Source organism: Centropristis striata, chromosome 10 (genome assembly GCF_030273125.1).
Source record: "Centropristis striata isolate RG_2023a ecotype Rhode Island chromosome 10, C.striata_1.0, whole genome shotgun sequence".
NCBI classification, from domain to species: domain Eukaryota; kingdom Metazoa; phylum Chordata; class Actinopteri; order Perciformes; family Serranidae; genus Centropristis; species Centropristis striata.
The window spans coordinates 14331162-14403250 of record NC_081526.1 but is presented as its reverse complement, the minus strand read 5'-3'; the positions used below and the strand labels follow the sequence as shown (position 1 = coordinate 14403250).

The 72089-nt window shown below is 38.5% G+C and overlaps 1 protein-coding gene across 1 annotated transcript; it reads right to left on the bottom strand.

Moving 5' to 3' along the window:
* Positions 1 to 11689: 11689 nt before the first annotated feature.
* Positions 11690 to 51427, bottom strand: LOC131978988 (phospholipid-transporting ATPase IH-like). The gene is made up of 30 exons (XM_059342844.1): positions 51069 to 51427; positions 40720 to 40842; positions 40391 to 40480; positions 39046 to 39126; positions 38268 to 38375; positions 35464 to 35592; positions 34373 to 34476; positions 34199 to 34249; positions 34036 to 34100; positions 33862 to 33943; positions 33606 to 33756; positions 32535 to 32732; positions 32243 to 32416; positions 31177 to 31343; positions 29675 to 29746; positions 28879 to 28952; positions 28647 to 28750; positions 27307 to 27488; positions 26612 to 26845; positions 25815 to 25992; positions 25607 to 25709; positions 24716 to 24861; positions 24260 to 24319; positions 23835 to 23962; positions 22060 to 22195; positions 21509 to 21532; positions 19732 to 19797; positions 19349 to 19452; positions 18754 to 18919; positions 11690 to 14707 (listed from the first exon to the last, which is right to left on the bottom strand). Exons 1-30 carry the CDS (start codon positions 51105 to 51107, stop codon positions 14435 to 14437), a joined length of 3612 nt encoding a protein of 1203 aa, XP_059198827.1. The 5' UTR covers positions 51108 to 51427; the 3' UTR covers positions 11690 to 14434.
* Positions 51428 to 72089: the final 20662 nt, after the last annotated feature.

Sequence of the window (72089 nt, the reverse complement as noted above, 5' to 3'; positions counted from 1 at the left end):
ACAGGAAACCGTGTGTGAGGCTCTGGGCGTGATGCCCTGCAGATCTCTGGCCAGAGCTTCAGTCAGGAATATATTACACACACACACATGCATACATAGGCATGTCTTATGGACACTGGAAAGTGCCATATAAGCATGCTGAGTGCACACAGAAACACACACTCCCTTTCTCTTACCATCCCAGTCTCTCCAGGAGCTCCTGCGGCTGCCAGGGCTGAAAGGGAAAGTAGAGCCCAGTCCAGAGATGTCCAGGTTCTGGATCAGATGACTGAGCCGGTTCACGATCCGGTAGGATGCCTCACCACCCTCCCGCAGAAAGTCATGCAGAGACATGAGAGCAGTCTGCTGGTCTCACACTCTCAAACAAACTCTTTCATCCAGAGAGAGACCCCCTCGCTGCACCTGCAAAGCTCCACTGCACACTCTAATAGACTCCAAATCGTAGCCCCAACACGCCAGCATGAGAAGGACCTTCTTTGTTGTAATGTGCCAGATCACTCGGAATCAGGCCGACATACTCTCACATGCATCCTGTGAGGAGATGCCTGCACTTACATATAAGACAAACCGGGTGTCCTCTGCAGTGCCACATTGGGGACTCGTTGAAACAGCAGTGCAGAAACAAAAAGAGCTGAGTCACTGTCTGCACAACCTTTACAACAAACAATAATCACACTGAAGGTGAGAATTGGCCCAGCTGTACTCTGCACACACTCTGATGCACACGCATACCTCGCTGCAAGTGCAACTATTGACGGCTCAGAGTAGCATAGGTTTCCAGGGAGGGACGGGAGGGGGGGTGGAGGGGAGCTGGAGCAGAGGGCAGCCGGTGAAGCACAAATCCCCTTCTGCTGCTCGGGCTAATTATATTCCCCCACTCCTTAACTAATCTGCCTTTTCATTCCTTCTTTCTACCTTCTGAAATTTGTTCATGCACTCATTCCTGGTGAACCAGGAAAGCATGAACATTTTAAAACTACCACTCAAACTTTGTGGTGGACATAAAGAGCTTAGGGTGTGTCAGAAAGTCACTGAGGTGGAGGAGTAAACATAGAGGGTCTTCTTTGATGGGAGAGTGGAGGAGGTTGTTGGCAGGCTTTTAAATATGTGTGTCCGCGTTGTGTACAAGTGTGTGTTCAGTTGTGTTTGTGTGGTTAAAGCTGGCAAGCAAAAGGCAGCTTGCAGTTTATAGGCTTAGAATAGAGATGAGAGAGGAGCTGCACTCTCACACATACTGATGAGGCAACTGCAGGAGGACGCGACACACCAGCCATCTTCCCATAACCCTCCATTCCCACCCCCACCCCTCTACCTCTGTACCCCTGATAATCAGGTCTGATCCCTCGGTTATGGCATCAACACCTCCTGTGTGTTACTTTATTTATAGACCTTCATCACTGTTTGCTCCCACTCTGACTTCACACTACATCTACCTGCATAGACTGTATTTATAGATGAATAACATCACAGCTGACCAAAAGTGAAGCTAAAACATCTAGATTGCCCTTTGGCTGGCTGCAGTGCAGGTTAGTGGATGGTAGCCTACATAAAAACTAAAAAGTCATGAGTACACATCAAATACTTTTTCCCCAAAGACATTTTCTGTCATAGTTAAAAACAAACATAAACACAAGTGCACAAAGGCTCATTCATCCTGTCCGTTATGACTGAAGCTGCAGAAAACCATAATTGAAAGGCAGGTATAATGTTCACTACCTTTATAGTGTTTTAGCATGCTAACATTTTCTGATTAGAAGTAAAACGAAGGCTGCAGCTCAGGCTGATAATGACGATAGTTTTGCAGGAATTTTGCCATAATTTACTGGACAAAGTGAAAAAAAATGTATTTCAATTCATCGTGGACATGCCAATGGAAGTTATTGGACTTTAAGAGTTATAATCACAGAGGAGTCATACCCACAAAAATATAGAGCGATTTGCAAATACACATAACTTCACATAAAAGGTTGACCATAAAATTACATTTAAACTGATATATACACATATGTGGATCCATTTGTACACATGGAATGGGTTGGATATGACATAAGGTAAACTGCAATTGTTAAAGTCCAATAAAAACTTTCATACATACACAAATGTCTTGAAAATCTGTAATGTCACTCTCATGGTGGTGCTACAGGAAGAATCAGAAGATCATCATGAAACTCAGTAAGATTTATCATCTTGGTACCATGGATACCAAACTTCCTGGCAATTCACCAAGTGGCTGCTGAGTTATTTCAGTCTGGACCAAAGTGACGGACCAATCAAAGACTGATGGACTGATATTGCCACCCACAGAGCCATTAGCATGGCTAAAAACCTCACATTACTAATTCATTAGAATTGCCACTACAAAAACACTGTTTTTAATATTTCTATTCTATCTGTAGATGTTAAACTACAGCAGATAAGAAGCGTTTCTGGAGGCATTTCAATTTCCTCTCTGTAGAAATTGCAGTTTTTAGAGTTTTCTCCCTGTTTTAATAACATATTAAACTATAAAACTATAAAACTTGCTAAGCCTGGTGGTGGAGAAGCCCACCAGCGGTCCACCGTGTTTTTGTAAAAAAAAAAAAAAAGAGTTAAAAGTTGACAGGAATTTCAAAATTTTGAATATTATGTGTTATTATAAGCCATTTATTAAAAATACAAAATGTAGAGTCTTACTAAAAAGGCACAATCTTGACAAATCTTGAAATATGGTTTTAACAAACTTAAAACTCCTTTCATTACCCTGAACATACTGCTGGGCAATTTCTTGTCTGTCAGTATTTTCTGAGAGTATGATGGGGGGACCGAAACAAAGTCTGGGTGTCCGGGAGCATGCTCCCCCGGAGATCATTATTGCCCTAAAAGCCTAAATTTGGTGCTTCTTTCCCATTCTAATGCCACTATTCCATCTTAATCATTGCATATCTTTTATGAATTATTGTGGATAATAAGGGTTCTTATAAGTTTTATTTAAGGCACCATATTTTGACAGTCTTTTTGCAAATTATGTGGTGGACTCTGCTAACACATCCATGTGCTCTTATTTTGAAAGCTACATGTTTTTGCTTTTATTTTGAAGGCGGGTCTAACACGTTCTTACCGTAACGCCTTAGTGTGTTATATTAACACTGAAAGTAAGAACTTGGAGCTCAGAACAACGTTGAAAATTCTGACATTCGTGTAGACCTTAAACGCACCATTAGCCACCGGAAGTCAATTTTTGGTTTTGAATGACAAAACAAGACATTTAAATACATCACCTTGGACTTTGAAAATGGTGAAAAATCTCAGACATTTTATAGACCAAACGATAAATCGAGAAAATAATAAACAGATTAAGCAAAAATGAAATTATTGTTTGTTTGGTAGAAAAATCAAATGCACTGTGACTACACTCACTCAAATGCAATGAAATACATTTTTAGAATACTTTATTCCTGCAGCACTCTCCCCGGCTCTGGCTACTTGTGTCTTTCTGACCACAGCTGACTAGCAGGAGACTAATACTGACCTGCTGGATCCATCTGGCTATACACCTGCTCTGCCTTTAGGGATGAACAACACTGTGCAGAAACAACCCCTGACCTCAAGCTAAAAAAGGAACCTGACACTCACTTTATGGTAACAATAAAGTCTTGCATACATCAGATTTATAGGCAAACTGTCTTGTTGTGCTTTCAATCTAAAGCAATGCAACAGGAGCATTTGATCAATAACAAAATGACAGAGATTGAACAGCAACCACATAGTCATAAGACAGCTGGGCAGCTTGGAGCTCAGGCACTTTCAGAAACCTCAGCTCCTGCTTGGCTCAGCAGCAAATAAACCTCTAGACAGTCTCTCACACACACATGCAAAGAGGTGTGAATACAATCTCGCCATACTCAGCACACACAAAAACGCCAACCACAACATATAATATGTACTGCACAATAAATAAAACGGCCCTCAAGCATCACCGGCTGCACATGAACACATTCCTGCTGGAAAAGCGGAGACCTGTGAGTCACTGAACTGGATGTGTCCCTTTAAATCAGCTGGAAGTAGGTCAAATGCCCAGTTAGAGTCGAGGAGATGCTGCCTGTGATTAGAGTTCCAAGTAAGAAATATTTAAATTTCACTAATTAATATAACATCTCCTGTTGTTTCACACCAGAGTCTAACTTGCATTATATATATTTTTCAGACTGCAATATCTCAGCAACTATTGGATCAACTGTTTTTAAATTCTGTACAGTAAGTAATGGTTCACTGAGGATGAAACATGCTGACAAAGGTGATTCCCTGACTTTTCCTGTAGCACCACCAACAGAAATTTTTTAATTGATCTAGGAAAATTATTTTAACGTCTACTAGATGGATTTGGACAACATTTTGTACGGACTATAGTCACATTTTCATCAACAAATTTCTAAGCACATTTTGGAGATTTGCATGAGAAACACCAAAATTCAATAAAAGTTTTTAGGCTCGCTTGAGATTGTAATTAAAAAAAAAAAAAAAAAGTTAATGTGCTAAACGGGAGATGGTAATGCTCTTTCCAAAAAAAGTTCTGACACAGTGAACATTTAACTCACATGACTGATCAGCTGTTAGCTTATAAGTTGCCCAAATGGATCCAGTTCCTGCAAACTTCTCTCCATTTTCTCTTGTGGGTAGCCAAATTTGTCCAATTAGCAACCTCTTTTTTGTTGTTGTTTTTTTTCTCTTGCTCAATCTTTACTTCTACTGTTTACTGACGAATAAGCCTACAGCAATACATTACACTGCCATCTTCTGACCAAAGTACGTTTATGCAGCTTTGTTTATTAGCTCTAAACCAGTTGATGGAAACGCATCCCTAATTTGCATTTTCTTTAATGTGACATTTCAAAATTTCACTTCCAAAATTGCTTATTCTTAAATGGAAACATGGCTAATGCACCTTAATGACTTGCATGATCATGTAACTTTTCCCTTACTGGGGATTTCCACCGGACGTGTTACAGCAGCAGCACGTCTCCACAGCGTTTTTGCTGCATCTGTCAATTCACACCGGGAGCGTTACAGCAGCAGCACGTCAGTTTAGCGAGCCGGCCGTATACACGTGAGATCACGAGATCACGCGATAATCCTGACCATACGGGAGACCGCAAGGTCCGGTGATAAAATCTAAACTCTATTTATACAGTCTATGGATAAACTGTGTGTATAAAGTAAACAACAACAAAAACCAACTTACTTTGCTTTTCTGAGGTGAAAGATATGTTGATCTGACCATCTATCCTTATAAAAACAATATGTTATGTCATAAATGATTGTATGATGTTCCACTTCAACAATCAGTCTCTTCTCGTCCGTGTCGCTGATCCTCTGAGACCCTTTGATTGATTGATTGCTGATCTGGTGCCCCGGTCATAACATAATGTTGATGTGAAGTAGTTTTAGGCTGCATGAACTGCGTATTGTGTTTTATTTTGAAAGGGGCGGAAGTGTTTTACGCTGATTCTGAGTCGGACTTCCTGTCTGGTGCGATCTGCTCTGTTGAGATTCACGCGATTTGGCAGCGTCTCGCGGAGAAATAGAAGTCCTACCTAATGCTCGCGTAGAGACGCTGACGTGACGCTGCCGTAACGTGACGCTACGCGCCCGGTGGAAATGCTCTCATTGATTAGAGTGTTACCTATTTGCAACGGCATACGCGACGCTGACATGACGCTGCAGTAACGCGCCCGGTGGAAATCAGGCTTTAGGGCCACGCCATGAGTTCCACATTTGCGGGTTGAAATATCTCAACTAATGGATGGATTGACATGAAATTTGGTGCACAAAATCATAAGGATTATTCGTATTTTGTAAATTTGTTCCTCTTTACTTTAACTAGCACCATCATCAGGTCAAAACCTTACTTTGTCCAATACTAATGTTAATGACTAAATGCCTGCAGTCATTCCCTTCAGCTTCAACTGAACTTAGTTTAGTTCTAATTAGAAACTGTTAGCACAATAACACAATAAACTTAGCTGTCTAAATTATTTACTTACTATGAAATCAAGAAATGCATGTTTCTTCACTCCATAGATCATTTATGTGTTGACTGACTGAGCACAGATAAATTGTGCTAACCAGCTCTACCCACTCACTGCTGACTGAAGGGCCACACTGATAGATGGATGGATTGGTTCGCTGCCACCGACAATATTCAACACAAAAAAAGGAAAATACAGTCAACCACAGTGTGGTGTGCAAATAGATCTTCCTGATTTCATATCAGTTTGAAGATGTTGTAATGGAGACTCAGGCGTGTTTGTAGCTTGTTCTTTGGAAAGGGAAAGGAAAGGGGCTCTTTTTCAGCAAGCGAGCAGTTCCCCAGATAAGACAATGCAAAATCCTTTTCATCCTCAGTTAACTTTGTTTCCCTGAATCTCTCTTTTACTCACTCTCCCTTCCTCTCTGCTGTCTTCTGTGATCAGTGTTAGTCTCTTCTCTGAGCGGATTACTGCTCTCATCCTCCTGCCACAGCAAATTCCAGTCACATTTCCTCATAAACGCTGTGCTACCAATGACTGCAATGTCTGGAAATGTTTAGTCTAATGCCACACACTTAATGCCTCAACATGCCTCAAAATATGAACATTCTTCATTATTTTGTTGCAATTGCATTTTTGTCACGTCTGCAGTCAATAACCGTCAGAGCTGTAGTATGTTCAGTTTCATTCCTTTTGTTTCAGTATTGCCATGCTCCCCTCCTCACGCAAATCCACCCACTCACCACCGCCATACTTCACCATTTCTGGTGATAAGGAGGAGGAAATACAACTAGAGCCCACTGTGCTTTATTTTTGATTGCAGTAGGAGCCTGAAATGGGCCAAGGCTGTTCAAAGCACAAGCATTTAACAGAAAAACTGTTGCTGTACATGCACAGCTTCTACAAATACAGCTAAAAAGAATCATGATCTGAAAACTACTATACCATATGACATAAATGAGCAGCTGCAGCTAATTTAAATGTGACCAGCACCTGATCTCCAATGAAAAAAAGATCCAACAACATTAAATTAAAAAGGTGTTTTGTGCACGAGTGAGTGTGCATTCATGCTTGTGAGAGTGGCTGTGTGCTGGCAGTGAGTGGATTAAAGGAGATCTCTATAAATGGATCAAAAGAGAAAAAGAAGCAAAGAGAAATATAACTCAATCACATATATTAGTGGCATTAATTTGATAAAGGAGAAAGGTCTGTCCTTCAGTCTGTGGTGATAAATCTTGAGGCTGCAGAAGCAACGTCAGGATGTTACTTACGGACTGGGAAAGGGTTCTCGTGTCAACTAAAAAAAGCCTCCGAAATAGCTTTCTTTTCCATGACTGCGTAATGACTTTTCACTGCAGTCAGAAATGAAGGCCCTCAAAATGTTTTCCTGCAGATGCTTGGACCACAAATATGAATGCACGGCTGTGACAGCAGAGGTTTTATGTCTACCTGAAGTGAAATAGTCAAGTTAAGTAATCGGACTGCAGTGGTAATAGAACCATATATAGGTCAAGGTCTCCCATTGCTGCCCTCAACACCTCTCCCAATCAGACGATGCTGTAACTGATTAGGGTGTAGTACTGAGAATATAGGGCAGTATCACAACAGTATAACAACACAAACCAACCTGCCTGAAGCCTGTGTTTTTGTGCACATTTTACAGGCATCATAATATAGGTTGCTAATCAGATTGAATGCCGTTTAACATTATAAATATAAAATTATAGAGGAACCTTTCTCTGCGATAACTCAACTGAATTACAAATACTATATATTCTTGTGTAACAACACCATGTACTATTCTTTTCTCCTACTGGATCAAATAATGTGATTCAGTATCACATTTTCCACTGCAGGCACAAAGTGTATAAGCAGATCTTGTGACAGAAACATAGCATACGAGCCAAACACCTCCCTAGCTCGAGGCAGACACAGACATGATCAGCAGCAAATTAAACCTCATTTGGTTTCTGGCAGCAATAAAGATTTGGAGAATATTGACATATTGATCGTGCATTTTTTTCCTTCATAAACCCTGGTTTCACCTTTTATTTTGTCTATATTTAGTCAAATATGAGAGAAAATATTGTCTCTTATTGGGGCTTAATACAGATTAGTATTTCACCTATATCAATGTTTCAGACAGGTAATCAAGATGACAAGGGCATGTAGTTGAGTGTGCTGTTGTCACCCACCTATGCTTTGAGTCACTGTCCTCAGTCTCTCCAGCAGCTCCCCAACGGCCATCTCCTCCGTCTTCATCCACAGGATCATCCTCCAAAGGGACAGCGGAAGGCCAGCTGCCCAGCCAATAGACACTTCTGCAGGAAAAAGAGACAGCTTGCCTGCTTTCTCCTGAACGGTGCTTCGGAGATCGGATGATGTTGAAGAGGAAGGGAGAGGGGGACTGTTGGCAAACCCAGCCGAGCAGAAGGCAACAGGGGGAGGCAGCAGGGTAAACTCGCCCAAGATGTGACTGAGTGGCTGCTGTCTTGAACGAAACAAGGATGCTGGAGGAAGGAGAGCTGACAGAGAGGGGGCGTGTGCAGCTCGGAGGCGCTGGGAAGCTTGTGAGAAATGGATGCTTTCGAGGACGCTGCAGAGACGGGAGATGGAATGATGCTGATGCTGAAGCTGCAACGACTGTCACAGCCCCGGCTGCAATGACGAGTCCTCCGCAAAGGGATGCAGAACGCAGGACGATGGCGATGGAGACGGGTAGGAGGAGGTGGAGCAGAAGGCAGCCTCATCCGCACATGCATGCTTCAGCTTCAGCACACATGATGGTGCAAACCTGTGCAGACCTGGCAGACAGGAAGGGGGAGGGGAAATGAAGGTCAGCGTTACAGCTTCACACAAAAAAGCTGATCCAATAGTGACATCTAGTGTGGAGGCAAGGCATGCCAGCTGTGTCATGGTACAGCCTCAGATTATGATTGATTATGCTGCATTGCCACCATGTGATGACACTTGGCTATGACAGAAATATGGTTGGGTCACATTACAAAAGTGTAAATTCCAGTTGCATTCTCACTCGACTGCAATTCTTTGGTCTTTTTAAAGGAAAACAGGAGCTCCTTTTAGTACCCTTCATCACCATTTTTATACACAATTTATAAATCAAGAACCAAGCTCAGCTTCACTTATACTCCACAAACCATATGCATCCTTCCAAAACCATTACTTCTACAACATACAACTTCACACAAACCAACACACTCTGTAATACAGACAGAAGAAGATATCCTACACAGTTGTAGAAACCTAAAAAAAATGTTCCAAGCACTGACAGAACAGTTGCACATTTTTTCCATAATTGGACACTAAGCAGATAAACCAAATGACAGTAGTCAATTATAATCTGTCTAATTTTAATGGGAATATTTTTTTTATCATTGAAGAAACTTTTGAAGAAAGCTGTCCACTGTAAAGTGTAAAGTGACTTATTTCGGTTAATCCGACTCATTTTGGGTTTCATAAAAGCAAATGTTTCATATGGTTAATGCTCAGTGGATGACAACTAATGCTGGGTCAGACTCAACAGAACAAGTCTAACTCATTTGGTTAACAAGCTGTATGAAAGCCCCAACCAGTTGTTGACAGTTTCCAGCCTAGCCCTGCTTAATGTGACAAAATAAACGTCTATGGAGTTCAGATAAACTCCACCATGGACTGTTGGAAACCCGAGAAGCTGCCTAAAGTTATGTAACTGGAGTTCACGTCGGTTGGGGCTGAAGAATAGCTACAAGTTTGAAACAATACCTGCGGGGGTGGAGTTGAAGTGAACTTACTAAATATCTGCAGCCTTCTCTTTATCTCTTCATCTCTGGCTACATTAGCTGCTACTAACAACAAACACACCTGCACGATCTTTAAAACGAACTGTGGGAGTTCGAGGTGCATTAAGGGTAATGTAGGCGAATGTGTGAGTTAAGAAAAATGCGATATTTCTGGTTCTGCTGCTTCGATCTTGAGGCTTTTTAATCTATTAATTAAGCGAATTGGTTGGTACGTTTTTCTTGGTACGTCACAATTGCGTGACGTGGGAAAGAGTAGGTGGAATTGCAGCAATACATTCAAACTACTCAGCACTCTACAAATACTAAAGCTTTAAAGACCCTATATACATATGTAAAGTTTTTTAGTATTTTTATAAATTAAACCACTTAAAAGTTTATTAGGTATTTAAAATGAGTGGAGTGGATTTCACAGTGTGGTATTAGTACTTTTACTGAAGTAAAGGATCTGAACACTTCTTCCACCACTGTCTTTTTTACTTCTTTACTTTTTTTTTTACTTCTTTTTACATTTTTTTTCTTTACTTTCTTTTCTTTTCTTTTTTCTTTTTTCTTTTTCTATTATTTTTATTTTTAATTTTTTAATTTTTATATATTTTTTTTTATTTTTTTAAATTTTTTAAATTTTGTTTTTGTTAATTTTTAATTTTTTAATTTTTAATTTTTAATTTTTAATTTTTAATTTAAATTTTAAATATTTTTTATTTATTTATTAATTATTTTTTTAAATATATTTTTTTAATACTTCTGCGCATGCGCGGCGTTTTAGTTTCTTGCGCATGCGCATTGTCCAGAAAAGCCGCGCATGCGCAGAAGCGGAAAAAGGCGGCACATGCGCAGAAGCACAGAAAACCCGCGCATGCGCAGAAGCGAAAATAAAAATTTCTAAATTTTAAAATAAAAAAAAAATAATTTTTTTTTAAAATTAATTAATTAATAAAAAATAAATAAAGAAAGAAAATAAAGAAAAAAAAAGTAAAAAAAAGTTTTAAAAAAGTAAAGAAGTTAAAAAGACAGTAGTGGAAGAAGTGTTCAGATCCTTTACTTCAGTAAAAGTACTAATACCACACTGTTAAATGACTCCACTCTGCTCATTTTAACTACCTAATAAACTTTTAAGTGGTTTAATTTATATAAATTGGTAATAATTTTAAATGTATCATGTTTTTCATTTTAAATCTTGACCTGAAAAGTAACTAAAGCTGTCAGCTAAATGTAGAGGAATAAAAAGTACAATATATGTCTCAAAATGTAGTGGAGTAGAAGTATAAAGTTACATAAAATGTACATAAAAGTACCTCAAAATTTTACTTTAAGTCCAGTACTTGAGTAAATGTACATAGTTACTTTCCACCATTGCTACCTGCCTCTTCTAACTTATACATATCAGTTAAGAGTCCTCCTTCAGAAACTGTATGAGGATTAAAGGGATAGTTTGTGCATTATTATACAAAACTTGGTACAATTATTGTCAATGCCCTCCTGAAGATAACCCTTAATGGTTTTATTGATCAGCCCCTAGGTGGCACTGTGGTGGCAGTCTAATTTCATATTTGGTACCGTGGCCACTCTATAACACTTAAGGCAATGAAATTCATAGGGGTGGTATAGACTGGCCCCTGTAACGCACACACCCCGACGGCAGCATGCCCCGACACACATGTACTGCGAGGGCCCGTTCAGTACTGCTTGCAGTCCTAGTTCTTCTTCTATTTTATTTGTTTATTTTTATTGTTCTGGTTCTTCAGAATGTTTTGCATTTCGTCTAGGTGCTTTTATTGTTCTATGTAAAGCATTTGAATTGTCTTGCTGTTGAAATATGCTATATAAATAAATATCTTGTGGTGTACAAAACTGGCGGAAAAATGTAACATTAACACAGACAGGTGTTTTCAATCTTTCTTTATTACAAGCAGAATGACAATACAGTGCTTTGCCCTCATTTGCTACAGACAGGCTGGCAAAAAGTCAACAGGTGAACTTTTAAAATCTTTATCCAAAAGAAAAGTAAATTCTCAAAACCTGTTTAGTAATACAAACAGTGCAGTACTGAAGGTATGATATGAGGCGCGCTCCTCAGAGCACAGAAGTTGACATTTCAGACCTTTGCCAAGCTCAGGAGTGACAGTATGAGCAGCTGCTGTCCTGCTGATGGACTTAGAAAAAGCAGTTTGACATTCTGATCAGCAGTAGAAGGCTGGTGCGAAAAACCCATTTGAGACAGAGGCTACAGACAGTCCGTTCCTAGTCAAGTTATTTGGTCACTTTTTTTTTCTCACCCACTACATTCTTCTTAGAAAAATAACTTGTGAGGAAGAGTGAACACTTATAAACCCCAGTCGACAGACAATAGACCTTGTTTTAGGGGAAAAACTGATCTGTTGTAGAACAAAGTGCAGTGTGTAGACCTATTGGTAAATCTCTAATGAATCATATAATGTATATGTTGCTCTAATTTTGGTTACAAACTTGAACAAACATTCTAACAGAGTTAAAATATAGTCTTCTCTCTGGGATACAAAAGTAGCAAAAGAAATATTCACAATGGACAACACAAAAATGACAAGTAGTCGTGAAAAACTGTGTGTGAAGATGACTCCAAAGACTTCCCCTGTTATATTATTAAAGTAAAATAGACCTTTATAGCATTATTGTGGTAGGATTGGTATGTGACATGTAGAATATGTCTGGATACAGTATGGCAACAGCACAGTGAGGTGGGACACTGCATTACAAGCACCAATGCCCTTCTTTTAATCTACTGAGGTCAGGACGTTGAGCCTCCGAGTTGTGGAGGCTTTTTTTTTGAGTGAAAACTTAAAGAAATCCAGACCTCCAACCCAACTGATATATCATCTGTGTCCCGGTAAAAAAATACCAAACACCTGTTATTAAATCTATACATGTTGGCAGATGGTGATGTGTATGAAAATAAACTGTATAAACATACAAAAATGCTTCAGAATCTGACATTCATGACTTCCCGAGTCAGTCACTTGCTGTGCAACACGACAGATATGCTTTGGACAAAGAGGACTTCGGATGTTAGAGATGTAGAAAAGACGTTCATCCATAATGAGCTACAATCTTCAGCTGGAGGACATGATGGACAAATCAGTTCAACATTCTTTTGATTTGATTGTGACATCGCCGATTCAAGTCTCCCTCCGACTTACGACAGACTAATATAACACCTCTTCTCACTACAATATATATATATATATATCAAAAGTTTTTTTTTAAGTTACATCCATACATCAACAGTGACCGCCATCAATAATTTTATAACAATACAGAAAAACTCATGGATAAATGCAACACAGAGAGAAAAAAAACCTTAAAATGACAAACATGACATTCTTACATAAACATTTTGCATAACACGGAGCATGGCAGCAAACACACAAGCACAATTCAACAGTGAGGAATAGCAAGTCATTCAGGACATCCATAAATAAAGACATGAGTCTCAGGCTACTGCTGCTGCTGTTACCCTTCATGGCCACATGGGGGCAGGAGTGGGTACAGTGTGCTCATTGTAGGGGAGAAAGAAAAGGTGTCCTGATATGGTTCATGATGAATGATGTCTGGAGGACGAAGCAGAATAAGGAAGAACTGAGAAGAGAGCAGATCAGCATGCAGCAGAGATCCGACATGCTACACTGGCAGGTAAGAAAAAAACAAAAAGTCCACACGATCGTGAAGAGGAATAACAGACACACTGTACCAGACATGTATGCCCTCTGAACCTCCCTGTCCACTCACAAACATGTTTAAACTGACCTAGAAATATAATCCACTAAAAATCTATGAATTAAGGCAGGGTGGCTAGAATACTGCACATCCCTCTTCAGATTTCCCCCGCTTATCTCCTTTAGCTGATGGGTGTGTGTGTGTGTAAGGCTTTGTAATACACCACTTTTCTTTTTGTTTTCTTCTTTTTTTTTCTTTTTTTTTTATACACCTTTCTCCTTTGGCTCCAAGCCTGCTGCTGTGTGGCTACCTGTAAGGCAAAGGTGTGTCACATACAAACATACAGTAACAGGCAAATTATTCATGCATACACTCGCGCACATGCACACACACGCACACCTAAAGGGCTGAGCTTGACGGCTGCCCCTTACTTGGCCAGACCACATAATGTACATAAATGTTTTTTTTCAAATAAAGAAGCAAAAAGGACATAAAAATGGAGAAACAGGCAAGAATGTGAGACTGAAAATGAGGACTAGGAATACAAAAAGGCCTGGCTGTTGACATGTTGAAACAGTTTGATAGTGCATGAAAACAGTGCACCTTCACACATGGTTCCCCTTTTTGTTCTTAGACTTTTTCAAGCAAGAGTTTGAGTAGGAACCTTGATGAGACTGAGACAGGGACTACACTGAAAAAAATGTCACCAAAGTATGACGATGAGGCGTCAGGGCTGTGAAATCTAAAGGGTTGTTCACTCAGGTGTAGCCCAGAAAATGCACATGGTGAACTCAGCATGGAGGTGGATTTGTGTGAACATGTTTGTCTGTATTTTGCTCTATAAATCCTTTGATCCTTGAGACTCAGATCTGATGTACTTTTTATGTGAGCCCCCCCCAGAGATCCACATACACGTAGTTCCAGAGCCTGTGTTTGTGTTCACACCGAGGTCTCCGGCCCTGGAGCGTAGTAGGCAAATCCTGCCCCTGAGAGACGGAGCATGTAGGGGCTGAGAGAGCACAAGTCTGCCCCTCCACCTTCTGCCAAGTGAACCAGCAGTTTCTGAGGAAGGGGATCAGACCTGCGGAGCGACAGTGCCTCCGCAGCGCCGAGGTGGAGGTGAGAGGAGTCCGTGCTTGTGCCTTTGCAGGACTGACGAGAGGACAGTGGAGTCAGCTCAGCCACGCCACCCCGCAGCAGCTTCTCATGATCCTACGGAGAAACGGAGGACGCGTCGTCACAAGAAAATCCAAAAACACAGACGCAGGAAAAGAAATAAAAATAATCGCACCATGCAAATCAAATCACAGGGATTAGAACAGATGTAAGACAGTTTGATGCACAAGATCCAACAGCAGGGTTATATTCAGAAAGGTTAATAGGTTAATACATATTGAAAAGTTTAGTTTCAATGATTAAAGGGGACCCATTATGATTTTTCTTTCTTGTCATATATAATGTTACAGTGTCGAATGTTCACATTAAACATGGCCAAAGTTTTTTAAAAAGCAGTAAATCAATGCACTCAATGTTTAGAATGTGCTATTTATAAACGTTTTTTCTACTATCGACTCCAGCTGACGTCAGCTCGTGACTGATTTCTATATATTGTCATCTGCTGTAGACATATTACTGCACTGTTTACATTACATACACTTCTACGTGCAACATCAAGCAAACCTGCAATCTTTGTTGATGATGTTGTCATTTTTTCCCCAGTTTCAGATCACATTCCTGCTGTTCAATTTGGTTTTTGGAGCTGTGATTGGTGATTTCCCAGCTATAAAAAGTGCAGCTTTACTCTGTTACAGTTATTTCCCCAGCTGCAATGACCAACAGAGACACCGAGAGCTAAGATTCAGGAGACTCAGAAATGCTGACTATTTGGAGCAGACTGTCCTTTTTCAGGAACGGAGCAGGGCTTTACAGAGACATGCTAAAAGCAGAGGGTAAATAAAGGTATATTCAGACACACTTTATGAGAAAAATAAAGTGTTTTAGAGCATTTAAGCATGTAAACATGATCTAGCAGAAACCCCAAATACTAGTATGAACCTGGGGCAGAATATTTCCCCTTTAATGATCGTTGGATCAAATTTACTGAACAAGTCAGAGAAAAAATAAATCCTTTTAGTGTGGATATTTGACAGAACTAACTGACTGAAAACCCTCTGATAACACCCATTATGATTAATAGTTTTGTTGGATTAAGCATGCTTATGAAATGAAGACTTAAATTACACTTGCTATTACAACTTCCAACACCAGATGTCATCAGTATCCTTGATTAAAAAAAGGGCACTTTTCAGATACCACCTGGATTTTTTCGGATCAATTTCATCTGTGATTACAGTTCTGGATTAGGTAACCTACAGGTGACCATGTCTAATACAATATGAGCCCCAGCACTAACTAAATGTAAACAAAGTCTGTATAAACCTCTAAAAACCTCACAGTCATCTCAGATTTCACACCTAAACTCACTCTGACCCAGAACGTTCAGTTTGAGCTCGTCTAGCTTACTTTCACATCTCTTAAACCACAGGTCAGGACCAAAAACGAGCCACGACAAGCGAGCTACGCTTTATTAGCCCGGGTCTAATAAAGAGAGGATAAAATGTTTCATTTAGCTGTTCCCCACATCAAGTTAATTCTCAACCCACATGCAGTGAGAAGCCCAGCACGCTTTGCAACCAGCACTGCACAGTTAATTGGAGATTGTGATTCCTGAAAGTAGGTTTGACGGAAAGAAATTTCTCGTGTGATGCGGTTATATCGGCCCTTCCCCCCTCAGCCCGAGCCATAGCACGGCAGCATGCCCCATGCAGTGCAGAGCAGCAGGAAGCATTGTGGAGGCAGCATTAAGAACCCGACTCCCCACCGGCAACGCCCTCTGTGTGCTGTTACCATAGTGACCCTAGCCCACCTATGGGGGGTGGGTGCTCTAGGGTTTGCTGAGAGGGGTGCTGTGGCTGTGTGACATCATGGAGTCATAGGTCCTAGCAGCTTTTTCTCCACTGTCTCCCTCACTGGTCCTATCAGGTTGGAGCGGGTTCCTCTCATTGCTTCCCCCTCCACCAGTAGAGCCAGGAGCCACACAACCCTCCAGGGGCCCCGCTGTCCTTACCTTCTGTGGATGACGTTAGAGGAAAGGAGGTGATGATGGAACCTGGACCCAGATATACTCAGTTTATGAGGCACACCTAGTTAAAACTAAAGATAAATCCTTAGGACTGCTGTTTAGTACTGCGCTTGTTACTAGGTGTACCTAATAAACTGGCAAATTAGTGTATACATTAAGCCTGTATCTAGATTAGATTAAAACCAGCAGCGGTTCCACACGTATAACCGAAATGCAGCTCCAAAGCGACCCCTTTTAATCAGGTTATGTTTGATTTTGTGTGTGGGAAACTGTGACCACTGCCAAACTGAGAAATTACACATTTGTACTCAATCATGCAGCTTCAGAAGAAGGAAATGCACACAAAAGCATTGTTGTGGTTGGTTAGCTTAAACCAATAACATGTAGCAAATTTTGCATAGGAGCATTGTCTGTCTCTTCACACTACAAATTTGACAAGGCGGTCTTTGAGTACAGCTATGACACTCACATCGCTGACCCTGACTTCTGGGATTAGAAAAGAAAAACATTTGTGGAATCAAAATCAGGCTATCTGATAGCTAATATATGATGTGGAATGGTTTAACTGGGTAGCTTTTTTTGTATAAAATGTCAACTGCACTTCAGTTTTTCTGTTTATATAATTTAATTATTCTATTTTATTTTTTATATATGTGTAGAATATATTTGTTTTATCTAATCAAAGTCCAACCCCCCCCCCCCCCCCCCCCCCAAATATTCAATTTTTAATCATATAACATAGGAAAAAAGACGTTAAAAATACTTATATTTTGTGCCTCACTAGGGACATATGTGGTTTTTTTCCTATTTTATTTGTATAATTTTGGCTGTTTTAATGCATGCAAACTAAGGCACAAGGGTTGATGGTTAAAATGTATAATTTATCAAAATAGTTTTTTTGGCAACTGATGGACTGATTATTAACTATTCTTTTAAGCTCTAGAATAAATAAGAACTATCAAACTGATGTTTTAAATGGAAGAAATTCTGCAGATCCAACAGTAACCCTTATCGGTGTCTCACTAAGACCATGGTCACACAAAAAACAAAAATCTTTTCAAAAATATATACCACAACATAGATATAAAAGGGAACACAAAACACATGAAATACATAATGGAAAAGATGACTTGAGAAATGGCAGGAAACATGTTTAGAAGAAGTAAATGTAAAATTGTAACCTGGCTTACAAAGCAAACACTGTGTCATAAATAGCCCCCTAATGGTTAGTTTCACATTGAATTAGTTTAACATGGAGCAAGGTGTTGAGACAGTGATAAGTGGTTTAAACTGGGACATGCCACCATGCATACAGAGACGAGGGCTTAAAAGAGAGAGTCACCTCCTCTTCTGCTCCTCTCTCGTCTCTCTGGGCCAATCAGAAACTCATTCTGCTGGAGGACTGAGAAAGCATGAAGATGGTGGACGGCTCCACAGTAAGGCACGGGCGAGAGGACTGCAGTTACCCCGAAAGGGCGAGCGAGTGCAGAGTGCAGGGTGCAGAGTCACAGGCACACAGGAGCAGTGGGGGGAAAAACAAGAGAGGAGACGGTAATGATGAGGGAGGGAAAGAAAAGAAGAGGAAGGAGGAGAAGGCAGGTGAATGAAAAGAAAAAGAGGGAAAGGGAAAGGAACGGTGGAGGTTGGCGTGAATTATGGTGGTCCATCGGGGTGCAGAGAGAAGAGAGAAAAGAGAAGAAAGAGCACAGCAGGGAGAAATCTGTCATTCATTTTTTCTTTCATGGTGAAGCTTGCTTCACGGGAAGGTGAGGCTTAGCCATGGGGAACAGAAAGTCACTCTAAATCATGCTGTTGCTCAAAGCTATTAAGGATCCTAATGGTCTTCCTGGATGATTAATTGAGTGGAATAGATTTGCTGCTTGCTCATATGGTTTCCTTACAGTCAAAATATTAAGTATCAGCTAGAGGATTCTACTCACTATATCAGGTTTGATATGTTCCTGCTTAAAGACACATTTTTTTAAATATATTTAAATGGGAAAAGCATTAATTGGTTAATGTTTTTAGCAAAGCAAGAAGTCACTACAGAAAATAACCTAAAAAAAACCCTAAGCTGGGAACAAGACAATTTAAAGCTTCAGTGCCAAGATCCTACCTGTGCACGTTCGGTGGCTGTGGGACACATGGCCCTGCAGAGGACCTTCTTGATGACATCTGGCAGCAAGCTGACCGTAATGAGCAGGATGATGCTGAGCCAGGCCGGGCCGCTAGACAGCATCTGCATGAACACGTAGTACATCCTCTGGTAGTTCAGGAAGGGCCTGAGCAGGAGCAGAAGTGACAGAAAAAGGGTTTCAGAAATGTTCCAATCTACATAAAGAATAAACATGTTTAAAGGGACAGTTCACCCAAAAAAAAAAAAAAAAAAAAGACACACTTTTTTTTCTCTCTGAGTCCACCAATGTTAATGTCTCTTTCCAGAAAATAGGAACTATGGTATAAAGAAAATAGATTCCTGCTCACAACAGGGTCTGTGTATTATCATGAGTACAGGTCATGATCTCAAAAAGAGACACATGCTGTTGAACCTTTCTATTTTTTTTTTTATTTGGCACTTTGAGCACCAAAAGCAGGGTGTAATCTTGTTCCTTTATATTTGAGAGAAGTCTATCTATAGCACTACAGTGGAAAATGTGTATTTTCGATTTTGGGATGAAACATCCCTTTAAAAAAAGCAAAGCATATTATACCAAATGATGCCTCCCCAGAGAAGAGAGAAAATGACGTAGAAAAGTAGAGACCCCCAGATGACAAAGTGATTGATCCACGTCCAGTGGTGTGTGTCCAAGGCAAGCTGAAACAAACAGAATATAAACATAGTAAACACTCAACCAGTCAATGAAGTCAATGTCTTTGCCTTCAGGGTTTACTGTTGTGCAAACTGGGCGGCTTGTGTAGTCGATCATTTATGTAACATGCTAGTTAACAAGTGCCCCGCAAGCTTTTCCACACACACGATCGGGCCCACGTGCAATGCCAATGGGCTCATTTCAATGGAAGGATTATGCAATGCAGTATACATGTGTGTTTCAGTTCTTGTTGATTTAATTTCTGAAGACATATGCTCACACACCTTGAGTGTAACGGTGAACACCAGCACAGTAAAGACGAGAGTCCCGAAGGTCCAATTCCCAAACATCTGCAAGGAAAGAGAGGAATAAAAGTGTTAGCGGCAACATCGATCCCACACCTCCATCAGCCTGCATCCATGGATTAGTGAACATCTACAGTTTAACAGCCAATATATTAGGGCTGGGCTGGTTCAAATACATTTTTTTATTTCTATTCAAATTTTGGCTTCCAATGATTATGTAAAAAATATATTTAGTGTGCATCTTTCCTTTCCAGCGTTGCACATTTACACATTTTTACTTTTTGTTACTACAATATAGTAATAATAGCTAATATACTTTACCATAATGTTGACTATATGTTTAGGAGTTTTCAGTAGGTTGTGGAAGTGCACTTCAACATATTTGATCATTTAATTTGGTCTAATTTTAATTTTATTTTTATACATTTAATATACTTTTAGTGTTTTTTATTAGATTGTGGCAGTGTACTGCAGCATATTTGATAATTTATTTTGGTCTATTTTATTTTTATTTATTATGCTAATATATTGAATACATTTTAGTAGGTTTTGGAACTGCACGTTACACGAACATTACACGATGGTTTATCATAAATATTTTGATCTATTTTTATTTTTATTTATTATTTTTATATATTATATATTTTTATTTGTTTTATATAGGTTTTGGAAATACAGCATAGTCTATCACATTTATGTTTATGTATTATCGTTATATTATTGACTTATTACATTTATTTGATTTGTTTTTCAGTTGGATTATATATAAAGTTCAAGAACAGTCATTGGGTTTTACTGTAGTTTTTTAGTTAAATAAATGCAGGATTTTTCCCCATATCAATGATCAATCATGTTAAATAATCGTGATCTCAGTATTGAGAAATAAAAGTGAAAATTTTGCCATAATAAAGCAGCACTAGCACACAAAGGAGTGACTAATTTTGTGCTGATCTGTTTGGAAAACAATATTCTCTGGGACTTTCTTTCTTTTTTTATCGTCAGGGCAAATAAACTGTCTTTGCAAATTTTTCTACCTGCTGAAATCCTAGAAAGCTTTAAGCAGACATCAGAAGTGAGCTGATGGAATGAGAGTTGAGAGGGAGGGAATGAAAGAGGGAGGAGGGTGGAGGGAGAGAGAGATCAAGACAAAGAAAAGCAGGGAATTTATGTAATAACCACAGCTGGTTGTTGGTACCAGTGCACCTATCTTTCCTAGAGCGACTTCACTCATTAATCCCTTAATTTATGGAGAGAATTTCCTTTTTAAATCTGCTTTATTTATATTAGATGGATAGAGTCCAGCTAACCCCTGGATGCTGCAGCAGTGATATTAAAAACCACCCAACCCCAGAACTGCTACCACAAATACATGGACATACAAATACACACACAGATGCACGAACACATTAAACAGAACAACAAACAGATGTTGGATCTTAATCTATAGTACATACTAGCATTACTCTAATATCTACCACAAGGAAACACAAGGATAATGTGGGGGAGCGTCTAAGGTTTCTACTATGTCAGTGGAGTTGTTAAGATCAGGTACTGTGTAGGATTCAGGGCTTTATAGAGATTAGGGGAATAATGGAGCAGCAGAAAACTACACATTCAAATGAAAAGTGCATGGATGATGTGAAGTGAGAGGGGATGAAACTGGATGAAACGGCCAAACTGAAAGCTTAAACGGTACGACAGGAACTAAAAAAGCGTGAAAGACAGAGAGAGCTGACAGGGAGGGAGACAGGCTTACCATCTGTGTGTTGGTGGTCATAAGCTGAGGAGGAAGAAAAAGGAGAAGGAGAGGTAGAAGGAGGAGGAGAAGGAGAGGAGGAGCAAAATAAAGAGAGAGGAAGCAGAGAGAAGGAGGGGGAAGAAAAGAGAAAGGAATCAGGACAAAATGAATTTCAGGATGTTTCAACTTAAAAAACAGGACCAAAGGCAATAGAAAACAGTTGACATGATACAAATTAACAATACAGAGAAAGATGCTATTGCGTTGTCGATATGAATGGAGATCCAATGTTGCTGTTTGGGGGCCTGGGACAGAAACCTTACTGTTACAGATCCACAGCTACAAAAACATGACATCCTGTAACACTTCTTTCATGAAAATCCAATGGAGATGGATGAGTGTTCTTAAAGGAAGCACTAACTTTTTTTTGTCCATTATTCTCTTTTTAATTTCCCTGAAGGACACATCGAACGCCCCACAAACTGTTCTGTTCCTACTCGTTTCACTAAAAAGAGCTAAAAGACAAATCCCCGCCTCCTGCCGCTGCCGACACAGAGACAGAGGCTCACCTGGCCGTTGCTGGTGAAGGTGGTGTTGTCGAACAGGAAGTAGGCACCGAAGAAGAAGATAACAGCGTCAAACACACCGAGGCACGTCCAGTACAGGAAGACGGGCCAACGGAGGAGGGAGTTCTTCGCTATGTCCCTGAGAAAGACGGGCAGAAAAAAAGAAACAGTTTCTTTATTTGCTCCTTTAGTGTAAATTATTTTGCCTTTTGCCTCAAGGACGGATGAGAAGAGACAAATATGTATTATATATTGCTTGTAGCAGATAAAAAGGCCATTACAAGGAAATGGTTATTGCAGGAGAGGCCAACCTTAAGTGCACGTATAGACATTAGAATGGACAAGATCACAGCATATGTTAATTATAAATTAGATTTATTCATGTCACGCTAGGAAAGATGAGTTAACTATATACTAACTATATACTTTATTTCTACACACCTATGATGAGGTGGTAAAGAAAGATTGCTCCTACATGTTTTATACTTTTCACTGTTCCTTTTCTGTGTATCATACTTATGTCAGTCTAATTTTTTTAATTTTTTTTTATTTTTGTACATTTAATATATTTTGTTGTTTAATATATTGCGGGTTTTTTTTCCATTAGATTATGGCAGTGCACTGCAGCATATTTGATAATTTATTTTGGTCGCCTTCATTTTTTATTTAATGCCAATAAAAAGTATATTAAAAAACAGTTGAGCAAAATCAACAAATATTAGGCTGAACAAATTTTCTAATATTTTATGTATAACCACGATTTGTTCTTCTTTTGTTCGTACCCGTTGATTTCTGGAATTCTTATTTTTTGGTCTTCACTTAGGTCAGAGAAAGTTTTACAAGTTGTCTGGAGCTCTCTTTGCAATATAAGAAAACAACATTATTATAATACACGGTCACCGATGAAGTTGGAATTATTTAGTTTTCTGACACAATCCTCTGTTAATTGTGGTTTAATTTTCATTGTGATATGTTTGAAAAACATTGATTGGAAAAGTTTTGAGAAGATATACACTTAATCTGTCAAGAATAAATCACATTGTCACAATCATTTCATGGACAGAGGAAAAAAATATTTTAGTCTAACTTTATGGGGGACTGTGTATAATAAATTATATGATAAAATTAAAATATTATATGAATAGATTATTATGTTATTATATGCAATATATGTATATTACATGTTCTCCCTGTGTCAGTGGGTTCTCTCCGGCTTCCACAGTCCAAAAACATGCAGTTTAGGTTTAATTGGTGACTCTAAATTGCCCATAGGAGTGAATGAGAGTGTGAATGGGTGTCTGTCTCTTTGTGTCAGCCCTGTGTTAGTCTGGCAACCTGTCCAGGGCGTACCCTGCCCCTCACCCCAATGTTCAGATCAGCGGTTAAGGATAATGAATGAATGTAATGCCAGTACTGACGATCTAGAAAATCAGGTTTACTTTGTTTAAATTTATTAAAGTGTGTTGATTTACAGCCTTTTTTTGGCAGCATCTCTCCAATTCTTGAGCATGTGCCAAGGGATTTGCACACAGCACAACACCTGCCCTTATACAGTGTTTAGTGGAGGTTATCTATGCTAATAGATAATTATGACCAAGTGGGATTCATCATTCGCCGCACTAAAGTTAAGAACGTTTGGTTCATCTGTTTACTTTTTTTTTTCTCTGAACAGAAAAATAGGAGAAATTTAAGAGAGTTTTAAGAGAATTATGCTCATTCCATCATAAAAGTCACAGAAAAGACACAAATAACATTGTTTTCAGCAGAACTGTGCCGACCTGTACAAGGAGGGGTCCCTCTTGAGTGTCTCCATGGTGAGATGCTGCTCCACCAGGCTGTAGAGGAGGATGGGGAGTGAGGTGAAGCTGATGTTGTACAACGTCAAATAGGCTGTGTCGTACAGTGGCTGCAGAGGGACAAAAACAATACAGACCGCATCAGATACCTGGAACTGAAAGGCAACCTTAAAGGGAAAATATAAGGAAAAACTTGCTATGCGCTGCTTTTGCACATATATATTTTTTTAACAATTAAGGAGGTTTTATCAAATGTTGTTATTTCCATTCAGCTATTAATGTATTAATTCAAAATGTGCATAAAAATATGTGAATGTAAACACAGCTACTGTGAGGAAATGTAATGAGAATCTACATACTACACTGTGTGCTTGCAGACTGGAGCTAACTCGGTATAGCGTACTTACCTGCTGGGAGAACCCGCAGAAGAACTGGTACAGGAACTGAGGGAAGATGAAGCACACATTCTGGAAGATTTAAGAAAAAACACATAGAGGAAGTGATAAGCTTGTGACAAGTACACATGAAGAGATTTGAAGAATCTAAAAATGCTACTATCTACACATTTCTGTTTATGCAGAGATTGTGAGCTATAAGCTCAGTGAGTGGGCCGCAAAGAGCTGGCCTGCCAAAAGGAAAAAATGAATCAGTTGGCAGGGCACTGCTTGCTGTGGAAGCCGCCCACACTGATCATCGTAGCCATGAATCCAGGAGAAAATGTTGCACCAGGGATTCATGAATCCAGTAATCTGTCAGAGTAGCTGCAGAATCTGCTTCTTTGTAACTCAGTGTTTCACTGGGAATTACGATAAAGTGATTAAAACGTGTGAGCCAGTGGAGTGCAGCAGGCATCCGTCTTGTACCTTGTAGAAGAAGTACTGAACTAGTTCAGCTATTCGGATGTAATAGTAGTGGCCGTGGACGAGCAGCATCTTTTTTAGGTGTTTGAACTTCGGGATGGCGTAGTCACTGTTCCTCGCCGCCTGTCGGCCCTCTTTACCCATGATGCCTTAAAAAAAATAAAAGAAAAAAATAAATATGTTGGTTATCCTATGTTTGGTCTCCTGTTATGAGATGAATTGTACATGTTTCAGCAACATTAAAAAAAACCTGTATTTGGCTCCATTTGGCCATTTAAAACTTGTATTTCTTTACTATGTCTGTGTTTTTTGTCCTTTTCCACTTTAATGTTGTTGCTTTGCTTGCATTATGTGTATTGTACATCTCAAGACGTTCATCCTATATTAATGATTTTGCATTATACATTGGATCACAGAATTTGTTGGCAGATGCAAAAATAAATCGAGTGGATACATGTTTTATTGGGTGAATTTTTGGGGTTTATGTGATGATTTTTCAAATCAGGTTTAATATATTTATATATGTTTTTAATAGGTTATTCTCTTTCTGTTTTTAAAAATTTTTGGAGGACTTTTCTTATTATAATGATTATAATTTATTTTTGGTTAAAACATTCAATTAACTGTTGTTATGATCTTTGATAATGAAAGTCTACTGAGACATGTTAAGCATCCAGCCTCCGTACATGTCACAGCTGATCAAATGTTTGTTACATAATGCATTTGTTTAAAAAAAAAAAAAAAAAAACATATATTGACCCAAACGTCTACACTAGATTTGTTTTTCTCTCAAATACCAATATCAGTAAGCTTTAGAAATCAACTTGGGCTGCAACAGAAACATCATCCCTCATAGAGCAATGGATGATTTAGCAAATGGGTCACTTAACTCACCGATTCCCACATGTGCTTCCAGGATCATGCTGACATCGTTGGCCCCATCGCCGATGGCGAGCGTTATGGGGTGCTCCTTGGAGGCTTTTATTAGCTTCACAATCTGCAGAAACAGAAGCCAGCTTCAGTCACCCCGACTGCTTGTCACTTGACAACTGTTTGGATTGCTCCTTGAGTATATCTGTAGAGTGAAGTGCAGCTCTCTCACCTGTGCTTTCTGCAGCGGTGCCATGCGACAGCACAGCACAGCGCTACAGTTGCGACAGATGTCCAGGAAGATCTCTCTGTAGTTGCCTGAACCGGCCCCCTCCTGGTTGGGCTTCAGCACCGCAGACAGAGTGGCTCCGTCGATGATCAGCCCGAAGTCGAGGCAGTCTACTGACAACCTGGGACAAAATATCACAGACCGATCAACTAGGATTTTCCCACAGACAGTTACAGCTCAGTCTGCTGTCTCGATATTGTACTGATCTAACCAGAGGTGCAAAAACACTGTGATTATGTGATTTGTGGGTCATGCATGTATATATTGTAGAGCTAAAACAATAATTTCAATAATCTAATTAATCAAATTGTATGACTCAATGGTGTAATAGGCTGGGGATACTTGTGGGATGGAATTTCATCTAAATGTATCTAACTGTATGAAAAGCTGTATTTTGTATAATCTAAAAAGTTGATAAAAAAACTTTGGACAAAAAAAAAAGACTAAATTGTCATGAAAATGAATCAGCAACCCTTTTGATAAACTATTAATTGTCTTAAGTAATTTCTCAAATGTTGTGTAAAATGTGAAAGTTCCAGTTCTTTAAATGAGATGATTTGCTGATTTTTTGGTGTAACATTTCAATAAGTGGAACATCTTTGGGTTTTGGACTGCAGGTTGGACAAAATGAGACATTTATGGCTGTCATCTTGAACTATTTTCTGATGTTGTATAAATTACATGATTAATCATGAAATTATCAGCACTGTATATATAAATACATATATATTATTTCATACCCAGAAATTGAGCGTTGTCTGAGAACCGTCCTGTTCAGTTCAAACAAAACATCATGCAGACTCTGCTCCTCTGTGCGTTTCTTGGTCAGCTCCAGGATCTGGGTGCTGCGACGGAACAGCTTGCTGGCGTAGCAGGTAGCCGCTGCCGTCTCCATCTTGTCCCCCGTCAGGACCCAAACTTTCATCCCGGCTTTGTGCAGTGACTCAATGGTGTCCGCAGCTTTCTCCTGGAGCCTGCACGTCAATAAGTCGATAAGTGCTTCAGCCTCCAGTGGTGTGGGTTAAAGCATCCATCAAAACTTCAATCAATCAATTACCACCTAGTGATAACTTATCAATGCATGACTACCCCCTGTCCCCGCCCATCGCCAGTTTATCTACCAGGAAGTCAATCTGTCAGGCAGCTGATCGATCCGTTAGGGAAAACTGTACAGAAGTCTCGCTCAAACATTTCATATTCTAACAGAGCAGAAAATACACTGGAAAAAGGAAACAAAAGGCACAGCAGTGAGTCACCTATCAGAGCGCAGACTGAATCTTTTTTGCTCCCATGAGTCATTACAATACTTTGAAGACGGCTTTATGACTCATTAATCTTCCTGCCTGTCCCCCTGCTGCTGCACTGTTTTTAAATCTTTCCTGTCCCCCCATCCCCCCTCCTCTCTCTTCCTCTCTCTTTTTCCACGGTGACCAACCTGTCCTCCACTGCCGTAGCGCCCAAAAGCACAAAGTCCCTCTCAATGATGTCATAGGCCTGCGCCAGCCTCTGCTCCCTGTCCTGCAGGGCCAGTTTGGCTTCGTTCAGGTGATGACACGCCTCCTGGTATTCAGACTCGGACAACCTTCGGTAAGCGACGCACAGAGTCCGCAGCCCCTCCTGTGTTTCAGAGCAGAAGAGAGATAGAGGGTCATCATAATACCAACACATTAACCATGAAATAAAAATGTATTGCATGCTTATCAGTTACATAAGTTACAAAAAATATACACTATGAATTCTGAATTTGATGTGTTCTGTTTTTGTTTGCATGTTCCAGCTTTTTGGATTTGAGTTTCTAGTGGGGATTTGAGGAAATGAAAAATTGGAAATCCAGCAATATATTGATGCTTATGGAACACGATATGAAATAAAAAATTGCTTGGGAAAAATATTGATCTGCTGTTGGGATGCTTTTAAAATGTTCATCAAGCTAAGTACAAAAATGAACTAGACCTGCAGGCAATTAGGGAAACTTCTGCACAACAACTTTTGCACAAATGAAGAATACAAGCAAAGAAGTTCTTCGACAAATTAACTACTGTATTTAAGCTGAACTGATGAATTGAGGACAAAAGAATAGCGGATGTAGGCATTCCTCCATCCATGAACATAAAGATCAGAGCAATTGAGGGACAGGTTTAAAGGTTAAAGCTCTATTTCTAACCCTACTGTCATGTTTGTTTCTCAGGAACAGCAATAATGGTTATGGGTCAATTTGACCCGGGGCATGTTTAATTAGCATGTTTAAGTGTCAGAAACTAAAAAATCCCAATAAACATTGTTTCTATTTAATCATTAACTCCATTACTAACCATTCAAATCAGTATTTAGTGCAATGGTGTTCTTTACCTCTCACAGATCATGGTTCAATGAAGATAATTCACTCATTTTTCATAAAAAAAAAAAAAAGCAAGTTAAACCTTTTTTATGTACATTGGAAAGACCTGACATTGATTTTTTATTTTTATTTTTTTACATTTTTTTATTTTTTATAAAAAAATACTTTTAACTTTCTTATTTTGGGGGGATTTTTAAACTTTGAAATGGGTCGATTTCACCCGCAACATAACAGGAGGGTTAAATTATTATTCTAGATAAAAGTTTGTTTGGACTTGCCACTGCCTGGATTACAAAATAAATATGAAGTCATGCAGCATAAGAATAATCTCCAGGATTGTTTAGAAACAAGGCTGAGGCAAGCCCAAAACCCTAACCCCACGGTAGAGAAGAATAGCTCTATTCTCACAATCAGTACTGGTCCAACTTCACACTTACCACAGCATTCTGCTCCACCCGAGCTTTCACCTGCTCCACCTTCCCAGACACGACCCGAGGAAAAATGGACGAGTCTGCGCCCTTACAAAACAGCAGGTATTCTCCTGAGATCCAACAAACACACAGACAAACGTTTTAAACAAACTGCAAGAACAAGTAGTCTAGTAGATCTAGTGTCTGATCAAGTGTTTATAAATCGTATTAAAACAGCACAGAGTACAGAACATGTTACCTGAGCTTGACTTGACTATGACGCTCATTCTTCTTCTGACAGAGTCAAAGTTCAGCACGTGGAGCAGCTCAAACCTGAAAGGAGAGACAGTCTTTTCATAAAGGGGGTTGTCTTTCTTTACCTCCCCTTCTATGGTGGGGTTTGCCAAAGTCTTGCAAATTCAGTAAAACTAATCCACTTCACCAATTCAGTTCTCTTGCACATTGATCTTTATACTAAGTGGACCAAGGACTTCTTTAACAAAAGTACCCAGCCTCTGTCTGTTTGTAATGTGCTGACTTAAAAAAAAAAAAAAAAAAAAAGAAATATCAAAAACATAAAGTTAAACAGCAAGTGTTGAACAAGAACCTTTTGCCTTTCCATTCCCTGCAAAGTCTTCACATCTGATGGATGCACCCCCCTCCCTCTCCAGCTCCCCTGTTTCCTTAAAATAGCTCACTATTGACAGGCCACTGCAGAGAGTGATGGAGGGAGAGGGTGGTTACATGAGCACTTCCTACAGATCAAAACATTTGACACTTTCCACAAAACCACTCTCTAATGGAATCTTGCTGCCTTTCATTCTTCCAGATCAGTCGGAGCATTTTGATCTGATCGAGCACTTTCTAAAAACAACCCTCCGCCCTGCCCACTCTTCTGTGGTTGTGGCTTTTTTGTAACCTCTCTGTTGAACATGTAACACAATCTGAGAGGGCTCTCTCTCCGGGCAGCTGATGTATGACCACAGCTCCATCAACTGAATTACTCCTGTTTTATCTCCCGTGGCGTGACCACAACAGGCCTTCAACAGACTAACCTTTCAATCTCATCGTCTTTGTTGAGGATCTCCATGTAGTTGTCTTTCAGTCTCAGATAGGTGTAACCCAGCCTGGCGATGAGAGGGAAGAGGAGAGAGAAAAGGATTCATTTAAGTCTGATCCATTTGCTTTATGCAGGATAACTCACTTACAGGGCTTGCTGACCAATTAAAGGCTATGTATTTTATTTATGATTTTGGATAAGATAAATAAACACTTTCATTTTCACTGAGTTATTGACTGGAATATGTTGAATATAGTTTATCAAAATGTTGAATATATGTTAATATGTTTTCAGTAGGTTGTGTGCACTATAATATATTTGATCTAATTCATTATAACACATTTATTTTCTATTCACAATTTTTATATATTGAATATGTTTTTACATTTTTACTAATATTACAATTATTAATATTACAATTGATTATTATTCCCATTATTTATCTAAACTACACACACAGCTGGGACAGGTACACACACACACGCACACACGCGCACACACACACACACACACACACACACACACACACACACACACATACTATATAATATATATATATATATATATACACAATATATATAATAATATAGATGTATATATATATAATAATATATGTATATATTATTTGTTTCATTTATATTGTTCTTTTTTATTAATCATTTTTATATATTAAATATATGTTATATATACATTTTCACAAATATTCCAACACAGTTACTTGTATTTATTTTGAATTTAATTTATTTAAATGTATTATTTTTCCATTATTTATCTAAATTATATATCTATATATTTTTATAATATTAGTTTTTTTTCTCTTCTCAGTATAAAATACTTTTTTTTAATGGTTTAATAAATGCAGGGTGTTTCCAAAGTCGGTGAGTAATTGTGTTGAACTGTTGTTACCTCAATATTGCCTAAATTAATCGTGATGTCATTTTTGCCATAAATGACCAGCACTTACAGAAACTGACCATATACAGTATGCAGTATTAATCACTTGTTGAAAAGGTGTTCTGACGCATTTAGAGTAACATGAGCAGAGTTCACACACACTTACTACAGTACTTCACATCTGGGAAAGCAATATGTTAGAGCACCAAACTGTGATTTGGCATTTTGGCCCATGTGTCTGACATGTGTCTAAGGCCACGTGAAGACCCAAAATAGCGCTGTGTCAAAAACAAAGTAAGGGTCTGTGTTGGTGTGGGCATGATCCATTTTTATACACTTTAAAACTGGTCTGGAAGGGGGATTTAAAGTCTGATTTATCCCGGTCTGCTATATTCGGGGGACTTCAAATATAAAAAGCTCCAGCTCTTAAAGTGTTGACTTAATGTCAGTGTAAACACCTTCAAATAAAGTTGAAAATCTGAACTTTTTGTATTTCACATCCAATTTGATAGAGTGCTGAGCCGACACGACAAAAAGAGACACTGCCCTAACGCTTAAGGACTGCAAAGTCATTTAGCAAATTGGGTTTTTTAGTGTGTTTACCTTTTCATTCCCTCCACCAAAGCCACCTCATCCGGTGAGGAGGAGATGTAGAAGGAGGTGGGCCGACCCTGGTGGATTCCCCTCTTGATGCCGTCCACCGTCTCCTCCTCCTTCACCTGCACCGTGTGACACAGACACAGCGCCCGGAAAAACAGATCCTCGTGTTCCTACAGACACAAAGCCATACAGTATAATCCTAAGTACCTTTTTTTTTCTTTACAAATTTAGTTGTTATTGAAATGAATATTAAAATATTAAAAAAAAAAATTCTACATTTAAAAAAAATAATTTTGTGAATTTATTTACATTTTATACATTTATTTTCTAATCTATTTTATTTGATCATTTATTTGTCATCTGCATGTTTGTATATTGACAGATTTATGAAAATTAAAATCTACTAAAGAAAGTGTAAAAATAATAATACTAATAATAATAATAATCCAGACATTCATTGCCCTTATGTGGACATGTTTGGTGCTATTTATGCATCACTGTGGTATTTCATACTACATTTGCCAGAATTACGTAGCAATAAAGCTGCACATCAATAGAAAAAACATTTTTTCTAAAGTTTTCTGCACTTTAAGTTTTGGCAGGGATTGCTCTTCTCTCTCTCTGGTCATCTGTGGTGGCTTCTGCTGCTCATGCTGACTACACCATTTTTCTTCTATTAAATCTAAACAAATCACTGTTGCCACTGCCAGAAGTGCAAGCCTCATCACTTTTCAGTACACCAGAGGACTTTTTCCCCCCATGTAAGACACAGCAAACACTTATGGGTTATAAAGAGAAAAAGTTTCATGAACTGAATATACGGAATGTTTCCCTAAAGAGTTTATCAGCAAAACAGACATTTGTTTATATGAAAATCAGAGATAATTACTTTAATGCTCCTCCTCTCTGAAAACATAACATGTTAGTTAATCTCACTCCCAATTTCAGCTAAAATATATTAAGAGTTTTCTTTACTTTTGTCTCATTCTCTATACGGTAGCAGACTTTGCACAGCCAAGAGTCTATTCAGGCTGGATTTAGAAGCCTGATTACTTTGACAAACACTTACTCTCCGGTATCCGCCAGGTGAGGAGTCAATCATGTCTATACTGGAGGCAGCGCTGAGGATTTGGCCGTTGCAGATGGCATGTGGGATGTAGACGTTCCCATCGACACAGCATTCAATAAACTCCATGTTGTTCTCAGTGAGAGTGCCTGTCTTATCAGTAAACACATACTCCACCTGGGAGGGAGGGAAGAGAGAAGGGTAGGGTAAGGGCACGTCTGCAAGTTGATTCATTTTGATACTGTATGCAGATGTGTGTGTGTGTGTGTGTGTGTGTGTGTGTGTGTGTGTGTACCTGTCCCAGCTCTTCGTTCAGGTCAGAGGTGTTAACCTGAGCACCTTCTCCCAGCTCCTCGTCGAACATTTCCTCGTCCCAGGTGATGAAATAGGAGCCCAGGAATTTCTGCATCTCCACCGTCACGTACATGGACACTGGGATGATGTAATTAAATAAGACCATGAAGGCCAGGAAGTCTGTGAATGCTCGGATTACCTGAAGTAAGAAGGACCAAGAAAGACAACAGATAAGACGTTTTAGAGAAGTTAGATTCAGACTAGGTGTCACAACTGTGTGTTTAAAGGGTAATGTTTGTAGTTTTCAACCTGAATTCTATTTTCCAATGTTTTTGTGTCTCAGTGACCGATAGGGACAACGTTCTTGAAACTGGACCAGTTTTTAACAAGACTGCTGCAGCTGGCAGCTAGGCTGGGGAAATTAACCTTTTCGCCCCATCAATGTGCGTCCACTAAAAATGCTTGTTTTTACCATTGCCAGATATTGTCGGCTCAGATAGTTATTATAAGTGTCTGCCAACATTATGGAAAGAGCTTTCATAGACTACATTTGTCCGATACAGAGAGGCTGAAGTTGTGGCTACTTGTCTGCTACAAGTTGAATCTTAACACTTCGGTCCGTACACTTGTATTTTGACCGGTAAAGATAACTGCCAGCCAAAGAGGAGAAGAAATCTTTTACCAAATCACATTGTGCTAAAGAAAAATGCTTTTCCAAGAGTGTGAGTGGAGGTAAAGTTGTTATCTGGGGTTACTGTGATGACCTGGCATCATTACATTACAGTAAGCATGGCAGGAGAACTGCAGAAAGTCATCACTCAATTAGCTAGCAGTAGTTGCAAAATATCAACTGATTTATGGCTGATTATAATATTTGTATATAAATTAATTTCCCCTGAGGATTTCATTGCAGCCTGTGTTGCAGCTGCCAACTGCAGCACTTTCTTCAATACTGGACCAGTTTCAAGAATTCTTGCTCCCATTAGTCAATTCAAGTGAAAAACTTGTGAAAATAGGCTCCAGATTGAAAAATAACAACATAAATCTTTAAGTTGGAGGTTGATGTACAAACCACGTGGCGCTGGCGCTCGTTCTCGGTCCGGTGGTTGTACCAGGGCTCGTCTCGGTCCGGAGACCACTGCCAAGCGTATTTCAGAACCGTGTTGATCACCGCTTTACTGATCAGGATGCACAGATAAACTATCAGAAAGGCATTCATCGACCTGCAAACAGAGATAGAGTGGAGCTCAGGAAGAGGAAACAGGAAATGGACCAATCCCACTATAAATCAAAATAATACATTTTAAAAGAGGGGACGTTATTCATACTTTTCTACAGCTGAGCGCTTCTGAGATTTGGACTGGTAATTTAGCGCCATCTTAGTCTCCATACCAGTGTAGACTGCAACAGCTGAGGGGAGAGAAAACACTCAGTTATTTAGACAATAATGACATCAGCCTTTCTTCAAAATGACCTTAAATGTTCAAGAAAAATGTAACTACCATAAATATGTTGTGTGTTCTTCAATGTGGCTCCTCTAAGGAGCAAATTCTCAGCCCCGAGCGGTCTGCAAAAATGAATCATTAAATATCTTAATTTCAGCAACACAATTACATTTTTACATGTGATTATTTACAAAAAGAAGAATTAAAAAAGCACACTCACCTCGCCACAGGCTCTTCTTTGTCCTTGTAAATATTGATGCGTCCCACAAATCTGCAGAAAAGTCACAGCAAAATAAAATCAAGAACAGTAATGAGGGACGAACTACCTCTGAGAGGTTGTGGATGATAATAATATGTGTACAAAGATGTATCAGTGAGCGTGTGATACACTCACTTGTAGAGGTCAGGCTGTGGTTGTTCACATTCAATAGTGGCATGTAGCGAATCCACCTCCTGCTCCATTCTAAAGGCCATGGTATCTGGTACAGCATAATAGGTCTGAGATAGAAAGGTGGCGAGGTGGAGGGGGGGGGGAGAAGAAGAAGACAAGAGGAAAATGTCACCTGCAGCCTCTAATGAGAGCAAGGTTCATTTGACTCCTCAGTCTGGCTTCCTGCAGATTTTCTAAATGACTGGGCGAACCGGAGAGATGAGCCGTTATAGACCGCTCCCAGAGTCAGCAGAGGACGGCATGCTGGGATGGAGAGCGCGTCAGGGGGTCACCCTGGGGGCATGTATGAGGAGGGAGGGTGGAGTATTCTACCCTACACTGTGGGACATATGTGTGTGTGTGCCATGTGTGCGGTCATGTGAATGACATCAATGAACATCAGAGCAGGGAAAATGTGAAATGCCATGTGTGAAGGTGTGTCACTGAAATCATTATGCGTTTGTGTGTCTGAGTTCATGTGTTGATGATTAGTATAGGGCTGCACCTAACAGTTATTGTAATTATTGATTAACGGGCTGATTATTTTCTTTCTGGAAAATAGTGAAAAATGCATGACAGTTATTTTCAGCCTTACATGACATCTTCAAATGTCTTAAACAGTCTTAAATCAAAGGTATTCAGTTGATTATTACACGCTGTTTGACAATGAAGAGCATCAAACTCTCACATTTAAGAAGCTCGAACTGTTTATTAAGCATTTACAATAACTATTGTGGGCCTATGGTATTTTTTTTGTATATATGGATTCAAGTATTTCTCCCCATATTTTTTTTATATAAATTATCTTAAATTTGCCTTGTTCCCCTTTTTAATAATTTATGCCATTATAACGCTCTTATACTGCACACAATACATGTTTTGCAGTAAAAAAATGAGGTCACAGTGAATAAAATGTGGCAAAAAAAGCTCTGAAACTGTTCAGGGTTCAAAGGGTTAAAGACCAAATAAATCACAAAGCTTTTCTGTTTGGAGATCAAATACTTTTAAAATCAAGTTTAAATACATATAATCAAAATCTTGCAGCAGTTGGGCACCTTGTGACTGGACTCCCCGTCCAGGCTGGTGGTGGTGACATAGCACGTGCCATCATGGCGGCTGGAGGAGAGCAGGATGAGGTCACATGGAAAAGTCTCGTCCTCCCGCACCACGACGATGTCCCCGACCTGACACAGCAGGACAGAAACATCACTCATCCCAATAATGGCTTCCACGTGAATAATAAACAAGAAGTATAAAGACGAGAGCTTCATGTAAACACAGATGGTAAAAGACAAACATGCAGACCTGCGGCGGGTAATCGTCTGCTCATCCTTTACCATTCCTTTTTTTTTTTTTTTCAAAAGGATTGAGAAGTTGCATAACGGATTATGCCAGCGGAGCAGCTTAAGCTCTCATAAATCCCATCTCCACGGTGACCATACACATGACACACGCTCTCTGATTTTGCATGATTAATATATTCATCATTATTCCTGCTCCCAATTCACGCTCTAATCCTCTCTGTTTGATCTACAGTGAGAAACCTTGGTACAGAGAACGCTGGAAGACTGACAAAGGGAGACAGCACGAGAGTTTCTGTTTTCTGACGTAAAGTGTCTTTTTTTCAACCAATGAAATTAAGCAAAAACTACTCCTAACTGCCACCGGCAACACAAACTATAACCTTAAAGGCTGGGCAGCTTTATTGAAGCTTTATTCTAAGCTGACTCTCACAGTCTGCACTCGACAGGAGCAGCAGACGCAGCAAAAATGAGATGTTCCTGCACCCATTATATACCCTCCTCCGACACAAAGACTGAGATATAGCGTATCTATACATCTACATAGGAGGTGCTGAGCTAGACGCTCACGTTATGCAGTCTGACACCTCCGTTTTCACGCATGCTGGTTTGATATGAGATAGATATCTGCAGAATAAAATGCCAGCTCAGTGAAGCTGCTTCATGTTTTTCTCATGAAATCTACGCCCAGACATCTGCTACCAGGAATAGGACTAATGAATAAAACAAAACAATATTAATGGGTGTCTTATTTACTCTATCGTCTTGCTACTATTCTTGGGGCTGTAAAGTGCTGAGCACTCTGCAATCTGTCCTGAAAAAATAATGCTGAAATTATTCATGTCTATTGTAAAATCAGAGGTCGTTTACACACAATAACGAATGCAATTTAAGATCTTTTTCAAACTCACACCAGTCAAAGAATCACAGAGAGGGTAGGAACAATAAGGCCTACAATTAATTATAAGCTGCTTGAACTAAGTGCACATTACTGTGGCTGGTGACAGCAACCATGTTTGGCTCACAAAAAATAATTAAACAACCTCCTGCATGCAAATCCACAGTTACACCAGTTTCACTTGCATATATACATGCATATAACTAATGTTTAGGTGTGTTCAGACGAAATGCAAAGATAATTTTTCTGCAAGACGAGATCAGGACAATAAAGCTCTTCAGGACAATCAAACCAAACCAAAACACAAAGCCAAAAAACTGTTTCTACCCCAGAGACATATTGCACTAAATACTGCACAATTACACACCTGAAACACTTGAAATGCATCACAACTGCAATATTTATATTCATATATGTATTAATTTATTTTATAACTTATACCTCTTTTAACTTATTTTGTTCAGTTTTATGTAGAAACTCCATTGAATGTCCGAGCTTCTACCTCAATTTCGTTATACTTGTGCAATGACAATAAAGAGATTCTGATACATACAAAGTTAATGCAAAGACGAGAATAGACACAAAAATGCATTGGTGCAAATGTTAGGGTTGAGATCAATTTAACATCACCAAGAATTATAAAAGAGAAAAAAAGCGTATTTTTCACAACAGGTACAAGGCAGCAATAGCGATCATTGGGGTCATAGTTGATGGTATAAATAAATGCTAATGTGGATGTAAAGTGACTTACTTCCATAGATATCATGGGAAGTAAAGGATAACTCACATTGGCTGTTATGGACAAATATTCACAAATTGCCAAATACACTAAGTTACTTTTCTTCGCATTTGGTCTAACCACACCTTTACAGTCTACCAAAGATAGGACAACATTTCAAGAGCTTTGTAGATGAAATGTAATATTCCTAATACCTTCTATGGCCTTTAATTGAGGGAACTGAACTTAATAAACACTAATGGTAAAAGACATGCATTGTCAGAAATGTAACAGAAGAAGAACTTGCTTATATGTTTCCTATGGAGTTATCTGTTTATACAGATAAAAAAAAAGTAGGCTAAACAAAATCCTTGTGTGCAACAGGGATCAAATATCTGCGTTATATGAAATCCATTTTGCTTGGAAATTGAATTCAGCATAAAAAAACATTTCTATAATTAACAATAAAAGCTACTATATGAAACATTACAAAAAATATTGAATTTTATTGCCAAAAAATGCCAGATATAAATAGCTTCAACATGAGGTTTTGTTAGGAGTCTGATGGATTATTATAAGAGATTTTCAAGAACGAGACTGAGGCACAAACAGCTATCTGCTGTTGCATCAGAATGACATAAGAGAACATCGCAGGATGATGACAGGAATATCCTGCCTCATGAAATACATCAGTCCTCTCCCTTTGCCAAGGGACGCGTGCATGGTGCACCAGGGGACACTATAATTGTTCCTCTACTAAAGTTTCAGGGCAATTAATTGGTGGCAAAGACAAGAGAGAGACAGAGAGGAAGGAAACAAAGTTAGAGAGCAGGAGAAGGGGAGTTGTGAGGGACAGTTATAGGTAAAGTGAGCTATGCAGCAGTGCTGTAGTGTTGCTTTGTGGCCTCAGGTGCTATACTGCTCTAATGAGGCCATTCTTACCCGTAGCTTGTGACTCTGTGTCCTCACCACCTTCCCCCGCTGCACCACGTCCACCGGACACTCGTTTATAGAGCAGTCAGCCTTGTGTCTGAGCCAGTCCTCATAGCCCTGAGAGAGAGAGAGAGAAGCAGCAAGAGAGAGAGAGAGAGAGAGAGAGACAGAGACAGAGAGAGAGAGAGAGAGAGAGAGAGAGAGAGGGGGGAAGATAACAAGATCGTAAGGGGAAAAGGAAGAGAAAGCCAAGTGTTTGTTGGCAGGGGGGGAAACAGAGAATATAGATTATTGTGCAGAGAGAATCGGGGCCAGAGCGTAGTATGAGATCAAGAGAGACGGAGGGGGAGAGGTGAAAGTCATACACTGTAATTAATTAGCATTGTGCTCCCTGAGCTTAGTGACCTGTTTCCTGAATTTCTAGCCAACACGTCATGTTTTAGATTTATGTCCCAGCAAAGCTCGGGCTTCCTTAGCCAGAACAGCTCTATCTATCACTGATAGTACCCCATCCCTCAGTACCAGGACGCGGTAGAGAGGATGCATCTCCCAGGGGCATGGGATCCTCAGCTAGAGTGATTAACAGAGGAGACCATTCATTATCATATTTCTCACATCACCAGACATATTCAATGGCATGTCCTTTCGCTGAGAGAGGAATGTGTATATACAGATAATAGAGCACCCGATTGGTAGAGAGAGAGTGTGTGTGTATTTGAGGCTGGGAGTTGGTGTGAGAGTGGGGCAATATTTCCCGGAAATGTGAGCATGTTTGTGTGTGTCCTACCTGTTTTATTGCGGTGACAGTGATAACAAAGAAGAGGGGCAGGCCGCTGGTGACTGGGCTGGTGGGGGTGTCGATGATAAGCTGCAAGGGAGAGGAAGAGTGGGAGGAAGGTGCAGGGGGGAAGGGGGGAGGAGGAGGATGAAGGGGGGGACAACAGAAAGGAGAGAGCACAGGATGCCAAGTAATGCAACGCTGAGTAAGGAAGTGCAGCAGGGAAAAGCTTCTGTAAGAAGGAATCAAGCACCAATCCTGCAACATTAAAGTATCACAGTAATCAAATCTTGTTTGATTTCCTCCATCTGCACTTACAGGAAGAATCTCTTCAGGGATATTAACTGTTTTTTATGTTTCCTTCCTTATTTCTTTTTTTAAGAAACGGTACGTGTGCAGAGGTAGAAAGCAATAACAGCGAACCTTTTCAGTCAACAAAAATAAAGAGGAGTACAAACATTGCTGCTGTGTGCCATGCTCAGTTTGTCCCATTAAGAGGGTGTAGTATTTCACATGCTACTGATAAAACATACAGCACACAAAGACCCGAGTGTGCCCATGTTGCATTCTGGTCTACTAAGGCGGCTGCTGGTAAAGAAATGGTATCCTCCTCCTCTATGATTAGTTTGTTCTTGCATGATTATTAAACATTTGGTGCAATATAGTGGCTCAAGGAAGAAGATGTTTTTCTTTGATTCTGATTAAGAGAGCACTCATTATTTCAAGATAACATGAAACTCAAATTATCTTGATAATCCTCATACGGGTAAACTCAAACACAGGTGCAGGTTTTAACGGTTAATCTTCGATAACTGCTCTTATTTTGAAATGTGGGAACAATGAGAACAGGGTCTAAACTGCCATCAGTGCTCATTTGATTGGTTAGTGCACATGATTGCTTAAAGGAAGTTATTATTAAAATTATTATTATTAATTAACTGCAATGTCACAATGTTTTCAGCTGGTTTTCTGCTTCTACAGATCCAATAACAAATCAGACACACAGCAATCGACTTTAATAATCCTTGTGTTTGCACTGTGCCACATTCATTTGAAACCTGCTTCAAAATCTAGATTTCTCGGAAAATAATCTATACTATCTAGTGTGACCTTTAGCTGTCAAATGTCTCCAGCTGCCCTGAAAATATCTTGCTGCAAGGCCATGCACTTTAATTAAATTTAGGCCAGTGTAGGTAGAAAAAAAATAAAATAATAGAGCACAAAATTGACCCAGAAATGCATTAACACATGGACAGCTGGGAGAGTATTTCCTTGTAGCTTCACTGTTGTGTTTACAGATTAAACAAAGACAGATGGAAATATTACCAAAGCTTATCATAAAAAAAAATCTCACCTGGACCAGAAATATGACCAAGAAGTAGAAGTTAGCGATTCTTCTGAACTGCTCAAACAGATTCTTGGGGATGAAGTTCCAGAAGGTGTACTGCGGGACAGAGTGACAGCAGAATTACCATAAAAACAGAAAGGGAAAACAATGGCACATCATCATCATCCCGTCCCTCTGGCGAGAGAAACGGTGATGCACAGCTTGAAAAGTGAAATGTGTCATCCTTAAAAACATGGCCACAAAAGAGATTACATGGTTGTCTAAATATGAAACAAAAGAACGGCGTGATGATAAATGCTGTTATGTTTCTGACTCAGGGGCTGGGGCTCGCTCACCTTGGAGGAGACGATGCGGTTGTCGGGATAACGCTGAGGGATGTAGGCCTCAGCTCCCGGAGGAGGTTCTTTATGCCCGATGTACACCGTCCGACTGTCCACCCAGATCTCCTCCCCCACACACTGAGAGAGAGAGAAAGAGAGATATGTATAGTTATAAATAGAAATACAGGTGGAGAGAAAAAAAATGGGGTTAAATCACGCTGCTCAGCCTGGTAATGTCTCTGCCTACAACTCAAAAGCTATAATAACACATTTTGTTATCTGCCTTCACAAACACTGTGCAATCACACAAAATCTTTTTATACAACCATGCTTTAACTAAATGTAGACTGACAAAGACCACTGGAAACATATACATCTATAGTAGAAGTGAGTATCTGATGTTGCCTCTTTTTACACCGATTATTACCAGGTGGAAAGAAAGAAAGGAAGGAAGGAAGAAAGAAAGAAAGAAAGAAAGAAAGAAAGAAAGAAAGAAAGAAAGAAAGAAAGAAAGAAAGAAAGAAAGAAAGAAAGAAAGAAAGAAAGAAAGAAAGAAAGAAAGAAAGAAAGAAAGAAAGAAAGAAAGAAAGAAAGAAAGAAAGAAAGAAAGAAAGAAAGAAAGAAAGAAAGAAAGAAAGAAAGAGAGTTAGAGCATGCAATTGACATTAACACTGAAAATAAACTAAGTTAATTAATTGACTTGTTGATCAAGTATTATTTATCATCAATCATTTTAGTTTATCAAGCAAAAACAAACAAGCACTTTGGAGACAATGGGAAACTGAGAAAGGAATTCAGCATTTTTTTTATGCCATTAAAATTACTATTAATTTATATATTTTTAAAGTTTTTATCACAGATTATTTTGACAACAAAAGTTTTGGCCCTAAACAACACCAAATCATATTTCTCAAGATTCTGAATTTCTTTCATAAACTACAGGTTATAAAAGGTACAAAATGTGAATTTATTATGTTATGTTATTGGCATTGCCCATGAGAAGCATGTTAATTAATGGTTATAGGTATCGACTGAGAAGAAATCCATATTGTGCATCCCCTGAATGAATTATGAAAGAGCCTGCCTGGATTTAACAGCACAGTCAAGAAGCAGAATGTTACACAAGACTGTTTCATGACTTCAGTCACTTCGTTTCAGAGAGCAGACAGTGTGTGTACGTGGGATCGGCTCTGAGTCACACAAGTGTGGATTTGTCATTTATCTTGTCACTTCTTCCTGCAGGACATGTCTGCCATCCTTCCATTACTCTTCTGCATGGACCCAAAACAACACTGTTGGTTTTACTCTAACAGTCCGACCCTTTAATACGAAAATAATGAACACACGTTAGATCGTGTGTATGCAAACCTCCATCTCAGTTCATCTCTCATCTATATTACATCTAAGTAGCTCCCCGGGGACTAACAGAGTGCATTCTGGGAGTTTAGCGCAGCACATATTTTTCCAAGGTGTCCTTCATCAAACACTATTGTAGAAAGAGAGCTTTCCAAGAAAAAACAAGAGTCAAGAGACCACGGCGTTCAGCTGTTTGTTTCCATCTGGCTTCCTACATGGCTCCTAATGCTTTGGCCTGAGTGGGCAGTGTGAGCATAGCCTTTGGCAGAGCAGCCTGCCTGACACAGCTCAAAGCAGAAGTGTTGACCATTAACAAAAAGTTCTGGAACAAGCACTTTAGTGGAAGCAACGCTCCAGTGCTTAAAATGTCCTCAACTCATTGGCAGAGATGAGGCTGATCACTGCCAATGATCAAATCTTTTATTGTTCAGAGTCCAGAGTAACCTTGTAGGCTCATATCCACAAGTTTTAAAAAGTTTAAACTGGAAAACTAATACAAACTCATCATAATACAACTACATCATTAGGTATGAGACCAAATGATGTAGCTAATGTAACTTATAAATAAAAGAAGCTGTGTCATAAAAGCAAATTGCAATAGGGAAAACGCAGAGTCTAAACATATCCACAGTGATCAACAGGCGCTTGGCAGTGGGGTAAAAATAGACATGGAGCCAACAGTGTCAGCCGGCTTGAGACCCCTCCAAAACATTAGGGGGGCAACATGACCCAGTGAGATACAGTGCAATGGAAAGAGAGGGAAATGGAAAGTGAGGCGAATAAGGAGGAGCAGATTGAAGTGGAGCGAGCAGCAGGAGCAGGAGACTGACGAGGACGAAAAGAATGAAAGGACAACAGAGTTAAACAGTGAACAAAAGGCAACTCGGGAGGGAAAATGGAAGCTGTAGTTGCTGAGATGTTGCAGAGCACTTGTTATTTTGGAAAAGTGTAACTAACCGAACAGTTTCAAACATGCACTGTCATAGAGATACCACAGTATCATGTTCACTGGTCTCAAAACAAAACTGTGTCAATAGAAAGTCACAAATAGGTTGGCTCTGCTCCTTAATCATGGAATAAATAATACTGCCTAAATAAGCAGCTCCAGAATTTCAATATACAAATTCACCTTTTAAAAGTGAATTTGCATTGGATGGTTAAAAAATCTAAGATATTAAATTTAAAAATGTTAGAACAGAGAAAAATTAGTAAATCCTGACATATTTGCAGCTGGAATCAGATATTTTTTTAAAGATAAGATAAAATAAACTTTTTTTTAATCTCGAAGGAAATTTTTGAGCAACTCTTGTAATACAGAGTGGTAGAGAGTACAAATGTCAAAATGAGAGTCAAAATGTTCTTTCTAAATCTTAAATGTTCATCATTCGTGCCATCATATTTCTATCTTCAGTGTTTTCTCTCTTTTGCTCCCTCCGTCTCCTGGCAGTGTGTGTCACACTCTGACAGTGTGACTGTGGGAGAGCGACGCAGAAAGACACAGAGAGATTGCATTGTGGTTTGTAGTTATCTGATCATTAATCCTCACTGATCCGTATCAACCCCCGGCCCACTGTTCCCTCTTCACTCCACTGCTCCATCTGACAAAGTGGCTGGCTGGTTGGTCGTGGGACATGGAGGCTTTGTCTTTATTAACAACACTGAAACAGCCTCCGAGCAGAGAGGCTGCTCTTACATCACCATCAATCATCAACGATGACAAGATGGATTTGATAAGACCAAAAATCCCACCACCGTAACTTCTCCTTTCATGTTTCTGGTGGTGCACTGTCTTGGGCAGAAGAACCGTTTAAACTCTGGATTAGAGAACAGATCTGCCACTTTTAACGTTTAAAAAGCCCAGACAGCCTCTCTTGTTCTGGCATTTTCTGCCAGCTGTCTGTATTTTCATTGTGTGAAAGCCACCCCTGAACCTGGCAGTGCCATGATCTGTCCCCCATGTTGTAGCTCCTCTCTGCCGCAGAGGTGTAATAAAAGGTATAGACCATTAACTGGCCTGATTAAGTGGTCGTGTCTCATCCCTCCTACACTGTCCTGCAATGCTGCGCTGCAGAAGCACACAGCATGTTGAGCACGTATCCCTCATTAAACTCACAGATCAAATTTCTCTGATTGAGCTCTTCCTTAATGAACTGCCTATGTTCACTGTTCAGAGGATGTGGAAACATACGAGACATTACTACACAACATCCATATACAGGAAGTGGTAGATTTTAGCCATTCGAGTATCAATTTAACCACCTTATTATGAAAAAATAATAAATAATAATTCTTAAAAGAAAATTGAATTCTGAGCATTAGAAAAGTTATTGCATAGACATTTATGGAATTAGAGCTAGCTGTACCAGCTCTATTTTAAGTTCAAACATAGCTAGATATAAGTGGACATTGACACATAATTAGATTAAAATGGGATGTATAAATTTAGCTGGTGATAAATATTTACACCTGCTTACTGCCAAGTGTGTTATCTAACTAACTGGGCCTGATGATAAACGTTGGCTCACTAACATATAAGCATTTTTAAAAAAAGGCAAAATATATAATCTGATTTATAGTGGCCATATCTGACACATTACATTACATTACATGTCATTTAGCTGACGCTTTTGTCCGAAGCGACTGTGCTGGTTGCTGATGTATACCGGTCTGGTCTGATCAAAGAAGTAAACATTTTTACAACCCTTGTTGCTGATGTTCTAAATTTCAGAACACCTTCCTGCTGAAACATGTTAGATTGTGTGTTTTGGTTTAGCAGCTTGCAATGACGGATAGTAAAGAGGCACAACAGCACAGACACAGAAGACTCTGAAACTGACCAATCGGAGTGGACTGGGCTTTTTCCAGAGGGAGCTTACATAGACAGACACTACAACAGTATTTCAAACAGAGAGTAAATAGAAGTGCAGCAGTCAGTGAGAAAGAGTATGGGTTTTGTGGAAACATGTTCTAATAGAAACCCAAAATACAACTATGAACCTGAAAATGAGCATAATAAGTCACCTTTAAATATCTTCAACATTCTTATTAAAAGCTGTAAAGTTTGTCCTGGCATTGAGCGAAGATAAAAGGAGCCTCGAGACCTTGATCAGCTGAAAAGGAAGGAGGCTACCTGTTCAACATGCACTCCACTGATACTCATTTGTCATTAATCACCATAGCAACACAGTATGCAGCAACAGACAGCTTTGCTACGTCTGCAGGTTCATAACGCAAACAACCACAGAGGCTTCATTAAGTATGGGCTGAGGATCACGTGCGCAGGATTTTCTCATTTAATTTAAAGCTGTGAAACTGGGTTTGACAAGAGATTATGAGGCTTTAAGAAGAATGTGAAGTGCTCCAGACAATATCCTCGAGATCTTCTTCATGCTGTTTTTTGGTTCAGCTAGGACTTTGCAGACGGTATTCTCTGTGGTCGACCCTTTTTTTGGAACAAAGCAGGATGAAAGAGTAAACATCAAAAGCAGCGATGAGGATGAAACTAATGAAGTAAGGAGAGGAAATGTAGCTCAGGGGGAAAGGATGTGCCATTCACTGTTAGAATAACATTTTGGGGTCAATTGCTGCACAGGTAAACACAGTGTTTTGGCCGGAAAAGCTCAGAGGAAAAACAACAACCTTCAGCTTGTGCATACTGTCTGAATCGCTGACACTAAAGGACAAAAGCCACCAGGCCTCTGATGATGTAAATAATATAAAAGACTTGCAACAAATTCAAAGGATAAATATGAGATTACTATAAAATGACAACATTTGTATTCTGCTGTTGCTCCAGCTTCCTCTCCCACTTGACATGCTGTGATCCAACTGTTACATAAGTCTTTAATCCAGCTGTGCTACTTCTCCTCACCCCTCCTTCGCTCCTCTCGTTTTCTCCCGCCACCGTAATCAAAATCCAGAAAAAAAAAACGGGAAAAAAACAACCTCTTTCTCAATTTGTCTGCTTTTAACAGCGAAAACATCAATACAAGCTTGACACTGTGTCTCATAATGAAAACTCTGTGTCCAGGGCACGCTGCGGGAGGCAGAATTTATTCTTATGAGACGGCACGCTGATGCATGGCTGTTTTCTCTGATATATACACAGGCCAACGGGCAAAGCTTTGCCCAAACACAAATCCTGTGTGTTTTTGTCACCTAGAGCCTCTGTCTCCCCGCCAGGGCCCCATCTCTGAGGAGGGCTGCAGCCAGGAATAGACTGCCCTTAACCGTTTGTAGCAGCTAATGTGGCAAACAGTAATCTAGCAGGTTGTGTTCTGCCTTTCAACACCAGTCAGGGGACTCAAAGAGCTGTAAAGTTGCGAGAAACCTTTCTAAAGCCCTTCAGCACTCCGGGACTCTGCTGGCGCCCATTTGATCAAAGGGAGACATGGCTGGCCTTTCTCTTTTTATCTCCTGAGGTTGTGAGAGGTCTTCGCAAGAATAACAGTCATATATTCAGAGATAAGATGTAAAGGAGGGTGAGGATAGAGGGGGGACAAGGGTAAATCATGCTGAGGACAGGAGATGTGGTGGCGGATATAAATCAAAATGTTGTTATCACAAGAGGCTGTTTTGTAAAAGATAAATGTTAAAAATAAGAGAACATATTACATGTAAGATATCACATATCTTTAATATGACCGGCATGTCTCTTATCCGGATCATGACCTCACGCAGTTCTCACGCTGTCGCTATTATTATTACTAGAAGACAAAAAGGCACCAAAGAGAAGGGAGTGGAGACAGTGGACACATACCACACATTACCACACACACACACACACACACAGGATCTGACTCAAACCAAAGGAGGTAATTTTACATATAAATCTCATTATAAATATCTAATGTCCCAGGGTCTGCATAGAAACCAGAAAAAGAGAACACACACACACACACAATATATATATATATATATATATATATATATAATTGCATCTAGGTTTAGTCCTTCTTTTATGTCGACAGAGTAGAAAAAAGTTAAAAAAGATTTAGGTTATTACGCAACAAAATGTCCCATTTAACACCCGTTGCAAAACACCATGACACCATCTTTTTCTCCACAAAAACTATTTACTAAACTGTACAGGCTCAATTCACCAGCAATTTTTCTGGAGTCAGAAAACAGGCTTATGTGCAGGACAGAGTGCACTCCCTTCACTAAATTACATTTCTTTCTCATTATAAAGTGCTGCACTGCATCGATGTGAAAAACTCTCTGCAGATACTAATAAAGTGCATCAGGTGACACAATTTACACTTCACAGTGACAGCTCATGCAAACCAAATCATGGATTTATCTCAAATAATAAACATCCTTCATACAGTTGTTCATTTTTTGATGTCTACAATACTTTTTAACTTGTCTACTTCCTTAAAAATGTGTCACTTGTTCATATCATTAAGTTTAGTTTGTCTTGAGGTTATCAAAAGTATTGACACTTTACCTATACCATGTCTTTAAAACAATACAATTACTTCTAGTATCAAAAGTAATGATGGCATTAAGAAACAGATTTTCACCCCAAGGCTTCAGCGATATTATTGCTATTATACAACTGATTCCAAAAAGTTGGGATGCTGGGGAAAATGCAATAAAAACAGAATGCAATTGTTGAATTGAATACAGTACAAAGACAAGAAATATATACAGTCATTCTGAATTATATGCATTGCATTGTTTTTATTTACAGGGCGAACAACTTTTCTGGAATCAGGGTTACATCAATAATATTATCAATGTGTTGATATGCGAGTTTTTCTGTATCATCACTATGTGCAGGTTGGAAAAAGAAAAAAAATCCTATTTCGTGTTTTTTTTTAGCTTTAGTATAGAAAGAGTTAGAGGCCAATATATATTTGTATATACTAGTATTGTATCAAAGTTTAAAATGAAGCAACCCATTAATAATTTCAGTTCCTGTTTTTCAGTGTCAAACAATAAAGGCCCGTCTCTGTCTTCACAATGGTTGTTGGACTGTGTAAACACCACAGACAACAATGGAGGTTATCCAGGGTTTCCCTCAGCGTGCTGCAAGCCCGGTGGCCCACTGGGCCTGAATGTTTTTGTTTGGAATCATAGATGTAATGGTTGTAAGCTCATCAGCAAAATCTGTTTGTTAGACAGAAAACACTAAAGGAAACAGCAGGTTGGGATTAGTTTTTTTTTTTACCCTCACACTTCCAACTATCACAAGTAAATGCAATAAATGCAACTTTTACTGTCAGTATCTAATACTCAGTGATTCTGTCTGATATCACAAGAAATATTAACCATTTAGGACCATACTCTGGCCCACATCGAGCCCTCTTCAAAGATACTCGCCACTGGGCTGTACAACATTTGTACATGGCACCCCTGCAGTCATTCTGTCCCCAACAAAGTCTAAAAAACAAAAGGAAAAGTTATACTACAATGTTGTCAATAAACCAAACCAAAAACAAGCAAAACAGAGTCGACTCGGCTTGTGCAACATCACTACAAAACCCTTTTTCCCATTGCACAAAAATACATCAAGGACAAATCACAAGTCAATGACAGGGTGATAATTCAGGAACAAGATATGGAGTGAAAGGATCATAAACTTGCCCAGTGGAGTAAAGTGGACTAAATCAGAAGTACATTCTTCCATAGCTGAAGCTTTACTCATTCAGCATTTTTTTTCTTTTTCAAAATTATGACAGTATGGGAGGCCGGCTACATTTGGGCAGTGACCTTGATGGGAGTTTACTGCTCCCTCTGTCCAGAGGAACGGCTCGGGCAGCTTGCTTATCACACGTTAATCACCTTGCATGATGTAATGTTTGTTCTTCTATGTAGCCTCATTAAGGAAGCAGCTGTTCAGAATATGGCAGGGTTAATAGAGGGTGATACACAAGTAATAAGAGGACCAGATATGCACCATCCATCCCTCCAATTCTGAATCAATACATGGATAATTGAATTAATGATTTATTCCTCGTCTGCTTCATAGGGTGGCAGAGTGAGGACACAAGGGGAGAAGGGTGAGAGATGAGGGGCGTGTTCATTGACCCCATCCCTCCCTCCTCTCCGCCTCTGATTTCCCCAGATATTAGCCTCGCCAGAGCATCCGTCAAGCTCCCTACACACTGTCACCACACGCAGATACACACACTCTGGTAAAGGCCTGACGAACATACATAATTAAGCACACAGAAGCATGAAAACACACACACACACACACACACACTCATACTGATAGTTATCTTCAAAGCACCTGAGCCAGTTTAAGGTCAGGTGAAAGGCTAGCAGACTGTATATAGCAGATGTGACGGTACTCCTGAGGTGCCCAGTCTGATGAACATCACCAGACCTGTCAGACTTGGTTCCCACTAGACACTTTATTCTCTAATTCAGCCACCCAGCAACCAGCTGCTTCCTGCTCCGGCTGATAAGCAGAGACGGCTGATGGCACCGGCCTGCTCAGACCAGACCAACCAGTAATGTGGTTACAGCTCACCATCAGCTGCTCTCTTATTATGTGGACATTTCCTGCTAGACCGACATCACAGCTAATAATATAGTGTTTGAGAGTGACAACTTTAACCTTCGTCCTATTACTTGGGAACCAGCTGACACCATGACGTCTACTTTTTTTTCATATCTCACAGGTTCTTTATTCTAAGATTCCAGTTTATCAGTTTGTTCCTAATGACGTCATATCACTGTTTCCTGTTTTGATTTTTATACAGATGTCAAAAGCACCCAATTCCACCTGTGCAGTTTTAATCAATGGCACAATTTACAGAGTTAATTACTGAAAATAAATTATAGCAGAATCGTAGAACAGAAAAAAAGTATTTAAGTACTAGTGTGGATTTACTTGGGATAAAAGCTGCTATTTGTATGACAGAAAATTATTTTTTTTGTTTCACACAATTCACACACACGCCCAGCCCTGTTACAGTTGAACTGTAACAGGGCTGGGCGACAAGGCCAAAATATTCTGTCCTGATATAGCTAATTTCATATTTTGATTAACGATATATATGATATAGCATGTTTTATGGTTATTCAATAAATAAATAGTCTATATGAATATTGCCACATTGTAAAGACTATTTTTTACATACTCCTCTGTGAATTACATACATAATGTTTTTTGTTTAAGAGCTTCAAGATAAATTATATATATATTTAAAAAAACTAAATATCCATGCATACATATCAGCTATATGAGAAATGTAAGTTAGTATGTGCTTGTTGTCATCAGCTTAGTAATTTTGTATAATCATAAGTCAATATATGATTTCCTCTCTATACTTTTGCATTAAAAGATGAGAAATTAGATTATATTGAATTATTGCCTAAACCAAAACCGTATTACTTCCCTAAAAATAATAATATTCTGATGACTAATTAGATAACTGACAATGTCTTGATAAGGAATAAGATTCAGTAGTTTATTCTCAGGGTCCTAGTCAGTGCATGTTGAGGATTATTGTAGTTCAACCTGTACAACTCATCACTCTATCAGGCTGCCAGTGAGTACCAGCAAGTGTAAAAATCAGTGGTGCAGAGTCCCAACAAGGCCTCTCAGTCTGTGAGTCCTGATTGGGATTTATTTCCACTGCAGACCAGGGCAAGTGGCAGCCAGCTAGTTGATAGTGTGCATGCATATTGTAGCTCACTAAAGCAATTTAAGTGGGCCAGCCAAGTTCATTTCTATTCTGCACATTCACCAGCCATCACTGCATCTGTAGCCACTGGCACATTCCCCATTCAGCACCACAAACAACATTGTAAAGCCCACAGTCAATGGCCTGCCAAAGCATCCCGGGTGAAATGTTTATCATTGCAGATGAGCAAAGAGTTCATCATCCTGCGCGTCCACGCTCAGCCCACTGAGGGCAGCGGCGGCGTGCAAGTTAATTTGCAACACATAGTGTGTGGCAGAAACCAAGAATGCAATGATATGTAACATTGTAGTTGCAGACAGAGAGCTACAGTTGTGACAGTGTTGACAGACAGACGGGGGCCCTTACGTATCTGCTGATGATGTTCCGGAGCAGGGTGAAATCCATCCTTCAGACAGCTCCGGCGGCGACTAAACTGTGCAGCAGAGACGTTCAGCTCTCCTCGGATCTTCGGAAACGCTACCTAACGTGGATCTTTCCACCAGTATCCATCGCTCACCACCTCCGCCGCCGCCGCCACCGCCACCGTGTCTGTGATAGCGAGGAGCAGCGCTCTCTCAGTCGGCTGTTCTGATTTTCATGGCATCCCTGTGAAGAGCCATGCAGCGACCGAGCGATTACAACGACCCGCACTCACCCTCCAGGCTACATTTCAGGGGGAAATGTCACCGCATGCAAAGCTCCAAACCTCTGCGTGGCCTCGCTGTTTACTCCCCGTTTGGTAAACTGTGTTATTCTTGCAGGAGACGGTCCCTCATGGAGGATGTCTGTGTCCCGCTCTGCTGGCCCTCTGGATGTAGCAGCAACGCGAAACGTCCACAGCGCTCACACCGTCAGATGACTACGCTGCGCATGCGCACTCCTCTACTGGAGTATATTATCAAAGTACTGCACTGCAATAATCACCTGCACGTGCATCAGTTAAACCCATTTTTTTTACAGTCTATGGTTAAGACTCATGATCTTGTTAAAAAAAAAAAAAAAAATCAGAGCAACACTACAGGAGCAACGATAATCTCTGAAAATCACTTTTATTTTGGTTTGCGAAAGTTTTGAGAATATATTTAATTATAATTTAATTAATTTAATTTTAAACAGAGAAACAATATTACAGTGTAGTATTACATGTATTTTATTATTTATTTTGGTATTTATGTATTTATGTATTTCTACATTTTCATTTATTTATCTTAACATTTCCACATTTATTTTTACATTTCCACATGTTTATTTATTCCTACATTTATTCATTCATTTCAACATTTATTTATTTACTCATATATGTATTTATTCATATATGTATTTATTTTATTAATACATCTATTTATTTATTCAAATATTTATTCATATGTGTATTTATTTTATTAATATATCTATTTATTTATTCATATATTTATTCCTACATTTATTTAGTTACTTGTACATTTATTTCTCTGAATGTCACTTTCCCTCGTAGTGTGAAAGCATCAGCATCAAAATAAACACTGTAGAGACATTTTCTTAAGTACTGTACTTAAGTAGGCTACAATTTTTCAGGTATTTATTCTTTACTTTAATATTTCCATTTTATGCTACTTAATATTTATAATGCATTGCATTATGGAGGTTAATTATGTACTTTCTACTCCACTACATTTATATGACAGCTTTAGTTACTTTGCAGATTTTAATATTAATAAATTATAAATATAAATAAACAAATAAAGTATGATGTGTTATTATAGATTTAGGAGTATATGGAGTCATTCAAGAGAGCTCCATCTTTACCAGCTGCAACAATAAAGTAATGGACACATTAATGCATCAATTACAATGATAGTTCAGTAATTTCTTAGTTGAGTATATTGAGAATTATTAATCTGAATCTACAATGTAACTAAATTTAGCAAATTAATGAAGTGTAGTACAATTACCTCAACATTTTATTAATGTAGAGTACTTGAATAAATGTAATTAGTTACTTTCCACTACTGATTTTTAATAAATACATGATATTCAGAAGTAGCAATACCACAGAATGAAACATTGCAAGTAAAAGCATTGCACATTTAGTTACAGATAACTTAAAATACTAAAGAGCTTAATGAACTCAAAATAAAGTTAAAGTACCCACAATACAGGCAAAACATTACTTCTCTCTTAAATGTTGTGTAGTATAAAAAATATACAATTAAAATAAGTAAATGTGAGTTAATATGCCCAGTGTATTGCAGGTCTCACTTTTTGACGTAGTTGTTACATCGTTATTCTATATATATCATAAATAATCCATGTAACAGTATATTTAACCTCTGACTCTGCATATATTTAGGCAGAGACTTGCATACGTGCTCTAAATGCCACTGTCTGATTTCACAACGTACTCCAACTACACATGCCAACCCTGGCACGCAATGCACTTGTTTTTTTTTGTACTCTTTAAATAAGCCACCAGAGTGCATAAAAAGCATTAAAATAGAGCTTGTTCATTAAATATGAGTAAAAAATAGTGCCAGTGGAATACGGAATACGCCCCGAATCCCCTAACAGATGCCCAGGCTAAATATGCTGCACTATTCTGTCCCTGATAGGGGCAGGTTATGTTTATGCATTATGTTTATGAATCATTTCAACATTTGATGATACAAAAAGCTGCTTCCAGCTGTCTTTACAACTAATAATGTAGCTGCAGGTATTGAATGCAGTGAAATATCTGGTTTATTTGTCTTATAGGTCTATAGTGTTAATCTAATCTGCCAAGTTAATTAATTAATAAGTTAATGAGTTAATTTGAAAATAAATAATTTCAAGGAAAGATGAGTCATGAGCCTTTTAATGTTTACTTTTTTTTATCTGTTTATTACCTTGTCCCTGACCTAGATGAGTATCCCTTTAATAAGCCATCAGGTCTTTTTTCTTTAAATGTCAATAAGCCATTAAAAAGGTATTTTATCTTAAAATCTGCAGTTATAAATGTTCATAATATTAGTTGTAAAATATCAGCCTCTTGTAGAAATAAGAGCTTAGTCAACAAATTAAGTTTTTACAACCTGACAACCCAAAAGCTGTTTTAATTGCTTTGAATGACCAAAAAGAAGTTAATGATTTAGTATCCATTAATAAAGCCATTAGATACAGCTTATAAGAAATTATTAGAAAGTGGTGCCTGTTGTGTATCCATACTTTCCATATGTGCTGTTTATGCACCTTGACAAGAGGTTTATTTGACATTATGAGAAGGAGAAAATCACACACAGGCATGTAAACATGTGGTGCAGGTGATTTATTAACATCAGATTACCAACAAACCAAAAGAAAAAATATATCAAAAGTACCATCAATAAAATGACTCAAAATAAAATGTTAAAAGACAGAACAGCAACTTTTAAGGCAGAAATAATAAGCAAATACTAAAGTCAAAGCTCACTGTCTCTTATGTAACACAGCTCATGTTTACTGCAGCTACACAACAACTGTCTTGTCATTGTCATGACTCACAAAAACCTTATGAAACCCAACTGCATTTATGAGCAGAGAGAAAATCTAAAATTAGCTGCATCTCCATCTAAGGGGATCCTCCTGCTGCGGTGCGGCAGGGCGTGATGTCTGAGCCCCAGACGTTTCATTTGTGGAATTATGACTTTCAATTAGCACCGACACTATTAATAATGCATAGGGATCCAGCACTTTCAGCTCTGACCTACTAATGCTTGGTATGGCTGTTTACCTCCCTCAAGACCCCGGGGCACTTAGTGTCTAATGATGATTCTGCCTCAGTGGACAGATTACAACATGCTCTTTGTTTATGGGCTGTGACAATTATATGCATGTTGTGTTTTATGTCATTGTCATGTTGAGGAGATAGGAGTGTCTCTTATTCCCATTTCACAAACTGGTCACACCTCCAGGAAACAAGACAGTAATCAAAAAATTTAAGATAGCTTATGCAGTGTCACAACAGCAGATATAATACTAGTATTATATGCTATAATAAGCAACTTTTCACCTTACACACTGGAGTCTTTGCATGCAGAAGAGACTTCTCCAACATGTCATTTCAGCAAATCTGATTGTATCCGATTTTAATTTCCTTCCAAGAGCAGCTGGCCTTGATTTCCACATGAGCCGGGACGAAATTGATGCTCATTTTAAAAGCTGCTGTTTCCGCTGCAGTTGCCGTGATTATCACATAGCTGACCGACTATTACTGTTCCATCTGAGTGGAGGAACTGGGTCATTGTTCACGCCTTCCTTCTGTCTTCTGTGTGTGGGCGAGGGACAGCTACATATGGGGCAGTGGGTTACTTTCAGCCTTGCGTGGGAATAAATCTGCCACTTGCATATCTGGAACACCTCTTCATATTAATAAGACATAATAATGAGTGTTATGGTAGCAATCAAGACATATAAAATTACTTTACAAATAGATTTAGCTGCTGACATTCTGAAGATGGTGGAATAATCATGGTGGAATACGACAAAATAAGTAATGTTTGTCTTTCATATGAATTGTGTTTATACTGAGAACTGACTTGTTGGCAGAGAATAGGAGCCTGACAGCTAGTCTGTGGAGTAGCAACTCTAAACAGTCATATGGTTGATATAAATCACAAGTATTCAGATCCCTTACTTAAGTAAAAGTACTAATAAAGTGAAATTACTCCACTACAAATAAAAGTCCTGCATTCAAAACTTACTGAAGTGCAAAAGTATCAACATCAAAACGTATTTAAAGTATAAAAGTACCCACTCAGATATACTTATACATTCTTAATATATTATTCGATTATTTGTATTGAAGCATTTATGTAAGCAGAGTTTTAATTTGATAAAGATAGGTATCATTTTACTTAATTTACTGTTATGAGGTCTAATAACTTTAAATCAATCATGTTTTTCATGTTAAGTCACAACCTGAAAAGTAACTAAAGCTGTCAGTTGTGTAGTGAAGTAAAAAGTACAACATTTGGCCTAAAATGTAGTGAAGTAGGAGTATAAATGACATAAAATGGAAATAATCAAGTAAAGTCCACGTACCTCACAACTGCACTTGAGTAAATGTACTTAGTTACATTCCCCCACTGTAAATCCTGAAGGATAAACAATGATACGATTGCCAGTAAACTGAAAAGAAGATCGTTGTTTTTTTGAAAATTTTGTTAATAAAAAAAAAAAAGCTTGAACTTAAGCCAATATAGATTCAGCTAATCATCTGATGTCTTAATGCTGACATGTTGCTTATTAGCGGAAACCTCAAACTGCTTCCCACTGATGTTTTTTTGTTTTGTTTTTTAAGTATCATTTTTTTCATGCCAGGTTAAATCATTACAGCTCTTGTTGCAGTGCGAGAAGCTGACTCTGTACTATTGTCAGCACAAACAGTGGATCCTATTATGCTGTAGATTTGAATTTATCCCTGTTTCAACTCGCTGGCTGCGGGAAACAAAAAATATGGGTGTGGGATGAGGCTTGTGTGGAATGATTGCAGTTAGTTTGAATAGGTTGGTGTTGCTGCAAGGCATTGGATCTAAATATATATTAAATCCCAAAAGTAATTAAGTATAAAAGCCTTGCTAAATGCTACAGTGTTGATTACAGTTATATAATGTAAGGGGAGCTTCTACTGCTTGTTAACATAATTCATGTCTATCAATGTTCACTTCACATTATACATACCGGACAGTTGCTTTCTTCAAAAAGTGGTTGGTGTATTTTGTATGTAATAAACCATATAATATAAGCAAATTACAGCATAAACTAAAACATGAATGCACACATCCTGGCAAGTGAGTCATGGGTTTGTGGAGGCTGATGGCTGCTGCATGACCCCTGGATAAGGATGATACAGATGAAGGAGATTTTATGATCAAAAATAAGTTCATTAATTATTCATACAAGGCTAATTTATTAATAATATTAACACTTTTATTAGCTTTTTTCTGACATTTCTATCTGCTCCTGAGTGATGGTTTTAAAGGAAAATAAAAAGCTTTATAGGGCAAATGTGCCATTTTTTGGTGTAACTTTACTCTCATAAATCCTCCCTTTTTCATAAATCTTGTACTTCATAATCTTGTCTGCATCCTCACAGGGTTTTCGTGCCCCCTTTCTCTTTTTTCTGAAGTTACTTTCATGGTGAAGATATATACAAAATTCCGAATGGTATTAAAACTGCCTCACTTGGTTTCAGAAATTACATCAGCTTTGAAAATGAATTGAAAGGCTTATCACAGATCAACTAAGGGGAATTTTTTTAAACATAAAATGCTTGTTTTTATTTCATTTATGTTATACCCACACCAAATAACATTAAGACACATTTATTTATAGTTTATCATGCTGTTGTCTACATTATTTTTTTAAATAATATGCTTGTATTTTTGTTCAATTTTTATACCTTTAGCAAGGATATTTCAGAAGGCATTTGTTTTTGTCTTGCTGCTGTCTATATGAATGTGTATCTAGAGCATTTGCATACAAATTATATGTCAATATGTTCTTTTATTTTATTAATATATTTCTGTGTAAATACCATAACCAATGTTATTTTTTTATTATTTCCGTCTTTTTTCTTTCTCAGTGCTCAGGTCTTACTTGGAAATGTGAGATCCTCATTTAATAAAGTATATAATAATAATAATAATAATAATAATAATAATAATAATAATAATAATAATAATAATAATAACAATAATAATAATAATAATAACAATAACAATAACAATAATAACTGTAACATCAACAACAACAATGACAACAATAATAATAATCAGAATTATATGACTAAATAACTAAATAAATAAAAGTGTGCATTATTTAGGAAAATTAAGTCCATTCTTGATGGCTGTTCCTGTGCAACCGAGAAGTAAAGTAAGGTATTTGGTGCCATCTAGTGGCTGTTACACAAAAACACATTAGTTGCTTCATAAATACATCATGCTCATATCTCCTCCATGACTCTGCTGGTGTAGATTCAGGTAATTTGGCAGCTAATTAATTGCTTTGATTAGTTGTAATTGGAGTACCGTTAAAGCATGAGTTTACTCTGCATCATCGGAGAACAATTTAACTGAAGGTGACAATTAGGCCTACAGTGTTCTGTCTACTGTTTATTAATTAATGCCGCTTCAACAGATTTGTTGTTACTTGACTGAATGAGTTTTTTAGTGTGTTTGGTGAGTGATTTACTGGATGAATGAGTGAATGTGCAGCTTTACAGCTTCATGTGTGACCTCCTGACTCATGTCAGAGGTTACTGAATGTGGCTAACACAGTGTGTGTGTAAAGACTGTGTGAGTAAGCAGTGCACACACTGCAGGATGCCAGGTCCCTCTCTGAGCAAAGATAATAGGTGTGTTTGTGTCTCTGGCGGTGCTGATGTGCGTCACATGCCTCCTCTCTCCATGCCCAGTCCGGGTGCCAAGAGAGGGGCTTAAACCTGCGTCTGGAGATGGGAGCTGTGGAGATCCCAGGGAGCGGATGCTTGGCACCATGAAATAGGATTTGGGGAGGACCGAAGCAATGAAGCGAGAGGGAGAAGAGCAACTGCCAAGTCCTCTCTACGGATTTGATGCCCCCCTCCTCACCCCTTAAACATATTCAGCTTGTGCACACACACAAACGTGCAGAGAGGGAGAGAAAGAGAGGGGGATTGTGGATGGAGAGGGAAAGAAAAGCAAAGCAAACAGGGGAGTATACTAAGAAGAACAGTGTTTGGAGCAATAACACAGTGCAGTGAGAGAGACGGTGACCTGAACATGTGTTCCTCACTGTAACATACAGCTCACTAATCCTGCCAGGGCTTTTACCAGGTGCCTGCTTCTATATGTGTGTATGTGCATGCCTATATGGGCTTATATCTGTGCTTATGGTATCCTGCATGCACGTTGTAGATCATCCTCTATAAGTGACTGACAGAGGTTGACAAGAAGAGAGAAACAGGAGAGAGGAGGGGGGGATAAAGAGGCGGGGCCACTCACATGGCTGTCAAAGGGAGTGATTGATTTTCCGCCCCCTGTTATCGAGGCCAGCAGCCACCAGGACCCCTAATACCCCCCTGTCTGACACACACGCACACTATCAGCAGCTCAATACCCAGAAAATAGGCCTATCAAGTATCATCTGTCTTTCCCTCTCTCTCACGTGGTCATAACAAATATCTAATCAGCATAGTTGGCTCTGTCTGCATGGAGCAGAGTAGAAGAAAGGAAAACATAGTTGGCTCTGTTCGCCTGTAGCTGACGGAGCACAAGAAAGGGAGAAAAAACAAAATCAGTTACGAACCCAAGCACAGATGATTGAGGAGCTGAAATGATTCAGAAAAGCAAGATGGATGTATCTGAGGGCTTCTGGGAATTTCTATTTCAGATCACATCTCTTCGTTTATCTCTGTGCTCAGTTCTGATCTGAGGGAAGCACCAAACCCCAAAGTTGATCGCTTCTGAGAGAGACTGCTGTAAATGTTGTTCAAAGAGAGGAAACCATCACATAGTAGAAGTGTGGTGACCAAAAATACAAGGCAAAACAGTAGAACCCCTGCCTCTCTCTTATCCTCCTCACACTTTCTCTTTCTCTTCCAGCCTTCACCTCTCTTTCCTTTCCTTGCCTCTTGTTCCATGCCCTCTCCAACCCCCTCTTGAACGATTTCTATTTTTTCCCCAATTTTCCACAAAGGACTTGTGCAATTTTGCCATTACTCATATTATTGCTGGTGGATGCAAACCGAGTCTTGGCTCTATTCCTCAGGGGTAATTGGAAACTGCAGGTGTGAGAGGGCACATTAGCATACACAAGCCTTGCACAGCATACTGCTTCAGCCCTAATGGCAGTATGAAAAATACATCTATCACACTAATGCTGAAGAGATGGATGTGTACTGTAGTTACACCACTGAGACCAGTCATAAAAATGTGATATCCTGCGGTGTTAGTGAGGTTGTGCACTCTTTTCCCAAAGTGCGTCTCAGTATGTTTGTGTGTGTACCTGAGACACAGAAAGAAGAAGGCAGTGAGGCACGGCGATACTCAGCGTCTGATTCTGTCCGTCATATAAAGAATATGCACATGCTAGGTGGATTGTATTTGTTTGACTCAGGCCAGTTGACATTAAAATGTATGTTTTTTGTGTACCATGATACATAAATAAGTTGTAAATGAGTTGTACGGTGGTGGCTTACCTAAAAGTGTCTAAAAGATGTCACATTCTGACACATTGTATTGTTCACTTAAAGACGCAGTGCAGAGGATTACATCTGTGAGAAAAGTTACCCTGCAAAGATTCAATCAACAGCTACGGGTTTTACAGGATTCAGGTGGAGGGAAGAATGAAAGCAGTGATGGAAAGTAACTAAGTATATTTACTTAAGTAAAATTGTGATGAACTAGTTCTTTACTTGAGTATTTCCACTTTCTGCTACTTTATAATTCTACTTCACTACATTTCTGATTAGTAATATAAAACATACTAAAAAAATTCAGAAGTTACCGAAAAGCATATATGCTAAACAATTGAAGCAATCAAAATATGAACGCAATATTAATTATACTTTTGTAACATAATTCTGATATAGGTTATTCTCAGAAATGTGACCTTTTACTTTTTGCATTTTAGAGGACTGGAGGTGGCCCAAGTAGGGCACTGACTTATTCAGGGGTCACATGTTTGTGTGCATACACACGTAAGAAAAATGTCTTTACTGATATCCACTGTGATGGATAACATTACAGTTTCTTACATTCCTGTGACTTTTTAATTGGCTATTAGCATACTTTACAACTTAAAGAAGTTATTTCTATATCTGTATTTTAGTACCTTTTGTTCTTATCCACCAATACATCACAGCAAATCTCCTTGTATGTGGAAACTTGGCAAAAAAAAAAGAAAAAGATTCTGGTTCTGATTCTGATTCCAATTCTGATTTCAGTTCTAATTCTGATTGTGGTTCTGATTTTGATTCCAATTCTGATTCCGGTTCTAATTCTGATTCTGATTCTGATTCTGATTCCAATTCCAATTCCAATTCCAATTCCAATTCCAGTTCTAATTCTGATTCCAATTCCAATTCTGATTCTGGTTTTGATTTTGGTTCTAATTCTGATTCTGATTCTGATTCCAGTTCTGATTCTAATTCTGTTTCTGATTGTGAAAGATTGTGATTAAGATTTAAATACAGACTATTTAAGCGTTCATACTGGGAAGTTGATGTACTTTTTTTTTTATTTACAGACGTGTCACACGTAACTTGACAGAGTAACTGTATTATTGAGATTCTTTTGGTAACGTGTTTAATTACTTCATTATTGCTTAATGTAATATATCAATTTATTGGGTTGTGTCCAACACGGCATATGTATGTATCTTTTTTTCTTGTGGGTATAACATTTTTTTAATCAAAATCTCTATGACACTAGTGAAAAGATAATTTCTTCCAAAAATTGGACTAAAGTAAATTTAAAAAGACAGAAAATCAAACTTGACAGACATGGATAGTACATTATAGAACACAAATCCCTTTGACTTATTTGAATACTGTATGTTGAGAAATTATGATGAATGATAATTGAGTAACAGAGCTGTGGTCAAAATATAATACTCACAGAAACCCTAAGGAATAGATGCACAGTATGGCAGAATCAGAAAATTTTTGTGTGTAAGTGGACTTTTATTTATTTAATAGGAAGAAAATACAGGAAGGAAAAAAGCGAGTGTCTGACCTACTTATTTTTTAACACTGCAGAGCAGTATAGTAAATACGTTTGTCATAAAAGGGCAATAAAGCATTCAAATATGTTATTTCCAGACTTTATACTTGATTAAAAAATACATTAATAATACAGTTATAACACTCTAGTCTTTGGATTTGGGAGAGTTGTTCATGTTCACTAATATTTTTGGACAGTCTAGGAATAACATGAATGAATTTTTAAAATGTGTATAGTTCCCCTTTAATCAGCTTTACTGCTGTTTGTTACTCTGTTACTCTAACTTAGGCGTGGGATTTATTTCAGACTAAACACCTACCAATTTGGGGACTAATTGAGAAAAAAAACTGACTTGTGTGTAAGTGGTTACGGTTACGGTTAAGAAAGTAGTAGTTTGGGTTATGCTAAATCTCCAGGAAATCTAAATCTATAAGGTCCACAAAAGTGACATAAGTAAATGATTGTGTGCATCTGTTTGTGTAATTTGTAATAACTTACTAATGTTGTTCATCATAGGATGCTATTTTGAGACTCAAGCCACCGTCATGAGAGTCTATATAAACTTACACTGAACTACAATACTAAAATAACATTATGGGAATGAGTCCACCTGAAAATGCCTTGAATGTGCAGAATAAAAGAACAGCAGGAAGGTCAATTTCTCAAGTATTGTAATGAAATCCAAATTGTCAGAAGTAATCACAGGTAACTCTGGATAACAAGAGTGTCACTCTGGCTCACTTTGCCACTGGAAAAAGAGAAATTTAAAGCAGGGCTACCAATTTCTTCCTAGGAGGTGAAATAATGACCCATTTGGACCCCCCAAAGCCTGTGCATACGGTGGGCGCCCCTTCAACTTCCTCACCCTAGTCCTGTGTTATTACCATATCCACACACAGACACACACACAGACACACACAGACACACACACACACACACACACACACACACAGAGAGAGAGAGACTTGCAGGGTCTTTCTTTGTCCTGTCTGCGGTCTGCAGTTTTTCTCGTCTATAGAACAGAGCTGAAACAGCTTGTTAAACAGTGACATCTATTGACTCCCAGACCCCCAGCTGAGCACATTTCACCGCAGTTAGAGCAACACAGGAGCGAACCAGCCATCAGTCCACCTCTTCAGAAGAGCTGCAGTCACGTCACAGAGCATGCAAGTATACTATGAATATGCAGAAATAAACACAGGTCAGAGTGCAAAACATACCATTAAAGCAAGAAGAGAACAGCAGAACAAAAGCGAGAACAACAACAACAACAACAACAACAACAACAACAACAACAATAATAATAAACTTAATTTATATAGCTCCTTTTTAGACAGTGGAGGTCAAAGTGAAAAACAACTGAGTAAATAAGAACAGGACAATTAAAACAACTGCAAATACTCTGCCATAAATCCAAGACATTAAATAAATAAATAACAGAGGCATAAAACTGAGCAGTATAATATGTGAAAAAGGTGACAGGTGGGTAAAAGCAGTGCTGCATAAATAAGTTTAAAATTGTGGTTTTAAAACGCTTACATCTTTTATAACCTAGGGTAGGGAATTTGCTCTCTCCTTCTTGTTAGCAGTACAGTTCTGTATGTATGTAGTTTATCAATGGGTTGTTTTGGCAGACCAGTAAACAGAGCATGACAGTAATCTAATCTACTCGAAATAAATGCATGAATAAGTTTTTCAGCGTCTCATTAGGACGGAACGGCTGCACACTATGCTCATAATGGTTTTAGCCCACAGACGTGAAACCCTCCATGACTCCCTCTTTTCCTTTATAATGGTGATTAACAAAAATGTACTTACAGAAAACTTAAAAAACTTAAAAGAAAAACAAAAAACAAATCAGAATTCAGTTTAGCCTTAAAGTAGCATTCACATGGTCAATGTATGCATCTAAGCTGATGCATTTGGATTGTAAATGTATTCAATGGCCAGTTAAAAAAATGGCTCTGCTGTGTATAATTGCAAATAGTCAGATCTACACTGCTGCTTACTGCCACGCTGTTCTCTTCTTTATTTTAAATAAACTGATGTTGCTGCTGCTGGGCATATAAAATGTACTATCTATCTATAAAAACATGAAGCGTTTGTGTGTGTAGGTGTGTGTGTGTGTGTGTGTGTGTGTGTGTGTGTGTGTGTGTGTGTGTTTGTCTAGGGCATATCTCGCTGACCGTTAGTCAGACTGACCGAAGATTTCATATGTGGCTTGCGCATGGCACGGAGGTGTGCATCCTCGATTTTGAAGATTTTTTAATTCATTTTTCAAAATATCATTATTTACGTAGGATGTGTTGCGGCATTGCACTGTTTCCGATCTGACGCCTTTTAGGGGAGCTTCGCCCCATTGTGTGATAGGCCTACACCTGGTCAGTAACACAAATCACTCTGGCTTCCACGCCTGACTCATCTCATCTATAAGGCTATTTAGCCTACCTATATTTCGTAGTTTTAAAGCACGCTACAAGGTTCGATTTTCCAATAATATTCTAATAGTTTCCAGCGAATAACAATGTTCAATGTGTATGTGCTGGATTGTGTGCGTACCTTATGAAAAGTAAGTATTTTATGGAGTTGCAGATGCTGAAGTGGTCTCCATGTAATGTGCAAATTCTATTATTCGCGATAAGCATGCTAAACCGAGATTTAGCTTATGTTCCATTACTATGTAATTCAGGGATGACGTTCATGTTGCTTAGCGTAAATGCCCATAATCATTTGATATGAGAGACTTACATGCAATATAGTATATCAGGGGTTCATGTTAATGTACTTTTAGTTCAGCATACTGCGTGATGTGCTATCTCACGATTAGCATGCTAACGAATACATAGTTCCTACGGGCACTGCACTAGTCTAAGTGAATTTAGATTAAATAAAACTTCAAGAAAATCTACCTGTTTATGATTTTATCAGTCCCTCTTTATCCATGTATGCATTTTTAGTATATGTTGATCATATATACAGTATAATCAGGCTTTCAAAGTAGAATAAGCTCTACTCCAGTGGCTTCTGACTTTCAATCAAGTCTTAACTTCTGAACTCTGTGTTTCATTTCCTACATTCTAAGTGGCTTTTATGAATAAAACTAGCAAGAGTTTTATTCAAATTTTCCACTTCTTCACAGAAAAAAAGATAAACATCTAAACATAAACTATATCAATTAACTTTTTCAACTTTTCAACAACTCCTCCAAAGCATACAACCATACAGGTTGTTTGTTCCTACCAAGGAGAGTTTCCTACATTAGCACCTCCTAATTGTAGCAGCAGAGAAACATTTCCTCATCTAACAGTTTTAAACAATATGATATTCTACAAAATGTGACGTGATGAACACTGTTTTTTATCACATGACCACTACATATTGTTGACATGTGACAACTGCTGTCACAATCAGACGTTGTTTAAGCTGTGAGTTTAAACGTTTAGAGGTTAGGTTTAGGTTTAGATGCCAAAACATCGTCCTTAAGGTTAGGAAGAAACAACTAATATTTTTGTGTGTAATGCAAACCCTAACCACTGACCCCAGTATCAGCTTTTTCCCAATTGAGGACATGGCTTTTTTCCCCAGCTGGACAAGCTGGTTCCGATCAGCTAGTGTTTAGTCTGAAATGAGTCTCCGCAGGTGGCTTAAATTAGAGTAACAAAAAGCAGCAAAGCAGGCTAACTATGCATTTATTTAAATGCACAAGTTAGGCTTAACAAAACACCTCTTCAAGACAACATTTAACTTCCAGCAATGAGACATGAGGACCAGTTTCCTGGTGGAAAGAACAGCAGCCCCCCCTATTCCTATTTATTCTTTATTTACTCAGTTATTTATAGAATTGGCTGACAATAAAATACACTGTAAGTGGTATTTAACAAAAGTTTTATGTTTGAGAAAGTGGCTCTCAGGGTACAAAACGAAAAATCGGTGCACAATCCACATAAAAAGTCTATATTCTTTCCAGCTCAAAAAATGTCTATCTGTCGCCATATTGGTTATCGATTAATTTCCCCCCTCAGTATTGGCAGCAATCTCAAAAATCTCATATCGGTTGTGCTCTAGTCTGAGCCAGTTAGCTCTAGTTTGTTACCTACATATTAACCGAATATGTGATTTAAATGAAGTATGTTAGTTGAGTTTTGGTTGCTTACTGGTCATGAACAGGGTTCTGCTGGGGAAAAACCCCCATCCCTTTACACCTGCTCCTCCACAGACTTTATCACTCTTTTTACTACGTTACATGACCTGTCAAAACTTACAATAAAGATAAATATAGGTTGCAATAGGCCGCTCATACAGACTACCCATAGCAGGTTTTATCTTGGAAGAAGGCAGTCTCCTTATACAAGAGTAAAAGCTCTTAAAATAAATAATCTGTCAAATTTATCAAGCCAAAACTAGTGGTTTATTTATAATGCTAATGATGTAAAGGACAGAAGATTTGCTGCAGTTTCAGAAGTGCCATCTAATAAAGACACACCAGTTTGGCTGATGATGTTAGAGGCTGCTACTGTCTGTAAGATGGATCAACACGCATCAACACCCAAAGCTCTCAACATCACATTAACAACTTCTTAGAAGCTTTTAGACCACTGAAGGTTCATATGTGCTAATGGGAAAAGCAGGATGTCCAAATATTTACTTCATTGATTTCTGTATTTTGTTAATAGATTTCTTCAACTTTTCTCTTGCAGGTGCCAAATCCAATTAATCGTGAAGTTAAATAATATCAGCTGTTTCTTTCACCTGTGAGAATCTGCAGACATTACCAGGTTGCGGTGTCAATGTTCAAAGTGTGCAACAGTATCTGTGATCTCTGTTTTTTCAAACCTTACTTAACATTAATACAGCAGATGTTGTTGGAAATGAGAGGCAGCAGGAGAGTGTGTGTTTCATAACTGGGCTGCGCTTTGAGCAAATTTTGGAGGATATATTTCAACTAATAAATGAGTTGACAAAGTAAAGAGTCTCTGTTACAAATCATGCATTAAAAACATTGTACTTACCCAACCACTTGTGCAAACTGTCCCTATTTATACAGTAATATTTTTCAGAAGTTATTGGAATATTAATACCGATTTATTGACATGAAAGTAGCATTTTACAGTTATCAATATGACGCTAATCTTTAGTGGGTAGCCCAATAACAATGTCATATTATAAAGATCATAAAATGTTTTGAATAAAAAAATATTTATTTGAAAAGTAATTAGTAACTAAAGGTGTGGAAATGAATTTAATGGAGTAAAATGTACAATATCTCCCTCCGAAATATAGTAGAGTGTAAGTACAAAGTAGCAAGTTAAGCACAGTACTTGAGGAAATTAACTTAGGTTACTTTTCGCCCGTGTAAGGGACAAAAATACTTGTGAGATAAATGGTGAAACTGGCACTGAGTGTGTGTTAAAAAAAAAACTGTAAAAAGTGTGTGTGTGTGCACATGTTTTGTGTGCATGTTGTTTTCCTTGCAGGAGGTCATAACACTACAGTGCTGATTGACTGTGAGGGATTATTATGGGATTAGGGGTGTCTCGGTTACCACGGTGAGATGATAATCACAGTGGCCGTCCTCTGATCTCTACAGGGATAGCAGCGTCAATCAAACTGGAGACACTCAGAGATGAGAGGGAGCACTGCTGTGAGCGTGAACACGTGTGATGTTTCCAGGCGTTACATGTTCGTGTGTTCATGTGTTGTGTGAATCTGCTTTCAGGTTGAGGGGGGAGAAAAAACCCCAGTGTTTTTATTTTCATCTCACCAGCAGATGAGTGAATTTATGTTTTATGGAAATAAAATATGGCCCTCACCTCCCTCCCTGCCTCCAGATGGTCCCTGTGGAGAGAGGGTGATTATCTGGCCCATCTGAGCCAGGGAACCTGAGAGTGTTGATGTTGGGTGGGCAGTGCGGTGCCACGCCAAGCCTCCTGTCCCCAGGAGCCTGAATACGATCCCCTTTACCTGCCCCCTGTCTCTGGTCCTCTCCCTCCCTCCTCCACCCCACCGGCTAGACTTACTGCAACTCCTCCCTCCTCCCCCTCCTCCTCCGCCTCCCCCCGTCTCCACCCTGGGATAGACTTTCTTCCACCTGACAAGGCTTGGCCTGGATTACTGGAATACCTGGACAGGTAAGTCTACTGGGGAAGGTGTCAAGTGCATGCATGTGTTTGTATGTGAGGCAGTTTGTATGTGAGAAGAAGAGAGTTTGTGATGCTGCTTAGCAGTGAGGTTACTGTGAAAGTACCAATTACTTCACACTGGAAGAAGAAGAACTAAAAAAGCAGCTCAAACTAATTTGTAAAAAATATCCAATTAACAGTGTACGTATGGTACAAAAGTAGAATCAAATATTATACAAACACATACATTCCAGCTTTAGTTTATTGCAAAAAGTCTCCACCTGTTCAGGTCATACATAAGCAAGAATAATAATAAAGTACTCCACTAATCATGGGAAAGTGCAGTGAAAATCATTTTTTATCCATTGGTCAGACACTGGAGTTCAGCTGGGGATATTGCATTAAACAGGATTACACAGTTAGCCATAATAAGCAGACAGCCAGCAATAAGCAATACTATGACAACACGTAACTAATACACTAATACAAGCTAATTAACAACTAATACAAGCTTGACAAAACATGAATAAAACAATGTTATAATTAGCAAACCCTTTGCTATATGTATTCATTATAACTGTACAAAAAGTTCAAACTGATAAAATGTAGTTTTGTAAATATACACTGAATGTGGTGCATTCTGTTTATATATGTTTAAGAGCCCCAATGTTCTTGTAATCTGGGTAGATTCAGCAGTCTCTGGGGTTATTACATGCACACTTTAGTACATGACACATGCTCTAACTTCTGGTATAATATACTTATTTTAATCCAAACCATGATTTTTTCCTAAACCTAACCAAGTAGCTAATTTTTGTCCCTAAACTTCATCAAATGGTAGCAGTATGGTGCACCCAAAGACAGACCTCTGCTACTTATTGAGACTGGCATTTTGGCCGTTAATGTCTTGATTTTTCTGCAACCAGTACATGCAATTGACTGTAAAAATATAGAAGGCCTGACAGCTCCCCATAAGTGAAGCCAAAACAGCTTGATCGCCCCCTGGTGGCTGGCTGCAGTATAGGTCATAAACATTTGTATATAAACATTGACTATATGAATTCTGATAAGGAGTCTATGCTCTCCATGTTAGTGGATGGGGCATGAGCCAAAAAAACCAAAACGATTTACACATTAGATTGTACTCATTGTACATTGTACTGTGGGAACTCGATAGCAGCTCAATACTTCAAAGTAGACTCCAAATGATCAGTGGTTGAATGTAACTAAGTACATTTACTCAAGTACTGTACAGTGAAGTACAATTTTAGATACTTATTTTGAGATAGTATTTCCATTTTATGTTACTTTATTCTTCTATCCCACTTCACTTTGAGGCAAATATTGTAATTTTTACTCCACTACATTTAGCTGACAGCGTTAGTTACCTTTCAGGTCAAGAATTAACACAAACATGATCAATTTAAAGTGATGAGACATTTTTTTTTAAATTAAACCTCATAACAGTATAATATGTTGTTAAAATGAGCCCTACATTGAGAAAATTAAAATGCTGCTTACATAAATGCATAATCTATAATAATGATCCAATAATATATTTGGATTATATAAAACAATCTGAGTGGGTTCATTCTGCATGAAGAGTATTTTTACTTTTTATATTTTAAGTACATTTTTATGCTGATACTTTTATAGGCCTACTTTTACTTCAGCAAGTTTTGAATGCAGGACTTTTACTTGTAGTGGAGTAAATTCAGAGTGTGGTATTAGTACTTTTACTTAGGGAACTGAATACTTTTTTCTACCAAGGCAAATGATGTCACCAAAATGACAGTAGCCGTATCAAGGATATTTTGGCCTCACTTCTCTACAGTGGGAGGAAGTGGAGGCGCGTCATCTATTCTTTAAATAGTCTGAAGGGCGCTGTGTTACAATCTTATGCTAGCTAACTAGCGTGGTTAGCATGGGCATCTGTTATTCACAATGAACATCGTCTTCTGTCTGCCAAAAGACTAAACAAGACATTTTAAGAGTGAATAATACAGTTAACCTTAATGAACTATGAAAAAGTCAAAGTGTTAAGATAAAAACACACTGTGCATTGTGGTAGTGACCTGTCAATCACATGGCAGCCCCATCCCAATGCAAACAACACAAAAAAATTTGTTTCAATAATTAACTTCATGGTCGCCCTTAAAGTTGGAATAAAATATATATTTTTTTTACCTCTTTCCTTGAAAGGATTGTGACGATGTGATTTGTTATTGACAGATAAAGTGTATATCTTCTCAAAACTATTTTCATCAATCTCTTCCAAACATATCACAATGAAAATGAAACCACAATTAACGGAGGATTGTGTCTGAAAACAACATTAGACCAACTTTATGGGAGACTGTGTATGTTGCTTCCATCAATTTTTACCATATATAGTTTTGGGCAACTTCATAGGCCTATCAATTCCAAAGGGTTAATGTGCAGTTTACTGTCATTTTTATTATTATTAATAATAATAATAATAATAATAATAATAATACATCATCATTTATTTGTTGATTAAGTAGCCTAACTAAAGGTGTCAAATAAATGTGGAGGAACAAAAAGTGCAATATTTGCCTTGAAATGTAATGAAGTAGAATTTTAAAGTAGCAGAAAGTGGAAATACTCAAGTAAAGAACAAGTTGATCAAACATTTTCTTAAGTAAATTAATTACTTTCCACCACTACTTTCATTCTTCCTCCATCTGAACCCTCTGAAACCTGCAGCTGTTGATTGAACTGAAAACAAAATTATTATAAATTTATGGTCAACTGTGTACAAAGAAAATGGTAAAAAAGAAAGAAAAAGAAAAAGAAAAAAGTAATTGAACTACTTGAATTACTATGCAAATGTAGGTGAAGCTATAGCAAAATGTACCTTTTTAAACTACTTTAATAACACGTAGGGTAGTTCACTTCTCCCCAACATTGTTGTTAAGAAACCTGTGAGGAGCAAAACAGACACAACACAGTTGTTGGGAACTTGGCAGGGCACTCTGTTCCAAAGTCCTCTTTAGTAATCCCATGAATAAATAACAAGGGGTCACCAGCTCCGTTAATAAAGTCTTCCTCGTTTTGATTTTCAATCTTCTCTCTATCCATCTTTCTCGTCCCGCCTGCTAATTAGGCCAGGTCTTCGGTTTCCCTGTCATGTGTGATATGAGTTTATCAGAGCTGCCTGTCAGGCTGCAGGGGTCAGAGAACGGTGTTGTCGGAGCAAACTGCAGACGGAGCCGTGGCACAAACGTGGCGCAGCCGTGAGAGAGACGCAAAATAGCTCACAGATCTCAAGAAAAAGACCCTTTCACCTCAGGATACGCTGCTAAAAGCCTCAGCAGAAGACCAGAAATCATTATGGAACTAAATGACAGTACAGCCACTGTGTGTACATGTACATTGACGTAACTGTTTCATTACCACTAGTACAGGCTGTAAACAAGTACCACTAGACCTACTAATCATTCAAAACTTAGCTGAATAAAGCTAAAGATCATCTCATGCTGTGCTTGATGTGGCACTAAATAAAAACACTTAACAGGTTTTTATAGAAAAGTGTTCTGCTGAGCACTTTTTGTGTTTGAGGACTTACAAGAAGGGACGGGGTGGGCTTTGAACTCATGTTTTATCCCTCAAACGATTTTTGAAATGTCGTTTTGTTTGTTTTTGAAGCACTTTAATAATGTGTGACTTGTTTTTTTGTTGCAACATACAGTAAATAAAGTCTGTTTTGAATTTATCTTTTCAAGTTTTGTGAAGATGATGAAAGTCTGATCATCACTTGAACTTTAGTTTCTTTCTGTTTTAATTAGAAGCTTTTAGTCTCCAATCTCAGGAAGAATTAAATAAATAGAAATAAATAGAGTTTGATTTTGGCTTTATGAAGGAACTAATTCAAGGTGCTTCTCGACTATAACTCTTTCTTTCTTGGAACATATCTCACATTCTTTCATCCAGATATTATGTTTGCTTTGAATATTTTTCTAAGTGTAATGTTAATATTTTATAGTCCTAAAATATATCATTAATAGATGGAGCTAATGTCATTATAATCATTATAACCATACACACACTGAGGATGTATTTGAGTGGATTGTTATTGTTGAAATACATTAAAAAAAAAAAACAGTTTTTGCATAACATATTATAGATCATTTTGTTTTTAGTTTTCCAGAACTGACATACAATACTATTACTCTTTTACTAATTTAGAAATATCTAAATCTGGCTTCACATAATAATCCCTCTTTTAACCTCCCTCTTTTTTTGAGGGGCTCTCAAAATGTATTTTAGAATAACACAACACTTGTTTTAAATGCATTGCACCTGTTTTTTCAGTGTCCTAAAGCAAACATTACAGTCTGGACATTACCACATTGAACTCTAAATTTAATAAAACCAGAATTAGTTATTCATAATGCTACATATGTTCCATCATGTACAAGGACAGAAACGGGTAATTGTTTCAGCCCAGCTTTTTTTTAGCAGCATGTGAAAAAAAGGATTTCTTTCATTTGAGGCACATTTTTTTCTTTTATGAGTGGAACAAAATATACAATGATGAAATTCAGGGA

Bases quoted from the DNA above. Each gene is read 5' to 3' on its own strand.
- LOC131978988 (XM_059342844.1), bottom strand. From the start codon at position 51,107: ATGGATTTCACCCTGCTCCGGAACATCATCAGCAGATAC. The intron at 32,733-33,605 runs GTTTGTACATCA...TTCTTACTTCAG, and splicing joins ACGAGCGCCAGCGCCACGTG to GTAATCCGAGCATTCACAGA. The intron at 28,953-29,674 runs GTTAGTCTGTTG...CTCTCCTTTCAG, and splicing joins AAAGACGATGAGATTGAAAG to GTTTGAGCTGCTCCACGTGC.